A 72,089-nucleotide genomic window follows, 5' to 3' on the forward strand; every position below is an offset into this window, starting at 1 on the left:
GATATACTAGGATATATATACCAATTGAAGCTTGAAAAAATTTCAGCCCCAACGCTGAAAGTTCTTCTATTCTCCCCCTCTATTTCGATTTGCATGAAGAATAAAGAAAAAAAAATGATTTTCCTCTCTTTCCTTTCCTTTTCTTGCTGCTGCTTCCAGCTTCTCCCTTGGCTATTTTTCTTCCTAAAATCAGCTCCTAATGAGCCCAGTTTGACCATGAAACAACTTAATCACCCAAAATTTAATTCATGCCTTCACTTTATGGCCGAATAGCTCTCCCCCTAATTCTTTTTCTATTTTTTTTTGGCAGCCCAGAAAGAAAAGATTTTTTACTCCATCCCATTATCTCCTTTTCACCTACTATATCTTTTATTTCTTATTATTATTATTTTATTCTTTAACTTTATTTCTTTTCTAATATTTTATATTTATATAATACTAATAAAGTAGATTAAAACCATCCACTATTTTACATATACATAATATGACTTATTTACTTAATAAGTCCCTTTAACTAGTTCTATATTAAAATTTTAATAGTAATTCTTATTTAATTTAGTCCCTTTTAATAAAATTTATCTAATTAACATTTAATTCACTTTTAGAGTAACTCCCAAAAATATAATAATAATATTTTTGAGCCAATTCGCTAAGGCGGGATCCTAGAAGTATGTTTTTTAACACCTTTGACTTTCAGGTCGTTACAGCTGACACCAACCTTACTTTACCATTAGGTGAACAACTTTGTTTAATGCCCCATATGTAACACCTCTAACCAGTATCCATTGTCGGAATAGGTTTACGATTCAAGTTAGGGGTGGTACACCATATATGCATGCTAATTGTTGGTCGATCTATACTTGTATATTGAAACTTTGAAATAACCATAAAAGAATCCATTTCTGTAATAGCCCAAATTTCAGCGATATCGGAAATAGTGGTTTGAGACCACCAAATCTGAAAAATGAACTCGTAGATTATAGTATTTAATATTTATGAGCCAAATGTAGCTTTTAAAAGATTTTTAAAATAATAAATTGTGTTTTATAAAGATTTATTTGGTCAAGAAATTGAGAAAAAAAAGTATAGAGATCTCGGTGTTATAAACTGAGCCATAAATATTTTTATAAATATTTACGGAGTGTCAATAAGGTAGTAGTAAAATTTCGTTAGAAAATTTTAACGTTTGGGTGATTAATTAAATAAAAAAGACTAAATTAAAAAATGTGTAAAAGTTGCTAGAAGGATTAAATAGCTCAATTGTCAAATGAGGAAGGACCCAAAGTGCAAGTAAGCCTAAAGGAGATATTCTGGGCGGCAATAGCTGAGAAAAAATCAGGAAATGGGTGAAATAAGGGCAAAATTGGAAAATTGCCAAAATTAGCTAAATAAAAATGGGACCGAATTGGAATATCTAGAATTCTCTTCATTTTTCTTTATTTTCATCAGCTAAAAAATAGCCATGGAAGAGTGTTCAAGCTGGTTTTCATACTTTAGCTTCATGTAAGTTTAATTCTTGCTTTCTCCTTGTAATTTCTAAGATTTTGGACATTTACAATTGGGTCCAACTTACTATGTCATTAGTTTTTTATTTTATGGCTAATTTTTAAAGTTGCTATGGATGAGTGCTGGAAGATAGGATGAATAAACATAGAATTGAAGCTTTAATTTTGATATATGATGATTTTATCAAGTAAAATTGATTTTAGGACCTAATTGTGAAACAGTTTGGAATTATAGTTTAGTGCTGAAATTATGATCTCTAAGATTATAAAATAATTTAAAGTGAAAAAATAAAGTATTAATAGAGAAAATTAGCTCAATTGAGAGGTTAATTGAGCAGTGATGAAATTGTCACTTATTAAAAGCTTAGAGGCAAAAATGGTAGTTAACATCTTGCATAAAACAATTTTGGACAGCAGCAGTTGTATCACTTTGAAAAATCACAAAAAAATAGAAATCAAATTAGAGGATGAATAAAACATGAAATTAAATCTTATTGAGTCTAATTTCTTATAGAAGAAATGATGTAAACAATGGAATTGTAAATCAGGAGATATAATAAATTTTGTGAGACAAGGTCAGAATGATTTCGGGTTCCCTTGTTCTGACTTTGGAAAATCATCAAAAATTGAATAAAAATAAAGGCTTAAATTTATATGTTTAGAATCCTGAATGAGTGTATTTTCAAAAGAAACAAACGGGAACATCATTCAAATCCTGTACAAGGAGATAATTAATTTTTAGTGTAGAAGGATCAGAACTATCAGACAGCAGAACAGGGGTGACTTTAAAGAATAAACTGTACTTATTGGCTAAACTAAAAATTCTGAAAATTTTATGGTAAAAAGATATGTAAGTTTAGTTTCAGGGAAAATTAGTGGATCTTAATTTGGAGCTCCATAGCTCAAGTTAAAAATAATTTAGTGACTATGACACGGATAGACAACTTTGGAATATAAATATAAATAAATAGTGAAATTATAGATAATGTTACTTATAAGCATGTTACATACATTAAGGATGTGGAATGGAGAGAAGGAAGAGGAAAATATGTGAGTGACTTATGCATAAATTGATCACATGCTCGATTATATTTGGTAAATGTTAAACTTTGTTAAAATGAAAATTGTTATAAATTCATGTTTGAATTAAATGTTATATATGTTAAAGAATAATTTGAATATTTGATATTGCCTAATAAATGAATATCGATATTGCTTAGTAAATGTCAAGCCAAATATAAAAAAAAATGTTATAAGTGGAACATGTGTGAAAGAATAAGGTAAGTATTTTCATGGTTATTATTGAGCTCATTCACATGAATCTGTCATTTGAAATTGTGATAGACAGGAAGAAATAGTGAATGGCATGCTTATGTATGGTTATATGTATTTATCTGAAACATAAGAAAATGATGGTTATATATTTGATATATGGAGACATGAGACTATGATATATGAACATGGAATATATTTTATAAATGTGTTCGTTCATAATTATAGAATTGTGCAACTCAAGTGAACTATTTGTATAAAGATAGTATTTCAAATGATTTGATCAGTAAAGCTCCACTGTGAGATAGTCTGAAATTGAGACAAATTGTTATGAAAGCGTATTTAAAATACATAGATATGATTGCTATAGGTTATGTGAATAAATAATGTGTAAAAGTATATGCATATGATAAATTTAATGAAAGTTGAGCCCATACATGTTTCTTGATATTTATATGAATTATATGACTAACAATGTGATAAGAATAGGTATTAAGGTTCATGATCAATTCGAATAATTATGCTTTGCATAATTATGTTGAATATAGAGCAGCGGTAAGTTAATTACCATGTTATACGAATTTATTAAATATTACATGTTTACTTTGTTTTACTTTGTTTTACTTTTTCCCCTTATTAATAATGATTCGATAAGCTCCGGTAATACCTCGTACCCTATTCCGATAATGGATACGGGTAGGGGGTGTTACAATTTTCATTTCCACTGACCGAAAGCCCAAATCCAAAACAAAGCTAAGGGTTTGTAAGGCTGCCCAAGCCTTAGCAATAAGTGGTCTCTAGGCAAACTCGTTCCAGAAACATGCAACCCTTATAAGTAGGTCGTAGCTATTCCAGATAACAACCCCTACATAGGCAGCCCCAAATCCTTGTAGTATATAGCATCAAAATTTACTTAGAAGAAAGATTCTACAGGTGGCTGCCACAGTAATAGATCAGACGGTACCAAGCACTGTTGGGATCCGTACAACTAATCAAATTGTCGAACATAACCTAGAATAAAGGTAACAAGTCCTGAATTCAACTGTCATTTCCTGTCATGAAGTAAGATATTTCTCGAGTATCATACTACCCAAATTGTGATTATTACTGTTAAGCATTACAAAGGAGTGCTACTGCAAAAGTAGGTGTTGCACCCATCCTTCAAAAGTGTCACCAGTAAGATCTATCCGCTAATGGAAACTAAGATCTTGCCAAATAATCAACACCAAAGGACAGTCACAACACGCATGAAAAGTGGTTTCAGCGCCTATGCCACATCGATGACACACTACATCCCCCCAAAGGCGTCACACATATATAGAGTAAAGTTAGTAGGTACATAATTGTTGAGGAATCTCCAAATTGTAATCTTAATTTCTTTTCTGGGCCCTGTAATTGCCACAAATGTCTGTACATACACCTAGTAGTGAGGTCCACATCAATGTATGTATCCTTCGCAGATCTAGGGAAGCTTTAAAGAAGAAGTCAATACCCACTGCTCACAGTATATTCCCCACAACTCTCGAGACACTACTGTATCCTGCCCACGACTCCTTCCTGCAACAGTGGAATGCTCAGAATCTTCATTGCTTATTGGTAAGTAAACATCGAGAGCACTACTTTTGCATTCTATTGTCATCTCTACATATTAACAAGATTTGCAACCTTAGTAATGCCACTAACCCGAAGTGACTTAACCATACAGGGATGATCACTCGACAACCATGGCATATCCTAAATGGAAATCAAATTCCCATCGCCCACTAGCTAGCTGCAACCTTTGGAAAAAAATCCTTTGGCAACCCAAATGCTCCTCCAAAGAACATATGGTCGGTTCCCTAACTAAGACATCATAAAATCATAATGTGAAAAATATTTAGCCTTAAGGACCCGTGCTACCAACGATGATGGGTCACATGCAATGTTGAATTTAGCAAGGTCACGGAACCCCATCCTTTCAATCTCTTTCAAGCCACAAAACACCTTCCACAAACACTAAAGAATACTACGCTTAGAAAGAGATTTCTACCACAAATATCGACTAAGAACCCCTTCTAATTCCCGACAAAAAGGTCCTGGTAAAAGAAAACATGACATAACATATGTAGGAATCGCCTCGATTTGATAAACACCTCATTCCCTCCCTTGGACAAACAACAAATATAATCTTGTATTGGATCTTCTCTTTAATGTTACAGAAAGCCATCATTTCGTTATTTCCAACCACAATTGGCATACCAAAATAGTTACTCGGATCGATCAAACACCGAACCCCTAAGGATGACACCATCTAATCCCTCATCTCATATTGATATTCTAGATAAAATAAATAAGGAACTTCTCAAAATTCACCAGTTTTCCCGAGTACTCTTCATATTCGTGAAAAATGTGTTTGATGTTATCAGCCCCACTTAAAGTTTCACCATAAAAAATTAGGCTATAGTCCGCAAAGAACAAGTGGGAAATTATTGAACCCAATCTGGACGCCTTAGCCCCCTCACTAATCCATCACGTATTGCCATGCGCAATAAAGAAAATAGACCTTTGCTACAATAAAGAAACAAAAAAGGGCTCAGTAGACCACTTTGTCGAAATTCTCTCGTTGGGGTAACATGTCTCTGGACCCTCCCATTGATCATTACATAATAAATAATTGATCGCACATATTTCATGACAAGGTCTACCCAAGTGGTAGCGAATCCCAACCTTAGCATAACCACCTTCACAAAATGTCACTTCACTCGATCATATGCCTTGCTCATATCGAGCTTCAAAGCAAACAACCCTCACCTACCCCCTCGCCTCTTTTGAAAAAAATACATCAATTCAAAGGCCACTTCTACATTGTCAGATATCAAACTGCCTGAGACAAAGGCACTTTGAGCCTCATCAATATAGTAGGGCATGACAACCAGTAATTTGTTAAAAATAGTCTTAAAAATAATTTTAAACATCATATTACAGAGGCTAAAATGCATCCAACTTGCTTCGGAATAAAAAAAAAATGTTGGTATGATTAATTACAAGCATAGACAACTCCTCGTTTAAAACACCTAAGTAAAATTGACTGATCTCAGTGCTAATAATGTGCCAATAAGTTTGATAAAACAAAGTAAATATACCATCCACCCCTGATGTCTTATTAGGGCTCATGCTTTGAAACGCCATAACTATCTTCTCCTCTCTGAATCTAGAACATAGAAAAGCATTCATACCCTCAGATATGTGGGGAGAGATACTAGAAAAAATATGGTCCATATAGCTTTTGCCTTGCGACGTAAAAAGACTAGAGAAGTAATCACATGCAACTTGTCCAATCTCCTCATCATCTTCAAAAACCTGCTCATTTTGATCATTCAGTCTCTCTATTCTTTTGAGTCTATTACAATATGTGGCAAATCGGTGAAAAAAATTGTGCTCTGATCCCCATGTCAAAGCCAGTTGGCTCTCACAAATTGTTCCCAACACTTTTCTCTTTTATCAATTTTCATATTTAAATGCATCTTTGTAATGTTAAGTTATTAAGAGTCTCATCATTCGGATCCACTCTACTTAGCTCTTCAACTCGTCTTTGAATATGAGCAAGCGCCCCTTTATCAGATCTCTTTCGGTCATGAGTCCTCTTCACTAAACCTTGACCTACAAGTGTAATGCATATGAGAATATTAGCCTTTGTGTCTAACCAGATCCGTCGCACCACTTCACCATACGACTTTTCAAAAACCTACGCAAACTCAAAGTGAAAACACTATGAATTAGCCCTAAAAAGATTACTATCATGCCCCGTATCAAGTAACAAAGGGTAATTATCAGAGAACGAGTGAGCTGATGCGAAATTCGAGAGATAGGGACATTTCACACCATTTTGTGTTGACAATACCACGATCCAATCTTTCCCTAATATTTGTATAAGCAAAATGACCACACTCTTACGTATACTACCGACCCTCAAAATGTAAATAAGAAAGATAACGGTCATTAAGGCACATCAAAAAGCCTCCATACCCCTAGCATCTCTCAATCAACATTTCTGTTTCTCATGAGAAAATACAATTTCATTAAAATCTCTCATAACTAACCATGGACTCGAAGCCTCCTCTGAAAGCTATCGAAGTAACTCCCAGGAATGATATCGATTAGCCTCCTCTGGCTGATCGTAAAACCCAGTAAAGCGCCACAAATTACCCTCCATATCGTCATCCACCATAATGTTAATATGATTCTAGAGAAAGAGTGAAGTGAAACCACATACCCTTATTTCCAACATAACAACAAACCTCCTCTGCTGCCATCACTACTCATATCTAAACCTTGAAATACCCTCAACTTTGCCTAACCTGTAACACCCCTAAAACATGTTCGTCACTGGGCTAGGGTTAAGAGGTATTACTGGACATATCTAAACATTTAGCATTTGTTTCACAATCATCATAGCATCATAGTTCATACATCAATATAGAGTCCTTTACATAGGTCAACGAGACCTTAATTTATACTCAAAACAGGGCATACATACTGACTTGACCACACGGCCACAAGACACGCCCGTGTGCCTGGCCGTGTGAAAATTAAGGAGGCTACTGACTTGGATCACACGGTCGACCACAAGCCTGTGTGCCAGCCCGTGTGCTACACATGAACAATAGACACGTCCGTGTGTCTAGGCTGTGCCAAAACTGTAGGGTATACTGACTTTAAATCGTAGGGTACCCCAGGGGACACACGGCCATGTAACATAACCGTGTGTCACACACGGCTAAGACACACGCCCGTGTCTCTGCCCATGTTGACAAAAATAGGCTATTTGCAAAGCCAAATTGCCACCCATTTTGGGCCATCCTTACTAGTATCAAAACCAAAACATTTTATACCAAATTTTCAACCAATTCACAACCAAAATATAAACCATTCATGCCATATCATTATCAACAAATTTCATTCTCAATATATAAACCAAAACATATCAAATCCTAAGCCAAAGTCATACCAAATATGAGTTTCATAACCTCAATTCAATTCATTCAATCTCATGCCATAAACTTACAAATTCCTCAAATGAGCACATACCAAAACTTTCCAAATTGACAAATTCACTTGGCCATGCATGAAAACATTATATTGACTATATTGTATCACATAATTTATACTCAAAAGCCATTCATAAACACAACCATAACTAAGCTATATCACATGGCTAATATTCACAACTCAAAAACATATTGATATATTTCTAGCCTATACATGCCATACTTTTATATTCACATTTTCAAAAGGTACCAAAATAGAGTTTGATAGTGTGGTAATGATCCTCGATGATCCCCGAGCTTTTGGTATCTTCGATATCTATAAAACAATTGAAAACACACACAAAGTAAGCTTTCAAAAGCTTAGTAAGTCATATACAAATAAACTTAACACATAACATTAATCTAGATCAATTCATTCATATAACTCAAGGCAAGATACATTCACATAGCCATATGTCTCTTATAGTTCATTTGATCATAATTCACATACATATACATCATATCTCATTATCATAGCAACTCATACTTATATTATAAGTTCACAAAGGTACATGTACTTGCCTTTCATTCTTAAACATGGTATACAATTCAAACATACCTGAATAGGATACACATTCACATGGTCATCCACTTTCTCGGAATGCCCGTTAAACAGTTCGAAATCAATGAGGATACTCGGATAGCTCAAAAAGCTCATACAATGCCAACGTCCCGACGTAGTCTTACATGTAATCAAATATCGATGCCATTGTCCCAAACAGGGTCTTACACGAAATCAAATACGATGCCGATGTCCCAGACATGGTCTTACACGTAAATCATAAGTCGATGCCAATGTCTCAGACGTGGTCTTACATGAAAACACATATCGGATCCTATGTCATGACATATGTATCCTAACTATTCCTATGATTCGTACGGGGCTTTTCAAGCATCGAAACACTGTCGATGCTTTCACAATTTCACATATTCATTTTCCAAGCCATTCATTTCATTTCAATAAAATATAAGCATAATAAATTGATTCAAAAACATTTATTTGTGTATCGACTTACCTCGTACGGATTTGAACGAACGGAGTCGACTACTCGACGACTTTCGACTTCCCTTGATCTAATTCTGTTTTCTTTTGTTCTTAATCTATATAAATTAAAATTTAACTCTTTTATTCAAAAAATATTCAAATCAATCCATAAACACACATTTAGAGCATTTTACAAATTAGCCCTCACATTTTCACATTTTAACACTTTAGTCCTTAATCACAAAAATCTTAAAATATACAAAATTTTCATATACCCATGCTTAGCCGAATTTTCATATTGTTCATATAAGTCCATATATTTTATTTATTTCATATTTTAATCCCTCAAAATCTCATTTTTACAATTTAGCCCAAAATACTCAAATTCATCAAAAATCTCAATACAAAACATAGTAATCTAACACATATATTCCATTTTCTATCATCAATCTTCATAAAACTCACATTATCAACAATGGCACATCTTAAAATCATAAACAAGATCAGAAATTGAGACATGGGTTTGATAGATTACTAAGCAACGATCACAAAAACGTAGAAATTATCAAAAACGGATCAAAAACCATACCTTAATCACCAAAATCAATAACCGAACCCCTAGCTTAAGTTTTCTTTTCTTTTCCCTTGATAATTTCGTCAAACATGGATGATAATGGCCAGTTTTCATGCTTTTGTTTTATTTAATTAATAATTATTAACTAAATACCAATTTTGCCCTTAATGAAAACATTATCAAAACATTAACATTAGGCCATTTATGTCCATGCATTAATTTAGTGGTATAATTGCATCATAAGGAACCCACATATATAAAACATAGCAATTTAGCACTTTAACAAATAGCTAGTCACTATGCATTTTACGCGATTAAGTTCTTTTTGCAAATTAAACACATAATTGATAAAATTTTCATACGAAACTTTCACATATGCTAATTCACATATCATAAGCATGGAAAGTAATATTAAAATATTTTTTTGACTCGAATTTATGGTCCCAAAATTACTATTCCAACTAAGGTCTAAACCTAGCTGTTACATAACCTTCTCCATACTTAAACTTTGTAGCTTAGTTTTTATGAGAAATGCTACAATAGGATTTATCTCCCTCAATATTTGTCGGATGAGACGTACAACTCAAGGATTCCCTAATCTCCAGACATTCCAACTAAGGGTTTTCATGGCGCTCGATTGCCTTGCCATGTAAGGGTAGCCGATAAGTCAGAAGCTGAACGAAGATCCTATTCAACCAAAGTCATTGTTAAAGCTGTTACAGTAGAACCTGAAGAGAATCGCATAATGCAAAGCCATTTTTTACCTTCACTTATCTCCATTAGGGAATCTTCTAGCACTGTGGGATCCTTTGAATTCGATTGCTCACCCACCTCCCACACTCTTTCACGTTTGCCATCCAAATAGACCACAAGAAGCACACCTGCCCAATCTATTAAAATGATCTGATAAGTTAAATTTTTATATTTAACTCAAGAAACTCTTGAAAACTCTCGTGATAAGGACAAGAGTCCTATTGTCTAATCTTGCAACATTTTTTATGTGTTCCTTCTTGCTTTCATATATGTTTAATATGTTCTCGTTTATGTTTGGAGGTAAGTACTCTTATCCTATAAGATGATATGTTTGTGTATGGGTCATAAAGGTTCATGGTTATAAGCCTGAGTTAGTTGTCTGTATAAATGGAGTAAGTATCTTCTTTCGTGTTTAAGCCACCACCTATTGTTTTTGGAATGAACAATATGAACTGAGTTATGAAAATAAAACCATGACATTGTCTTCAATGAAATGAGTATTAAATTAGCAGGTCTTAATACATGAAAAATTATCAAGTAGCCTCTAGTAGGGCAAGAGTTATTGCAACTAGATTGACAAATCGTGATGGAACAAATAAAATTAATGCTAAGGCTTGATCATGGACTTGGATGTGGCTAACACGAAAAAGGTTTTCTGCTAAAGTTTGTTTGTGTATGACATTTGCCAATGGGCGAATTGTATGACTTGCTGAGTTGGAAAGGTTCGTCGGTATTGTATATATAGCTATTGAGATGTTTGTTCTTGAATTCACTAAGTTCTTTAAACTTATTTAGTTATCTTTCCTTTTAGGATCGCTGACGAAGTAAAGGACCTTTCGAAGACTACGCCAGAGGACATCTATTCCGTGAGATTTTTAAGTCTTTTGTATTATGCATGGCATGGGGTGGTGTCATGATGGTGTCATTTCGAAGAATAAATTTTGTATTCTAAAGTTGTTCTTTTAAAACCATTAATTCAATGAAACCTTAGCGAAATGATTATGTTTTTTTTTTGCAAAGTATCAAATTATTTACATTGAATGATTAATGTCTTTCTAATTATATGTATATGTATACGACGCTGTAGTCAAATATAGGTTTACGCCAGACATGGTTTTAAGAGCTTTCAATGGAGCCTCTATGTTTTTCATTTTCCTTGGAAATATATAACATTAACTATCTCTAATTTCGCAAAAGGGTTTAAAAATCATATTTATTTAAACTATATTTTTATGAAGATCACATCTGTACAAGTTTAAAGGAAAAGATTTTAAGGCAGTGACGTGCCAATCCTGAATCCCCTTTAAGGATCGAGTTTGGAGCATTACCAGAAGGAATACGCAATCTAAATGGGACAAAACCTCTTGCCATGTCCCAATCGCCCATACAAAAAGCAAAAAAAAAAAATTACAATCTCTCGTATTGGAATCTAGCATAATCGATTGTTTGTTGGACAATACTAACTTCTTCTTTCTTTTCAAAGCACCCCGAATATCTATCTAAACTCGAATCCTCAATATCCCCCAATACCTCTGCGAACATATGTCGTATCATAGGTTACAAAAGTCCCTAGGAAAGCCTCAAATTGCTTTGCCATGCCCTCAGACACTAACCTTGCTGGGAGATCACGGATTTGCACCCAAAAGTTAACATAATACAGTGGCACACTCTTTGGATCCTTCCCCAATGTCAATTTATGGAAAACCAAGAGATGATTTTTGAACGTTCATAGACTTCCTTCCACCACCCATTCAATATCAATCTCATAGTAAAAGCGAAACAAATATCGTTTGTCTTCCAAATCCGAAATCGATATTCCCCTAAGAGGGTGCCACAGATTGGCTAAAGTCGTATGCATAGCCTGGAAATAGATAATATTAGCAGTCAAAAAATTGCCCACAGAATAAAGACTATCACTAACATCTCCCATCCCATCACTAGAACTGAGTTGCCATGCATCCTCCTCCTCGCCCACTATGGAGAACATTGCCAATTCGGCCTCCATACCTGTCATAGAATAACGAAAACAAACCGAGCCCTACAGAAATATGAAAATCCGATGAATAAACCACCTTAGAAACCGCCTATGGTGCTAGAAGAAGCTGACATAAAACGTGCAAAAAAGCAGACTTTCCACAATGTATACCAATTTTTAAATTTCATAAAATTAAATCCTAAATATATGCACATTAAATAGAAGAAATTATGATCATTTTACAAAATACAACACTTACATGTGTCAAGGAGGAAGAACTTATGAAAAAAATAAACCTCCTATTGTCGTATTCAATTTCTACATCTATTATTAATACTCGAAATCAAATTGGAATAGGTATTTTTAACACAAATATGAAATTAAAAAAATGATAAAATTCACACAAATATTATAATTCTTGAAACTGACTAACTTGATTAACAGTTAAAATTGTTGGATTATCAGCACGTGATATTATTTTGGCGGAGTCACGTGGGAGTCTGAATGTACAGTACAACTTTATATTAGAGGGAAGAAATCCAATCGGATCATACACATCTATTCCGTGAATAAAACAAAATATGCCGTTATTCCATCTAGTTGTCCATAATTTGAGATTTAGTTCTGTATTTTAAAAGTTGAGGGCAAATGTTGGGTTAGATTTTTATAATTAAGATTAAATTAATTAGTGAAAAATAGATAAATTTGAATAGTTGTGTGATAAAAATACTAATAGATGGGTGATTATTAGTGTAGTTTATTCATAAAAATATATCAATATTATTTTTACAATTAAATTTAAATATATATAAATATTCTTTTTGTTATTTTTAAATAGTAAACTGTCCATTTGAGCGAAGCAAACTCGAAGATAGAAATTCTCTTAAAAGCAAGCTTTGGATTAGCCTTGCCCATGAACACATTTAATGGTAATAAGATATTTTCATAGTCTAAGCTATTTGTTCAATTCATATTAAATTATATTTGGATAAATGTTTTAATTAATCCAAATCATTTATATATCAAATTTTTAATTAAATTTATTTATAAAGTAAATGAAATATTGGTGTAATTTTTTAAAACAATGATACAAACTCTAAATCGGTTCAAATTAAATTTAAATAAATTATGTAATTTTTTGTTCAAAATACACTATATAAAAATTTCAAGACCTAGACAAGGAATAGGGCATGATAGCTTTTGTTCTTTATGTGGACATGAAACAAAGGATATCTTACATACGCTTCAAGATTGTTCGACAAAGAAACAAGAGTGGATGCAAATTATCCCTTCGGATAAACAACACATGTTTTTTTCCAAGTCTTTACAGATTTGGTTGACTTCTAACCATTTTTGTTACAATATATTGCTTAGACGAGGAGTAACATGGGCTTGTCTTTTTGGAATAATTGTCTAGCGTATTTGGAAGAATGAAAATCTATTTATCTTCCAAGGTATCTCTTAAAACGTTCTTGAAATTATTAAAGTCTCTTACAATTGGGCTCATCAGTATGAATGTAGTCGAAATGGATTCAAGCAATTTAACCATTCCTCTTGCACGCGAGTATCCTCGATAGATAAATCAGTATATCTTTTCATTAATGGTGTGGTTGATAGAGGTTTTGGAAACATTATTGCTGGTGGGGTGCTACAAAATCAAAATGGAAACGGGATCTTAGGTTACAATCACTATCTAGGAAAATGTTCAACTTTTGAAGCTGAACTGTGGGGTGTTCTAGATGGCATTCTTATCCTGCGTAGCAAGGGATTTACCAAAGCAATGATTCACATAGATAATTTAGAGGTGGCTAGAGCTCTGCATGATGGTATGTTGGTGGATGCGGATATCACTATGCTCAAGAGGGTTCAACGGATTATGAGAACTGATGGCCAATGGTCTATCAGGTATATTCTTGGAGAGAATAATCTTGTTGCCGACACCTTGGTTAAGTTGAGCTTAGAATGGGAATCAAGACTACAAATTTATGACAAAGCCCCTAATGAAGTCTTAGATGTACTAAATAAAGAACAAGCCAGTGGTGCTTTTGTCTCTCTAGTTTAATGTAATTTCTTTATTTTATTTTTATTTCAACAAAAAAAATTCAAGACTAAATTTATTAACTTTGAATTCTGCCAAAATGGGTTATTTTCATATAAAATTCTTTTAATATAATGTATTTTGAACAATAAATGATTAAAGTTAATCTAAATCGATTTAGAGTTTGTACTTTATTTAAAAATTATTTTATACTAATATTTTATATATTTTATAATTAAATTCACATAAGATTCTTTTAATATATAATTAATATGATTTAAATTAAAAAATATGTTTAAATTTAATTTAATATGAGTCGCACGAATAGTTCAAGGTTTGAAGAGATCTTATTATCATTCATAGAGTAAATAGTATTTTTTAATATTATGAATTTTTATATTTTTCATTTTTTTATAATTGTTTAGGTATGTTTAAAGAGTATGAACTAAATGGCAAAAAAAAAATAATGATGGCTAAAAAACTATTTTACTTTTTTTTATAACAGCCACTTCAACAACACTAATGAAAAAATTGACATAGGGACCAATATTTTTAAATCAGGAAAATTCTAGGGATCCAAGGTTTTAAAATTAAAGTATTGTAATTGTTATAAGAGTACAGAGACTTTTTAATATTTAAACCCAAAAAATAACTTAACCGCGGAAAAAACAAAACGAAAACTGTAGAAAAAAAAGCGGAAAGGAAGTAAAATAAATAAAATTCCAATTGGCAGCTTTAAGGCTCGCCATTTTCTCTCCAAATGCAACAAAAGCCAAAAGGTAAAGGAATGAAGCCACTCATGTATCCCTAGATTCACGCACTGTTGCCTTGTTTTTCCTTCGCTCAATTCCCCAACTTTCATACACGATTTCTTCCATCTTTTTCAGTCGTGGAGGATTTGTTTCATCCCTTGATCATCTCATTTGCTTTAGCTAACTTCCAATTTCCCACTAATCAGTGAGTGTTTCCTTTTTCTTCTCGTAATCTTTAGCTGTCGTTTGCTTTGATCTCTCTTAATTGCTCGAGCACTTGGTATCTTGAAATTTTTGTTCAAAATTTACTGGATTTTTGTACTACTTAATCTTATTATCTCTTGATCTAATTGATTCATTTTCTCTTGATTAAGAATTTATGATCACAGTTTTAAAAATTTATTTATTGCCTTCTTTCACTGGCTTCTATTTGAACTGAAATGAACAGTGTATTGGCAATGTATATTTCACTGGAGTATTGATATGAATTTTTGATATATTTATGTTATTTCTATACACAAATTTCTTTCTGCTGTGGAAGCGCTCTGCTTATTGTAAACTAAGGGGGTGGAATTTACAATTGAGAGGCAATGTTCTTCTCCTGCTACAAACTTTTTTTAAGAAGATTGTGTGCTTTGCAGGTAGATTTCGTGTTGCAATCAAGTTTTTTCTTGGTTGTTTGCCTTTTCCATGCAACTAGATTGTAGACCAGAGCATCCTTTTGGTTTCAATGGGCACACAGAAGATTTGCCATTGGAAATCAGGGGTTAGTAGTTGCCAAGGTCACATTCCTGGCTCATTAAAAGGTGAGGCGAAGGAAAAGGAAGACGACCCTCTCTACGGGGCAGACTCGGGTGATGATCTGGATGACTTTGACTTCAAGGGAATTAGCAGTGAGCTTGGCATGGTGGAAGGTCAGGTTTGCAGTATACCATATGAACTTTTTGATCTACCAGATTTAAGGGATATATTGTCATTGGACACATGGAACTCGTGCTTGACAGATGAAGAACGGTTTTCTTTATCTGCCTACCTTCCCGATATGGACGAATGGACCTTTTGGTTGACTATGAAAGATCTTTTCAGTGGTAGTGATATGTATTTTGGGAATCCCATGGATACATTTTTCGAAAGAATGAAAGGTGGATTTTATCCTCCAAAGATTTCTCGTCTCAGAGAGACCTTACAGTCTCTTGAGAGGAGAAAATATTACCATGCACTAAGATCTTATCATTACAAAATGGTTCAAATGTTCACAGACATGAGAAGGTTGTGGGATGAATGTGATATGAGTGCTGGTGTTTCTGAAAGACTATATATGTGGAGAACAAGGAGGAAATGCGGGGATGTGAATGCCGATTTGCTTGACCTTAATGCAGTTCCTAATGATGAATATCTGTTAAATGAGGATGTTAATTCGGATGCACTCATGTCCCATTTACCAAAGAGAATAAAGACTTGGGAAAGTGTTAAAGAAAAAACCAATGTTGTCAGTCCATCTGCCAATGGCATGAACTTTATTGCCCCAAACTGCAGCACAAAGGGTGTTCTGAAGGTTAAAACTACTGGCAATGCTACTCACAATCACAACCAAAAGATGGTTGTAGGTGACATATCAGAACAATGCCGATCAGTACCGAAGGGCCTGTTGAAAGTAGTTCCAAAAGTTCCTTCTGTCCTACCCCAAGTATCAAAAGTGTTCTCAAGAAGGTCACAGAAGGGATTGCTTGCTGGTGCCCAAGATTTACAAGATCGCACGGTGCCTAGTTCAGCAACACCTGCATACTCGGAAAATGTAGGTAGCTTTAGTAGGACACCATTTCTATGGCAAAAGGTTGCTGGTAGCAAAATGAACCCTGAGCAATCTCAAAGTATGTTAGTTTATCAGGATAGTGCTTTAGGAAGCAGTAGATATGTACAAAACTCTAGTGGAAATAGAAGCAAGGAAGTTGGCATTGCTGATTTAGGTAAACATAAATTGTTCGAACTTGATGAGGAAAGTGTAATTGGTTCAAAGAGATACAAATTTGGTCAGAATTTGTGGCAGAACTTAGACAGGGGAAAGAAAGGATTGTTTCCATTCCCATTTACTGACCAATACCATGAAGGAGAGAGGCAGACCAGAGTCTTGCAAAAAGATTGTATGACTATCCTTCCAATAGTTGCTGAAGCAGTCTCAAGTTCGGGAATTGAAGGAGGTTTGCAGGAGAAGTTAATTGTTTTTCCCAGCCAAATGAAGAAACCGAGTGATTTTGAAGCTGAAAATTCAGAGAAGCCAAGTAAACCTAGTGGTTCAGAGAGGCTTAAGTATGATCTTACCCTTCCTTTGACGTACAAGCGAAGAAAGTCTCAAGTAAAGAACACATCAGGCTTCACCAACTCACTAAAAACTGGTACTGATATAAGACCTGGTAATCCAAAAGAACCAAACCAAGCTTTGGGAGAGAATGCCAAGGCATTGAAGATAAAATTCATGGGTTGGGAAAATATTCCTTTGAACAGGGATTCTTGAACAGCGTGTCAAGGACTAAAATGTTGTTTAGCTCCTCCTTCCTAATATGAAAACCTGCCACATCTTGTGGTGAAATCACTCCTCTGTTAGAGGCTTCGTCTCTATGTATAAGTCAGTATATATCTCAGAGAAAAAGCTCTTATTATCAAGTCAGATGGTTGTCATCTGTTCTCCGCATATATTTTTTTGATCAATCAAGTAGGAGTAATATAATATGTTTGACTGCCTTTGCATTTCCATTCTCCAGTGGTATGCATATACTATTTGATGAAAGGTATTGGACCAAAGTCTATGTTGGGCTTCCAAGTTCTACACATAATCTGGGTATAAGTTAAACAGTCACGCGAAATCGAGATCTTGCATGGAAATATATATCATCTAAAGCTAGCCCATGCACCAACAAAACATAATAATACTACAACAAGGTAACCTATGGCTTAATATCTTAAGCTATCAATCTAAATTATAAAACCAAATCTATTGTCTATCAATGGCTTCTTGATCAGGTCACCATCAAATTACCTAAAATTCAGATTAGCAGCTTGGCAACTTGGCTTGTCAAAACTAATGGCAGAAGAGAGAAAAAATGGAAAAGGAGGAGGTATCTCTGAAAGATTAGTCGTATTCCTTTCGGCTGCTTCTATATCTATTGTTCTACATTCTCTGCAATATTCTCTGCTTTTTTTGTACATTTTATTCCGACTAGTTATTCCTTTCTCACAGCATCAACATCGTCAGACTGTTCAAGGAACTGACGCTAATTCATCCTTTTGGAAATTCCCAGAACAGACAAATTTATTTTAAAAAGGGGTAATTTCTCTAGTGGAGAACCCAACAGGAAAAAAAAAAAGAAGAAGCTTTAAGCATCAGTTGAAATGGCTAGACCGATACTACCCCATCCTCAACATCCATCTTCCTCCTCCAACAATCAATTCAACATGGCTTCTCACAACAATAGTCCTTACCTCTCCATTTCACCAGTTCCCTCATCCGGCAGCAGTAAGTTTTATTCGATCTTTTGCTCGGGATTGATCTTGAAACTGCGTTGTTGACTGGTTTGTTTTTACTTTTACAGGGCCAATGGGTACCTTATGCAACGCCTTGAGCCGATGCGCTAGAAAAGCCGAGGCCCTTGCTGACGACTTTTGGAACCACCGTGAGATTTTCTCGATACGGCTATTTAGCAATAAACTAAGATTTTTGTATGCGGTTATGGTTCTTATATGCAATCTTATTTTGTCTGAAAGCAGTGAGGGTGAGCCCTAGTATTACTGATGCTGCAGTGGCAAGGATTGCCCAAGGGACAAAGCTACTTGCAGAAGGAGGGCATGATAGGTTGTTCCGACAGACATTTCAGATCTTGCCAGGGGAAAAGCTCTTACATTCATACGTTTGCTATCTATCGACTTCCTCTGGACCAGTCATCGGTACTCTTTACATATCCAATAAAAGAATAGCGTTTTGTAGTGATTATCCCCTTTGTTATTATGATGCACCAGGTTACCAGCACTGGATGTATTATAAGGTATCTCCTTCACTTTTGATTCTATATTTTTTAGCTTTTGTTATTTAATTCCACCTAATACTAAACATATTCTTGCTGCCATCCCTCGCTTCATTGGTTATATATTGCCTCTATCATTTGCATAACAAGTTCAATTACACCTCACAGTTAAGACAAATCCGAAATTTTCAGCTTTGGAAAAGGAAATAAATATTAGGGTAGTACCATGATACTTGGTTCTGTTTTAATGTCGTTGAGTTCTTTTGGTAGTTAAACTTATGATATATAGCACGGTGATTTCCTTTCTTTGTCAATCATAGCTCGTCTCTCTTTTTCCTTTCCACCTCAGAAGAATATCGTCGATCACTTAGCATAGCTGCCCTGAGCTTTAAGAAGCTCCAAATTTGGTAACCAATGGTTATACTAGCATCAAACCCAAGTCCAATCCCGAAGTGTTGAACTACACAGCACTGCAGCCACCAATTTGTCCTTAATTCACTGTCTAAGTATAAGCTGCATAAATTTCTATATGAGCTTTCTCTGATCATTTTTGTCTGATTCCAATCTTACCTGGATTACTTTCATATTCTCATATATCTTTTTCTTCATTGTTGCTACTGTTTTCATTTCTGGTTGTCTGGACTGCTTTGCTGTTGAATCTAAATTTCTGAGAATTGATCTATGGTATTGCCATATTGCTATAGGTGGTGATTGAGCTTGATAAGTTGGCTACAGTCGATCCTTCGGCAAACAGATTGAACCCTTCAGAAAAATATATTCATATGATTACCAGAGATGGCTATGAATTTTGGTTTATGGGGTTTATATCATACGACAAGGCACTCAAATCTTTAAATGAAGCTTTGCAGCACAGTTGCCGCACATTATCACTGTTCTAAGAAAGTCACTCAGGTCTTTTAGTATAGAGAAAGTGGCATATGTGGCCATTGGAAATTGCTGAAGTGATAGAGACGAATCGGATATATAAATATTCTTATCTTTTACTTACAAGTTACGAGGTCGAGGATCTGTTTAGACACTTGCTGTAGTTTGTTATTAAAGGATGCAAAAAGATTGTTTATCTTGGTTAAGGTGGGTATCTGATCTTATGACTGCTGAAAAGGTGGATGTTATGTTAGAGATGGGGTTGGGGGAGAGGAAATTAGTGAATGATGGCCTCATGGGTGTATGTATTGTTCCTTATCTCTGTTTCTTCCCTCTTTTTCTTGTACTATACTACTATTAGATTGCTTTAAAAAAAAAAAAATTACTATTAGATGCTCAGTTTTAAATTTTATAGGATTTTGCTAATAAGTGTTCTAAAAACAGTGTTATTACAATATCTAATGCAATAGTTTGAAACTGATCTAGGTTGGGAATGAAAGTCACATAGATTTAACCCCTGAGTTTATTTTTAAATCTTGAAATAAATATGAATTTTTTTAAAAAAGTCAATATCTTAAAAAATTGACACTTTTTAAGATTAAATGATAGTATTGTTATGAAATAAAGAACAATGAAAGTAAAAGCAACTAGGAGAGTAAAAAGAGATGTGCATAATGTATTTACAATGTATTGCCAGAAGTCTTTATTTATAAGTAATATAAACTTCTATATTTAAATATACATTTTGGAGAAATTTTAAAGTCTTCACGATTTTTATTTTAGTACGATTTTTTTACAAAGTTTTTGTTTAGCAAGTTTTAATTGTTCACTTTCGAAATTAACAGATTACGATACCTAATATAATTGTCACCGTTATTTTTACCTTAATTACAGATAAATGTATTATCCATTCAACGGGGCCTTAAATTACTCCAATTTTTTTAGGAAAATCTAATTTGCTCAGAAATTAGAAAATTATTTTTACCCAATAAAATATAACCTTAAATTGTTGAAAGTCAACTAGTAATAATTAGATTTTCTATAGTTAAAGGGTTTTTTATCCATATAGTATAAAAAAATTAAAAAAATATTAAAATGGTATTAATAATAAATTATTGACGAAAATAGTACGGGGAGGGTGATGCTGCCTATGGCAGAGGCGTGACCACCCTCCCACTTGACATAAACAGCAAAAAACAATTAAAAAAAAGCTGAAAAAAGAAAAAAAAATTAAAATACAACAAAATTACCTTTTTTTTCTCCTTTTTCTTTCTTTTTTTTCTTCCTTCCCTCCCTCCCTCTTCTTCTCCTTCTCTTTTTCTTTTTTCTGTCCCTCACCAGCCGACTCCTTCTCCTTCTTCTTCTCTTTTTTCTTTTCTTCTTCCCGAAATGGAGTTGGGAACCATAATATATGGACACAGCAGAAAAAACAAGGTGTGCATGCAGGAGACCGATGCCGCCTCTGCCACTGGCACCATCGGTGCCGCCTATGGCAGGCACACCGCCAGGCTAGCTTTTTTTTTTTTTTAGATTCAGCTTCTTTTTTTCAGTTTCAGCCTTTTTCTTTCAACAACTTTTTATTATTTTTCAGCTACTGATTTTTGCTGTTCATATCAAGTGGAGGAGCGGTCACGCCTCTGTCATAGGCGGCACCACTCTCCCCGTACCATTTTTATCGATAATTTATTATTAGTACTATTTTAGTATTTTTTTAATTATTTTATACTATACGAGTAAAAAACCCGTAGTTAAAATATAATTACCAAAAACAACATTGAAAGTCTGTCTTCGGTAAATAATAAAAAATATCTCAAGAGTTAACTACCAGTCAAGGTCATGGAAGTCCAAAAAAAGAAAAAAGGGTCATGCGAGGGAGCTATCAAGCCTCGAAAAAAGGTCAGGTTTTTCCCATCCCTTGGACGTCATTGCCACTTCAAACAAGCCAATCAATACCGTCTTCCTCAAGTTAAATCATTGTTCTTCAGAACTTTTGCCAATTATCTAATCTATTTCTCCCTCCTCCTCTCCTTTAACTTCATCTAATAACAACTACAAGGGAAGGTCTCAACTCAAGATACTACCCTCCCTTTAATCCCCACTTCTCGTTGCTCCTTTCTTCAACCTCGGAAATGAAGAAAATGGCGACTCCTCTGCTTTTTTTCGCTACCTTTTTGTTACTTCTCACCACGGTTCACCCAAAGGTATTATGGGATTTCATGATTTTTTTCCCTCTTAATTTGGGTCCCATTTATAATTTTTCGGATCGTAAACTTTAGTTCTTTTATTGTTCTGATTCTGAGACCTACAATCTGTGTTGATAAATGTAAATATTATGTGAAGATGCCATGATACTTGTTTGACTTTGATAAATTGTAATAGTATCCAGAATCTGAGTTCTAGAATATTGTCTTCAGTCTTTCCTATTGAAACTAAATTTTCTGACCTTTTTTGGAGCTGATATTGTTGAAAAGACAAAATTTTTCTATGTTGTCCTGTTAGTGTTCCTCTCCAAAATCTGTTCTTCGGGATTCATGTAGCTTGCTTATGCACGATGAGATGTGACCCATTTTGTGATGAACTGAAAAACTGTTTTTCTCAGTGGGAGACTTTTGGGGAATCTTATTTATTGATACCTGATTCTTAGAGCGCATTGCTGGTAGCCTGGTAGTTTTGCTTTTATCTGTGGTTGCCATCATTGGTGTGCTAGATTAGCTATTGATAGATTCTTGTACTTGTGCATCCAGGATTCTATGGTAAATTAGATATTTTTCGTGTCAATTCCATTACCATTTGTTGCTTTATTGGGCATGCATGTATAAATTTTTGTAAGTTCTATTAGGAACTTAGTTGATACCTGTATTGTCAGCAGGTGATTGCTGTGGGACAACCTTCTGAGGTCAAGCTTAACTCTCGAATCCTTCAGGTATTTCCCAGTTGAATTTCCTTAAGCAAAAAACAAGGGGGTAAGATAAAAAAAAAATATTATATTAGTTCTTTACTCTCACCATGATCATGTAGGATTCAATTGTCAAACTAGTAAATGAAAATCCCAAGGCTGGATGGAAAGCTGCCCTGAATCCTAGATTTCTAATTACACTGTAAGTTGTCTAGTTTGCACCTTTGGACTGATCTTTGATCTTTCTTTCTATTTCCTAGAGATACGTGTGTAGACCTGGATGCTTACTAGTTCCAAATTTGTCATTTTCGGTACAAAGGTTGGTGAGTTTAAGCACATTCTTGGAGTCAAACCAACACCGAAGAAGGAACTTCTGGGCATTCCTATTATAAGGCATGACAAATCCTTAAAGATGCCGGCCAATTTTGATGCTAGAACAGCTTGGCCACAATGTAGCACAATTGGAAGAATTCTTGGTGAGTTATGTGCTAGTTTATAAGATTTTGCTGCTTCTGAACAAAAGACTGATGATATTCTTTTCTGTATGATCAATCAATTCTTGGACCCATTTCCAATTTGAAGATCAGGTAATTCCATTTCCTTTTCCCTCATTTTTATATCTCATATTTATGTAAATTCTTATTTTGTTGAGCTGATGATGATTTAGGGTCACTGTGGTTCTTGCTGGGCTTTTGGTGCTGTAGAATCACTATCTGATCGGTTCTGTATCCATTTTGGCATGGTAAATGGAACTTTTGTTTTTAAACAAGGAGGAAATCACTTACAGGTCATGGCAAATTTTTCAGTACTCACAGAATATTTCATTGCAGAATATATCTTTGTCTGTTAATGATCTTCTCGCGTGCTGTGGCTTTTTATGTGGAAGTGGCTGTGATGGGGGGGTTCCAATATCTGCTTGGCGATATTTTGTGCGCTCCGGTGTTGTCACTGAGGAGGTATCATTATTGCTAGTATCATAACTATTCTGCTACTGCACATAAGGAGGAAAGGATGTAATTTGTTCTCAGTAATGAACAAATTCTTCCTCTTGCAGTGTGATCCGTACTTTGATGATATTGGCTGTTCTCACCCTGGCTGTGAGCCTGCATGTCCTACTCCAATGTGTGAGAAAAAGTGCGTTAAGAGAAACCAGCTCTGGAGTCAGTCCAAGCACTATAGTGTCGGGGCATATAGAATCAACTCGGATCCAACTGATATCATGGCTGAAGTTTATAAGAATGGACCTGTTGAGGTCGCCTTCACCGTTTATGAGGTAAAGAAAGCATATGTATTTTTCTAGTTAAATTTGCTGCTTTGCTTTTCTTGGTGAGCAATTTCAATGTGGTCAGCTTGGCTTTGAAACTAGTACTTTTGTATGAGACCCCTAGGGGCAAAGCTGGCATGTTTTTGGCACTTAACTATCAGATTAGTTGTTTGGTTTGGTTTTCCTTGATAACTGCTGCTTATTGCATATTACAGCTCTTCAAACCCAAAATGCATGAAAATAAGCATAAAGAAGACAGATGTGGTGGTTGATTTCCTTATTTATTTTCATGATTCTCCAGGATTTTGCTCACTACAGATCTGGAGTTTACAAGCATGTGACAGGCAGTGTTATGGGAGGTCATGCAGTTAAGCTTATCGGGTGGGGAACTTCTGATGATGGAGAGGATTACTGGGTATATTTGAATGATTTTATATTTGGGAAAATTATCCAGGAATCATGTAACCTTTTATTGAGTTAAATATTTTAATATTCTAATTTTCTCCCTATTGCAGCTCCTTGCAAACCAGTGGAATAAAGGCTGGGGTGAAGTATGTTTTTACATGAAACTTTTTCTTCATATTCATTTAGGAACAAAAAGAAAAATGTGTTTAGGATGCTTATATATTGATTATCATATTTTTGAACTACAGGATGGTTACTTCAAGATCAGAAGGGGCACAAATGAGTGTGGTATCGAAGATGATGTGGTAGCTGGTTTACCTTCAACCAAAAATCTTGTGAGAGATGTAGCTGATATGGACATTCTCAAAGCTGCTTCATTTTGAGAGTAATTCATCTAGTCATGTCTATTATTATTATCCCTTATCAGCCAAGCTACCTATATATATTGTTGTGCTTCGCCATAATAATAATGTACCCACATGAACTCTTAAACTTCTAATATAATATAAAAATGGATTGCTACAACACATTGTTCTATCTCCTGGTTGAGAGGATTTCTTTAATCCTGTTGTTTCTCTTTGCCATCCCTTCACTCTCTTTGAGACCAAAGGAACCAATTTCAACATGCACTTTCTTTCTTCATGGGGAAAGGTAATTACTATTTAATTCCCAAAGTTGCTACATTGTATTCATAAGGATGAGTGACTTGTGGATTTAATCTTTATATTTTAATTTGATCAATTTTTGTCTTTATATTTTTAGAAATTTAGGTCAAGATTTAAATGGTGGTGATTAAATTTATTTGGTTAAATTTTTCATTAATTTTTATTATGTATAAAGTTGTAGATTTAATTCATGTTATTTAATTTAATCATTTTTAATCCTTATATTTTTAAAATTTAAAATTTGAATCTTGATGCAAAGTAATTTAAATCCATTAACTAATTTTTAAAGTAATATATGGAATAACAAGCTGATATATATGTAATAATATGTTTAGAAATAATATAATTTAATGAATTTAATGAATACCATTTAATCATAACTTAAATTTTAAAAATTCAAAAGATATAATAATTCAAATATAATACATGTTCTAACATCATAATTTAACCCAAAAAATGAAAGATACAAAAATGGATAGTGGATGAGAATAGGAAGTAGGTGAGATCATATAATGACATAAGAAAAACCATATAATACTCTCAGACGAAAGTGTCTTAAATCATAGATAGGAACCCAAATGACTAAACTGGAGTAGTTGAAGTTGAAGAACAGACAAGTAATCTGATGATGTAATGAGATCATATCAGATAAGATATGATGGACACTGCATCACATTGTCATGCGTTAATATCATTATTAGACATAATTTGGAACCGACATAAGCAAATATCCTGCCTTTATTATTTTAATGCCTTTGGTGGATTGTAACAGCTGATAACACATGATATCCATGTAATATTATCAGAAATGACAAACATTAGCTTGTCTAAGTGCTTTTTTCATTATAGTTTGTATAGCAAGAAAGAGAGCAGAGGAACGAATCAAAGAAGGGCAATTAAATTGTGAACTAAGTAAAATGAATTGAATACGACAGTTTCTTTTGTTCTTCTTTATGACTTTTGAAGACACGGTTCCCTACCTGACAGACACATTTTGGCAAATTTCTAGATCGAGCTAATGTTTTAATAATTTGTAAACATTGAATTCTTTAAAAAATGTTAGTTTATGTTTAAAATAAGTTTATGATGACTAAATCAGATTGCAAACGAATAAGAAAATTCATTTTCGGAAGCAGACAAATAGAGTGTTATGGGGTGAGAGAAAAACAGCATTTGCTGTGTACTCCATGCCAACCAAGCCATGCCATGCCAGCATTAGCATTAGCATTAGCATTAGCATTAGCTTCACATTTCCCATTTACTTCTAAAGATCAATGAGTTGCTGACTTTCTAAGAATTTCACTAAAAAGCAAAGCCCAAAGAGATAAGGAAGCACTGTGTCTTTTTTGCCCATTTTAAACACGAGGAAAGCAAAGCAAATCTAATATAATTTAATTGTTGAAATGTTTTGATTAGAGTGGATTTGACGAAATAATATTCCTAATGGCTAATAGTATACCATTAATTATATCTCTCTAAAAACATGTCTTCCACGTTGCTAATCTGTTCGGGAAGAAAAAACGGACAAAAAAAAAGGTTCACATCATTCTGTCGTAAATGGATTGATTCAACAACAAGGGTCCCTTGTCTCTCTGTTTATGTTATTTAGTCTTAAAACATGCACCAAAAAAAGTCCTCCACTTTTTTTTAAATCTTCCGTATTCTCTGTTATGCTAGTACCACAACCCTTTACTTTGCCATTCTTTCAAGCTAAAAAGTAGAAGTTTTTTTTTTTTTTTTTCTGCCATTGGATTCTTAGAAATATAAAGGAGAAGGGTCAAGTTCCAATCTGGAAACGATTGAAGTTGAGCCCTTTGCTTGGCATTATCAAACTCTTTCTTCTTTTCATTTATTTTCTAGCATTGGGTTCCTTAGAATTATCAATTAAAGGGGTATAGTTGGAATCTTGGGAGGGATTGAAGTGAATTTTCTTTGCATTGTCTTCTAAGCTGGTATTGGGTTCATTAGAATTTTTAAGGAAAAAGGGTATAGTTGAAATCTTGAGGAGGATTGAAGTGTTTTGCATGATAAGATGTCGATACCAAAGGAGATAGAGCAAGTGATGAAGATGAGAGGGGGATCTGTGTTGGGTAAAAAGACCATTCTCAAGAGCGACCATTTCCCTGGTTGCCAAAACAAGCGCTTGTCTCCCCAGATCGATGGTGCTCCCAATTACCGTCAGGTTCTTTCTCTTTAATTCTTCTTCTTTTTTAAACCTTTCTAGAGATTTCTCGACACATTTACAGGTTAATAAGTAGAAGGGTGAAGTAGTTCACGTCCTTCTTAAGTTCTTAATGAATGGTTTCTGTTGGATATTGTTTATACTTAGATAAGCAGTGTGGTAATGTCATAGGTGCTTTAAATTGTAATTGTAGTTATAGGCTGAACTATTGAGATTCTGGTTTACTATGCCCTTCTAAGTATATATATATGCAGATGCTGCCATGCTTGCATATTGGAGTGTCAGTTTGATCGATAACTCTTTAACTTACGGCATGATCTATTTTGTTAAATTTCATTCTTTTAAGTCCTTTCCTTGTCTTTGTTTTCTGGTCTACTATTAACAGGCAGATTCATTGCGTGTTCATGGTGTTGCCATTCCAACAATTGTTGGAATCCAAAATGTCCTTAATCATATTGGAGCTCAGAAAGATGGGAAACAAGCACACGTTCTTTGGATTAGTCTTCGAGAAGAACCGGTAAATTGATTTCTCACCAATTGATTTCTGTTTTTTGATAAGGCCCTGGACAGACTGCACAATTTAGTTGACATTTCGGATAATTCGATCTATCACTGAAAACATAATTATTTTATAAAAATAAAATTTGAGAATTGGGAGAAAAGTAGAAATCTGATTTAAGTTTCAGGACAAATCATGATATTAAAGATAAGATTAATGTGGAAGCATAATATAAAGTCAACACTTGAAAGAAGCTGATAACTTAAACGAAAGTCACATGCCACAAAATAACCAAAAACTGGCGAGCAAGACTTACTTGTACCTGGCTGAACCTGCTTCTTCTGGAAAACAATTATTCTCTTTGCTTCTTCCCTGTTGTCATAGATCTAGCTGAACTAGTAGATTCAGAGGTTGTAGGTCACTGTTACTTTCGTCATAAATCTTATTTTATTTTTCTAAATAATTTCAATGAGTTAACTTTGAACCATAAATTCTCTCCTCCATGCTCCAATCATCCTGCAAAAATGAAAAGCAATTTTTCTATGCCAATAAAAGATAACATATCTTATTGCTTGCTATGGTTTTGTTGATTTTAAAAATGGAAATGTAATCCATGTATTTATTATTTATTCATCTGAAACTTTATGATGAGATTGTCTTGATTGTGGTGTACACATTGTTTTACATAAAAGTCAAACTATTTTAGACTTTGTTAATTTAACAATTTGCTTCTTCTGATTATATATGTTTTCTTTACGCTTAAATAGGTTGTATACATAAATGGGCATCCCTTTGTTTTGCGTGATGTCGAAAGGCCCTTCTCCAATCTTGAATATACGGTATGTTAGCATGAGGAAACTTTTAGATAATTCTTCTAGTTTTAACATCTGGTTTCTGGCTTTATCACTGTTTCTTTATTTCATGAACAATGAATGGTCCCAATAGATACTTCATTTTTGCAGCGCTGCCATGTATGCTTTAATAGTTTGTGTTTCTATTATCAACTAGTCATTTAGTTTCCTTATCTCGCGTGAGTCAATGGTGCCCAAATGATTAAAAATGTACTGTGGTTTTAGATACAATGTCTATATCCATATCATACAGTGTGCATGCATGTGCTAGCCAGCTGACATGTAGCCTTTATATTGAATAGGGAATCAATAGGGATAGAGTTGAGCAAATGGAAGCTCGATTAAAGGAAGATATTTTGATGGAAGCTGCAAGGTATTTCCTTTGATCCACTTTTTGTTTATCACGATTTGTAAATGTTATGTTACTTTGATTTCTTTACCATTGGTTTCCTGCTATGTGTGGTGGCAAATTTTATTTGGAAATCTGACATGGCAGATATGGAAATAAGATCCTTGTCACTGATGAACTGCCAGATGGTGAGATGGTGGACCAGTGGGAACAAGTATCCTGTAATTCAGTGAAAACACCATTAGAGGTATAAGCTTTGGAAAGTAAGAGACGCGAATGATCTGCTCAAAGTTTGAATTATCATCTCAAACACTTTTTGGTTTCACTAGTATAGGTATATGAGGAATTGCAACTTGCTGGGTACCATGTTGACTATGAGCGTGTGCCTATAACAGATGAGAAGTCACCAAAGGAGCTAGATTTTGATATTCTGGTGAGTTCCAAGTTATTGGCTTTATTCTGCTTGTTGTTTTGAATAATTAAAATCATGTTAGCATTTTTAGTCATCCTCCTTCGACTTTGTTACATACTTTCTACTAAATTTCTTCTAATACATGGACAACCACATATCTCCCTCCCAAATTTATGTCTCGGTGTGTTTTGGTTTGGTACTGTTTGACTGCAACTTTTCTTTAACAGCAATGGTGGAGGGCTTTTGAGAGATTGAATTTTCTGTGAGTTTTTCTCTTGGGTTGGCTGATTGGAAATTAGTGGGTACTTTTCCCCTTCTTTCTTTTGAGCTCTGTGACTTATGTAGAAACACATAGAAGTGCTGCAAAAGTCTCATGTAGTAAATAAATATCTAGTTCTCAATGAACTTATTAGATAGTTTTCCTATTAAAAAAAGAAGTAAATAATTAGGAGAAGCTTACGTATTTACATGTTTTGCAAATGTCAGGAGTATGGTGACTCAAAATCTTGATTTTTCATTTTAAACTGAAGATCATCATAGAAGTGCCTGTATTGGTGCTCGGATATCTTCTATATGGAAGCCTTGGTACGGCCATGGCAGTATTTGTCTATTTGATCAAATTCTTTGGTTACTTTACTTTAATGATCATTATATTTTGTTTTCTGCATAAGGAATATTTGTATATGAAGCCAATCTTGCGGTTTTATGATATAATCAAATATGTAAGGATTAATATCCACACATCGAACCATTCTGATAAATATTTTATCATCTATTTCTTCCTTTCTGTTTCCAGGTTAATAAAATTTCTCAAGCTAACATAAGCACTGAGGTTATATTTAATTGTCAAATGGGACGAGGAAGAACCACTACTGGCATGGTTATTGCAACTTTAGTTTATCTCAACAGAATCGGAGCTTCAGGTAGTGGTGTCTCTTTATTTGTGCAATTTTAACATAAACAAGCTACAAATTTTCAATCATTTATGCCATCCCTAATGTCAATAAAAATATCTTTACATTATTCTATTGGGATATTCAGTTTTTGGTTTGCTTGAAATTTCTCATTTCATATGTTTTGTTTGCACCTTTTTTATGCCAATACTGACCTCATAACAATATATGACGACATAGGTTGCTGACTGGGCCAATCCTTGTAACATTTGTGACTGAAATTGATTAGATGTTAGAAGAAAGAAGGGTTTCCTCATCTTTCTCACTTTGTATTGGTCAATCAAATCTTTCTTATTGTCCTTGAAAAGCTTTCAAGTGAAATGTTCTTTGAAAGTTACTGATTCCCCTTTCTATATTAAAATCTTTTTTATTAATTTATTCAATGATAACATGCTTCCTTGAATGCAATTGTTGCTTCTCTCCTTAGAACCAAATTCGTCATCGAATCACATAAATTTTTGGATTGAATACTTTTTACGATTTATGGCTAGTAGACTATCGGATCCTTTGTGATAGTGATTTGAATTTGTAGCACCAAGAGAATCCTCATGTATTTGAAAAGGCACGATTGTTGAGGTGAAGTACAGTTGGAATTTTGAACTTGAACTAACTTCTTATTTAGCTACGTGTTGTCTTAGAATTCTCTACTATGCTACCTAGTAGATGTGATAAAACTATTTAGTATGAAGCAAAACTTAGTTTTATTTTTACTCTTCTGCTTTTTGAATTCTTTTGGGTTGTCTTCTTTAAAGGTTACTATTAGGAGTTAAAGGTGAGGCTAAGTGCCCTAAGGGCCATTTAGAGAACTATAGTAACATAGAGAAAGAAAAGCTTGTGATTGACTAATCTGGTATGGTTGACTGGAACTTTAGAGAGCTTTACGAGCGATGAAGCTATCTTGTCCTCTGTTGAATGGCCTAGCATGAATTTATGTTGAGTCCTCATTTAAAGAGTCTAGCATCAAGCTACAACATCCCTGTTGACTAAATATTTTGAAAAACAAGAAAATGCAAGATGACCCTCCACTTTATAGAAATGGTGCTAGGAACCTCTGTTAAAAATCATAACCAGGTTTGCATCAAATTTATTATTTGTTATCTGCAGCTTTACACTGCTTTCTGATCATATTTGACTTATATTTACTTCATCTGTGTAGTGTAAATGTGTAACAGGATTTAATGTAACATTCAGATTTCTAATGTGTTTATATCTAATACCTAGGCATTCCAAGAACCAATTCAATTGGGAGAGTTTTCAACTCTGGTTCAAATATCACTAACAATCTGCCCAATTCTGAGGAGGCAATTTGTAGAGGAGAATATACACTCATAAGGAGCCTGATTCGGGTCCTAGAGGTATTTAATGCTGCTACTTGTTCTTGGTTGATTCTTTAACATTCTCTTGGGTCTTTTTTTCTTATAAATAGTGACATTCCCTTAGGGTGGTGTTGAAGGGAAACGACAAGTGGACAAGGTCATTGACAAATGTGCTTCTATGCAGGTAGATGTGCTTTCTTTAGGGTTTTTAAGAATCCATTCATTCAGGTTTAGCTTCCAAGTTTCTGCTCTAAAGCTTAATGCAAATCTTAATTTGAGAGAAAATTTCTGCTGAGCAGGCAATTGCCATAATATAGTTTTTGTTACAAGGTTTTATGGTTGTGATCTGCAAGGCGTTTAGTTTTATAATAGGTAAATACAACTCATGATGTTTTTACCTTAACTGCAAGCACAGAACCTCAGAGAAGCAATTGCCACTTATCGCAATAGCATTCTCCGTCAACCAGATGAGATGAAGAGAGAAGCATCACTTTCATTTTTTGTGGAGTACTTGGAGAGATATTACTTTCTTATATGCTTTGCTGTATATATTCATTCAGAGAGGGCAGCTCTTCGTTCAAGTTCCTTTGATCATACCAGTTTTTCAGACTGGATGAAAGCAAGGCCAGAGTTGTATAGCATTATTCACAGGTAAAGATAGAAATGGAGTAGTGTTATAAGAAGTTTCCTAATTTACTTTCTGGAACTTGTGTGAATCCTTCATGATAGTGAGTTTACCCTTGCAGTAGTTGATATAGAAGTATTACTTATTGAAAGAAAAAATAGAAGGGTCATTGAGTGAGTCAGGTGAAAATTTTCAATAATTTTATTAAGTAAAGAACTGAATTTAAATAGAGGACTCACAACATAATTGGGAAAATAATTCCCTTATTATAGTAAACTAGTAAAAGATTAAAAAAAAAAATTCCTAGAAAATCTCAATTGATTATTCTAAGATTTATCTACCTAAATAACATAAACAAAATATCCGGGGTTTCAACCTGTATTTCAACACCCTTCCTCAATTTGGTGCATATATATATCAATCGTGCCCAACTTGCTTACAAGAAAATCAAAGTTTGTCTTAGAGAACCCTTTGGTGAGTAAGTCAGCAATTTGTTGTTTTGAAGTGTACATTTGGCCTTTTTCAATCATTTTCTTGATAAAGTGTCTATCAATCTCAACATGTTTAGTTCTGTCATGCTGGATTAGGTTGTGAGCAATGCTAATGGTAGCTTTACTATCATAATACAACTTCATTGGTGAAGTTATTGATTTCCTTGGCTTTTCCATAATTTATTTTAACCACATCATTTCACAAATTCCCAAGTCACAAGGTTTCCCCAAACAAATGTACAATACCCTGATGTAGATATTCTATCTGTTACCGAGTCTGTCAAGTTTGCATCTGTATAAGCTTCAATTCCTCTTTATTCGGATTTCTTGAAGAATAAGCCCTTGCCAGGTGAACTCTTCAAGTATCTCAGAATCCGAAACACTGTTTCTTCATATTCCTCCATTGGGGAGTGTATAAATTGACTCACTAAGATTACTGTAAAAGCTATGTCTGTCCTTGTATGTGATAAATAGATTAACTTACCAACTGATCTCTAGTATTGTGCTTTATCAACTGATCTTCTTTCTTTATTTCCGAATTTTACATTTGGATCAATTGGTGTGTCAACTGGTCGGCAACCACTCATCCCAGTCTCCTTTAAAAGACCAATCACATATTTTTTCTGAAAGACCACAAGACCCTTCTTTGATCGAGTAACTTCTATTTCAATGAAGTATTTTAAAGGATCCGAGTCTTTGATCTCAAACTCCAATGCTAGATGCTCCTTAAGTCGTCTTATTTCATCCATATCATCTCTTGTAAGAATGATATCATCGACATAAACTATAATAACTGTTATTCTACCTCTTTGTGAGTGTCGATAGAACATTGTGTGATTAGCTTGCCGTTATGAGTAACCTTATTTTTTAACAACCTAAGTGAACCGTTCGAACCAAGCTCGAGGAGACTGCTTTAGACCATACAAAGATTGCTTTGATGCGATCGTTGAGAGCACCAAAAATATCCTATTCCCTATAAAATAGGAGAAATAATGAAAAAGAACAGTAAATGGGAAGTAGGGTCGAATCCTCAGGGACCGGATTATATGAATGCTTGTTTCTCGAAATCCTGGGCAGAATCGTGCCCAAGAAAACCTGCGTGACAGAGGGAAAATAAAAATAACAGAATTAAAGATTTGATTTGAAAAAAATGAAAAAACAGAATCTAAAGTTGACTGAAATTGTGATTACGAAATTAATAAAAATAATAAAGAGAGTTAAAGGAAAAGAAATTCTTATTGGTAGATTCCAGCCTCCAGTTGTTTCATTCCGCCTTGGGTTCAATCCTCGGCTTTTAAATAACCCTTCTCAACTCAAGTAAGCTAGTTATAGTGGAAGAGGACGCTTACGACCACCAGCTCCAAAGATTAGACTTACGATTTTTAGGGAACCTAACTCTAGCTAGTAATCTATGCTAGATCAATGCTTCTCACTGGCGAATCCCACGCCATTTCGTCTCTTTGGGTCGCCAACCTCTGACGCAGTAAGTTAACGAACCGACTATGCAATCCTTCCAAAACATACAAAGCGGCCGCCTTTGCATATGCTGAAAAGCTTACTTCTTAAGGGCCATGGGCGGAAGCGTCAGCCCGTAGTATGGAGAAACGATGAATACTTGGCGAGAAGGCTAAGTACGGATTCTAAGCCTCAAGAACATTTTTTGAAGAATATTGACAACTTTCGGCTAGATAGGTTTTAGTGGCTCATGATAATGGTGGAAAAAAAAATAAATATAAAAATGGAAAAGGGAATTTTATTGAAAGAAAATATGAAGAAACAAAAGCATAGACTTTCAGGGGGAGAGTGTTTACAGAAAAAGATGAACCCCCAATAGAGTTATTTCACCCCTTATTTATAGTGATAGGGAGATAGTCTAATTTAACTTAAATTCTAAAAAGATAAATACAATTAATTAAAGATAAATAAAGATAATTAAAATAAAATCCTAAAATTAAATAATCCTAATAATTATCTTAATATTAATTATCCTAATAAAATGGAGTCTTATAAAATAAAATCTCTTCTTTTTGCGTTTTTAGTCCTTGTGTCTTCCATGCTTGCACTTTTGGCACAATCTTTTTCCTGCGTCGCACATCAGCCCATTGTGTCTCCAAATTCGCACTTTTGTCCCTTAATTTTGCTTTTGCCTCCAAATCAGTCCCTAATCGATAAAAAGACATAAATAGCTCAAATTAGTAGGATCAAGCCCAGAATAAACACATGATTAATACATAAAAATACGTTATTCTCGAGCATTATCAAGCTTACATACTTGAGTTCCAAATTTTTCTTCAAAACTTGGAGGAGGATTCATGTAAACTTCTTCTTCAAATTTCCCATTTAGGAAAACATTCTTCACATTGTTACTGTAAAGAACAATCAAGATTAATAACAATAGATAAAACAACTCTAACAGAATTTAACTTAGTTACTGGAGGAAATGTCTCAAAGATAATCTATCCTATACGTTTGAGTGTACCCTTTAGCCACCAATCGAGCTTTGTATCTGTCTAAAGATCTATCCGATCTGAATTTGGTTGTGAACATCAATTTACAACCCATTTTTTTTCCTACAAGTAATTCCACTGTTTCCCATGTATTTGTTATTTCAAGAGCACACATCTCCTCTAAAACAATCTCCTTCCATTCAGGAACCTGTAAAGCATCTTTTGACATTTTTTGTTATTTCCACGGTATTGAGACATGAAACAAAGGCTAAGAATGTCGAAAACAAGGCTTTATAGGAGGCAAATTTAGACATGGGATATCTGATAGCATTTCTAACACATTTTCTTTTAGCAATTAGAATATCTAGACTAGAAAAATTATTGGTCAGATTATGAGTTTTACCTAAACTTTTGACAATTCCTGCGAGTCGGATTCTTGGTGATGAATCTGGTGGATTCCACCTTCTTGATTACGATTTCTTCTTGAGTAAATCAACAACTTTGTTTCTTTTCTGTTTTCATAATCAAACTCTACACATTTATACTCCTTTTTATTAACAACATTAACATTATTAATTTTTGTGTCTATCATAAATTCACCTTCCCCATTATTAGAATCCTTTTGTTGTATATTCCTAGTCTTTTCTTAATCAATTATTGAATCTAGTTTACCCTGATTTTGAAGATGAACAAAAACACTACACCCGGTAAATCTGTTATCAATTTAGAGTTAGGAAAACTATCTTTAAAAAGATTGAAAAAAGATCTATAGTTTAGAGTTTTACTGGGCACTCTATTAATAAGATTTGTAGCCGTTGGTGATCCTCTTCATGCTTTTGGTGAGCAAAACTAATATCTTTTTTATCTCATCAATGTCCCCTATTGTCTGTTTAACTGTTGGAATAACCTTTTGAGCAATGAATGCTATGTTCTTTGGCAAACCCATTTTGTCACGTTTTGCTTCATCCATATTCAGCACCTCAAAGGTTGAGCCTATTAACTCGTCTAGCTTGAGAGCGGTAATATCTTTGGTCTCCTCTATTGTCGTGACTTTAATGATTAACTGTTCTAATAAAGATCTCAACACTTTGCGTACCAATTTATCATCAGAAAAACACTCACCACTAGAGAAAGCCTCATTAGAAATCTCACATAATCTTGCATAAAACTCAGAGTTGTTTTCGTTTTCAAATATTTTCAAAATTTCAAACTTCTTGTTAAAATTTGAAGTTTAGATATGCGTATAACATCATTTCCTTTATGTTAGCTTTTCAAGATTGTCCATGTCTCCTTAGTAGATTCACATACAGAGATGATTTTAAGTTGGTCCAAGTCAACTCCATTAAAAATGACATTTAGGGCTTGTGAATTTCCATGAGAAGCCTTTCTTTCTGCATTTGTGTATTTGCTTCTTTCTTTAGGGCATGTGGTGCCATCAACAACAATTACAGTAGGCTGAGGCCACCCATCTTCAATAGCTTCCTAAGCTGCTTCGTTGACAGACATAATGAAAGCCCTCATTCGAGCATTCCGATAAGCATAGTTCGCTGTATCAAGTAGCAACGGGGATCGAGTAATTGAACTACTTTCCTTCATGGAGTCCATGGTTGTAGACGGAACAAAAGATCACTTTCAGATAACTTTTGAAGCCTGTTCTAATACCAAGTAAAAAATAATTAGTTTGCAAATATGATAAATTAATTTTGCTTGATGTTTGTTGTAACGGTAGTTAGAATGAAAGCAAGCAACAAAAAAGAAAGAGCCGAAAAGAATCGACACAACTGATCTTTCTTAACGCAATTCAGACACAACAGTTCTACGTCTGCATAGCCTCGTCCAATGAATGATTTTATTCAACAATTGTCCAAATCACCTATTAGCTTAAGCCCAATCTACTTTTACCCAGAATTAATTGCAGCCCCAAACAGTTTTGTTTTATGCCACATTCAAGTGGACCGATCTCAACACAAATGACCTATTCAAGACCCAAGTAGAAAAACAGTTTCGTTATAATAGAACATAGAACGAGCAGCAGCAGCTTTCCCAACATATGTCTTGAAGAGATGCTTTAGTGAAGGAATGAAGAAGCATAAATGCATTCATAGCAACTTAGTATGCTTAGAAAATTATTTTGGATGAATGCTAAACTTGACTCATTGTGAATGTTCATTTTCTTATTCTCAATGCAATGCTAAATTTGATTTCAAATTCATTTTTAAAAGAAAACAACCCAAATATGGAATGTGCGTTAGTGCATGCATTAATTGACAATGTATTGGCTCAGGTTGCTTCGGAGAGATCCTATGGGTGCACTTGGATATGCAAGTCTGAACCCATCTTTGACAATGGTTGTTGAATCTGCTGATGGTCGCCCTCATGAAGTGGGTGTAGTTGCTGCTCTGAGGAATGGGGAGGTTCTCGGGAGCCAGACTGTCCTAAAAAGTGACCACTGTCCTGGTTGTCAAAATGCAAGCTTACCAGAGAGAGTAGAGGGTGCTCCTAATTTCAGAGAGGTCCCTGGGTTTCCAGTTTATGGAGTTGCTAATCCAACTATTGATGGAATTCGATCTGTCATTCAAAGGATTGGCAGCTCCAAAGGTGGTCGTCCAGTTTTTTGGCACAATATGCGGGAAGAACCTGTCATCTACATTAATGGAAAGCCATTTGTTCTCCGTGAGGTTGAGAGGCCCTATAAAAACATGTTGGAGTACACGGTAAATTATGTCTACTTATTGTTATATCTGTTACTATTTTGTTCAGGATCTTGTGGAGTAGCTATGGGACCAAAGGATCTCTAGTTGAGATGTTTCTCACACATTATAGTACGAGTTATTGAGCTTACTGAAGCATCAGTTTTGATTTATTACTCATTGCCATCATATATTAGTATATGTGTAGAAAGAAAATTAGTTGATCCATATCCATGTTGCTTGGTAACATTTTTCTAAAAAATGAAGTGGGCTCTCAAGGGAAAAGGCACTTTGTTGAAGCATGCTATACTCAGCTGTCTCGACTGTTTATTGCAGTTTTGTTTTTCCATAGTAATATTTGAGAAATAGGCTAAGCATGTTATAAAAACAGTTGATCAGAAAAATTCTTGGATACTAGGATGCTGACGCTAACTTATGCATTTATATGTCATCATGAGATGGTGGAGACGTTCATTTTATTTTGTCCAAAAGGCAGTAAAAACCACATTGGACTAACCTATTACTTGTAGAATGGACTAATCAGAATTGTGTATGCCAGGAATATAATAATTTGATTGGCAGTAATTGATTGAAATATTGGCAGTTATATATGAAATAAACATGGGTATTTCAAAAAGAGTGGAGAAAGTTGATATCTCCATTCAATTGATATATAAATTGATTGGCAGTGGTTGCTGGAGTCTAAATTGATATCTCCATACAGGGAATTGATCGTGAGAGAGTGGAAAAAATGGAAGCTCGACTGAAGGAAGACATCCTGCGAGAAGCTAAACGCTATGAGGGTGCTATAATGGTCATTCATGAGACAGATGATGGGCAAATATTTGATGCTTGGGAGCATGTCAACTCTGATTCTGTACGAACTCCATTAGAGGTTTTTAAATGCTTAGAGGATGATGGTTTTCCTATTAAATATGCACGTGTGCCCATTACAGATGGCAAAGCTCCCAAAAGTTCTGACTTTGATACAGTGGCTAAAAACATTGCTTCTGTTTCAGAGCGTACTGCTTTTGTATTCAATTGCCAGGTATTTCATTTTAAAAATTGTTTTGACGTACTATATGGATTTGAGAGGCTTGTTAAGTTTCTCTATTTGCCGTTTTCCCCATTCTCTCCTAAATGTGATTGTCCCTTTCTTTTCATAGATGGGAAGAGGGAGGACAACAACTGGTACTGTAATAGCTTGCCTTGTGAAGCTTCGAATTGATAATGGGAGACCAATTAAAGTTCTGCTTGATGAGATGAGACATGAACATTCAGATGGGAGCTCGTCAAGTGGTGAAGAAAGTAAAAGTGATGCCTCTAGATTGACCTCTAGCACTGTTAAAGTAAGAACTAAAAATGAGCATGGCCGTGCATTTGGCATTGATGATATCCTACTGTTGTGGAAGATAACAAGATTATTTGATAATGGAGTGGAGTGCCGTGAGGCCCTAGATGCAATCATTGATAGATGTTCAGCACTACAGAACATACGACAAGCAGTTCTTCAATACAGGAAAGTATTCAACCAACAGCATGTTGAGCCAAGGGTGAGGAGAGTAGCACTGAACCGTGGAGCTGAGTACTTGGAGCGGTACTTTTGTTTAATTGCCTTCGCTGCATATCTTGGAAGTGAAGCATTTGATGGGTTTTGTGGACAAGGAGAATGCTTGATGACATTTGAGGATTGGTTGCATCAGAGACCAGAGATCCTAGCAATGAAATCGAGTATAAGATTAAGGCCTGGGCGATTTTTCACTGTTCCTGTAATTCTTCTTCTGTGTCTAGAATCAAACTAAAGGCTTAATGAATACATTGTTTCTAAGATTGTTATATTTTTACATTTTTACATTTTTTTTTCTTTTAAATATGCTTTTGTAAAAATTTTTGGTTTTTTATAATGCAGGAGGAGTTGAGAGCATCACTTGAATCACAGCATGGAGATGCTGTCATGGAGGCCATTGTTAAGGCACGCAATGGTTCTGTTTTAGGAAAAGGTTCTATACTTAAAATGTACTTCTTTCCTGGTCAGAGAACTTCCAGCCACATCCAAATTCGTGGTGCACCACATGTGTTTAAGGTATGTTAAAAAGGAAAAATGACTTTCTTGGGTTGTATGCATAAGTTAAGGCCATCTTATTTAGGTCCTTCTACCTTGGAGTTGGATATATTTAGTATATTCAATAGATGTTTTAAAAGTTATCTTTTTGTAATAAATGTTGTCCATGAGATAGGTATTTCCTGTTAAATCTACCTGATGCATTGAAGATTTGAAGTGAATATTTACCTTTCCAAGAGTCCATTTCAAAGTTTACTGGAATGAGATATGTAATGTCTTACTCAACGCGGTTCGTCAAATTGTGTCAAAAGACTTTTCATATGGTAAATGGAAATATGGCTTTCCTTTTCTTGATTTTTTTCACTTGTATCAGATTGAATTTCGTCAATAATTAGGCTTGCATTCAGCACACGTAGTTTAGTTAGTGCCTCTTATCCTATTGGTGTAACTCCTTTGCAAAACCCTTATATTATATGCCTCTGAACCTATTTGTTCCAGGTGGATGGATACCCTGTTTATAGCATGGCTACTCCAACAATTATTGGTGCTAAAGAGATGCTGGCATATCTTGGTGCCAAGGTCAATGCAGGATTTTCTGGTCAGAAAGTGGTGGTAACTGATCTGAGAGAAGAGGCAGTTGTGTACATTAATGGCACACCATTTGTACTGAGAGAATTAAATAAACCTGTTGAAACCCTAAAGCATGTTGGAATTACTGGCCTTGTGGTATGTCATCCATGATGTGGTTTGCTGTTTACGATTAGTTATTTAGCACCAAATATTTAAGTTAGCTTCTTGCATTATGGTCATAATGCAGGTGGAACATATGGAAGCACGGCTAAAGGAAGATATATTGTCTGAGGTTAGACAGTCTGGTGGTCAAATGCTTCTGCATCGCGAAGAATATAACCCATCATCAAATCAGTCCAGTGTTGTAGGGTACTGGGAAAATATCTTTGCTGATGATGTGAAGACACCTGCTGAAGTATATGCTACTCTAAAAGATGAAGGGTATAATATAGTATATAAGAGGATACCATTAACTAGAGAGAGGGAGGCTTTAGCTTCTGATGTGGATGAAATCCAGAGCTGTAAAGATGAGTAAGTATATCTAGATAATGTGTCATTCATCATTCTTTTGAAGTTATTTCTACGAAGCTTTGTTTGCATCTGGTTCTATATAAGTTTGTCAATATGAAGAGATAATTTCATCAGCCTGATATACAGAATTTCTTTCAAAGTGGGGGAAGACAATAAACACTGAACTGCCATCATTTTGTTAAGAAATTGCTACTGCCAACTAAAATACCCTTACTATTGTAGTTTCAAAAAAGCACAACAGCATTTTTTTTTCCTTATTATGATACCATGAATTTGGAAAGCTATTTTCTTTGTTATTGCTTATGGGGGCTTTGAGGTAAAGATTTTATTTTAACCAAAGAGAAGGAACTGTAGTCGTGGATATGTTCTGAAGCAGTTCCTTTGAATTAAATCATTTTTTCTGAAGCTGGAATGATGTCTTCTACAGCTCCTCCGGGTGTTACCTTTATGTATCACATACTGGGTTTGGCGGAGTTGCATATGGAATGGCAATTATCTGCTGCAGACTTGATGCAGAGGTGAACTATGGGACATCCAATGTTACACAATCATTGGCTGATGCTCATCTACATTCTCCACCTGAAGAAAGCATGTCACTTCAGACTTCTGAAGAAGAAGCACGAAGGATGGGTGATTATCGTGACATACTAAGCCTTACAAGAGTTCTCATAGATGGTCCGAAAAGCAAAGCAGATGTTGATATCATTATTGAAAGGTGTGTCTTATTTCTTTTTCTCTTGTCCCTTTATTTAAATCTTCAAATTTTTTTCCATTGCTTTTAGTTTGTTTCATATTTTTGGGCAGTCAAATTTTTTTATCCCCCCAAATTGTTTAACCAGCAACATCTTGGCTCTTTTTACCCTTTAATGGTGCTGAGCTTCTTCCATTTTTGTGAAGGTGTGCTGGTGCAGGGCATTTACGAGATGATATCCTTCATTATAGTAAGGAACTTGAGCAGGTTCCCCATGATGACGATGAGCATCAAGCATACCTAATGGATATGGGCATCAAGGCTTTAAGGTTAGTTCTAAGCAGCTTGATTTTACTGCATTCACTGAGTGGCATGCTCACTAGTGTGCCTTTGTGATTGATGGGTCCAGCTTCAAGGTCGCGGTACTCTTTAGTTAATTATTGCTAATTAAACTTGACGGTTCCTAGAGTGGATCCTTTTTCCTTCATTTACGATTTTGAAAATTATAGTATGCTAGATTGAGGAAGGGTTCCTTATTTTGATGAGTTAAACATTATGACGCCTAGTATTTGTTCATTTGCAGGCGTTACTTTTTCCTCATCACATTCCGGTCTTACCTGTACTGCACATCTCCAAATGAGACAAAATTCACATCTTGGATGGTTGCAAGACCTGAACTTGGCCATCTCTGTAATAACCTTAGAATCGATAAATAATTTTCCATATTATAATCCTCTTCATAATTGAAAGAGAATGCATGTACAGTACAGGTCCTAATTCCTCTTATTATACTGCCCCAACCCATTCAGTTCGAGTAGGGAGCATAAATTATCAGGTACAAATTCACAGGATCATAAGTTAAAGGCAACTCAAAAGACTAGGGTATAAGTGTCCAAGTTGTATGTTGCTGAGGTTCAAGGAGTAGAGTCAATATACCATTTTTATTCAAGGAAAAAGAAAATACAGGATGACAATTGTAGAACAAAACTAAGTTAAAACCCAAACAGAAAACATTGAAATATTTGTTACTGCAAGAGAATTGTTTATTGTTGATCAGTTTGCTATTATAGAATTGTACTATTTGGCTTGTAAGGATACAGTGTATCTAAACATCAATTTAAATATAAGGTTCTTTTTTCTTTTCATCTTGCTTTTTATCTGTCTTATTAATATTTGTAAAAGTGAACACAAATAGAAAGCATTTAAAAAAAAAAAAAAACAAGAAGATTCTTTAAAGACCAAGACGATGCATAGGGACCTGAAAGTCTACCATTCGATTTTGTGCAGGAAACAATGTCTTAAAAGGGTATGTCTCAAATTCATCGACATAACTGTCTTTATATTTGTCCTACACTGATGACCAAAGTCGGTCCCAAAATATGTGCAAACAAATATAGAATGTTATAACGTTAATAATGTAAATGTTGCTGGCTGACACGTTATAGCCAATCACATGAATTCACAATATAAGACGGGGCTGACTTCCAGCTAATACCTGCAAACAGAAACAAACAGAGTCATTCATTGAGATCCCCTCCTCAACTTCTTTGAATGAAATATGGTTAACCTTAATCACAATATACCTTTGGTCTGCTAGTCAAGAAAAAACAAATTAAGGGGACAAAAAGAGAATGTTTTTAGAAAGGAGGGTTTTCTTTGGGAAGCAAAACAAACGTGAATTAATTTCCACTTCGCAATTCGGGAGGGTCTCGTGTTGAATAACCAAAAATTACAAAGCCACACAACAAGCGGGGATAGCTCAGTTGGGAGAGCGTCAGACTGAAGATCTGAAGGTCGCGTGTTCGATCCACGCTCACCGCAGAGTTTTCACATTTTGACATTATTTTCCTTATCTTAGGCCCGAGAGTCCCACAATATCGATTCTTTTTTCTCCTTTGGATTAGACCCACATTTTAATTCTAAAATATCTGACCTTTCCCATAAGTTCGCCAATATAGTAATTTATTCAACTTATAAAGATATAGTTTTTAGCAATTGAACTGAATCTTTCAGAGTTACAGATATGGGATGTGTTGTTATATCTATTTATCTAATAATTTGGTCGAATTTGTAATTATCTTTTAATATCAATACTCTTTAACATCTTAAATTAGTTTCTTAAAAGTTATATCTAAATAAGAGATGTATCTTTTTTTCTTCTTCTTATTTTTATTTTTAATTATAATTAAAAGTATTAATTATATTCTTGAAAAATATTAGAGTTTATTAACTTGTTTTTCAAAAACTTTTAAATCTAAACAATAATTTTAAACATATAAATAAATATTCGTTTTGGATATATGAAATCTTGATTCTCTTTAAGTAATTTGAATTCAATTATCTAAAATATTTATATTAAAATTAAAATAAATTTAGGTAATGAATTTTTTATTCATATGAATTACAAATCAATGTACAATAATAAATTTAATAGTCAACATATAAATCAGTAAAAAATTTAATAATGTCAAATATTTAAGTTTTATTATATATATTAGGAGGATTGTGTTAGATATTGATTGCTTTACGTCATATTATGGTTTTGGAGCTCTTAATTATGCTTAAATTCGAGATTTAACTCTAAAACTTTTATTTGCTATAATTTTGGTATAGGACAAGAATTGTTTGATCGCAATCTAATAGAAAAAAGAGTGAAAATGTGCAAAAAGAAGAAAGGGCTTTAAGCCTTTTATGTTCAGGGGAATGATGGGCATGGCAAATGGCGGGTCATTCTTCACAATCTATGGCTCTGCTTGTGAAGAAGAGAATTGGGAATAAGTTAGAATATGGAGCAGACGTCTCGAATAGGGAAGAAAGAGGCAGTAGTTAGTGGAGTCTAAAATGAAATCTCCATTTAAGGAATTGGTGGTGAGAGAGTGAAGAGGAAGGCTATAAGGGTGCTATTGGCTCTGCTACAATGGTCATTCACGAGACAGATGTTTGATGTTTGGGTTGGGAGGATGTCAACTCTGATTCTATACAAACTCTACTAGACTGAGGATGATGATAGTTTTGCTGCTAAATATGGACTTGTGCCCATTTCTGATGCCAAAGCTTCCAAAAGTTGTGACCATCGTACACTCACCGGCTCTGGCTGCAAACATTGTTTATACTTCAGATCATCCTGCTTTTGTATTCAATTGCCTTGTGAAGCTTTGAATTGATAATGGGAAACCAAGTTGTGGTGGATGAACAGCCAGATCAGAGCTGCTCAACTGGAAGCAATGCCACTAGATTGATCTCTAGCACTGTTAAAGTAAGAAGTTAGAAATGAGCAATTGATGATATCCTACTGTTGTGGAAGATACCAAGATGATTCGATAATAGAGAGTAGCACTGAATCGTGAGCTTAGTATTTGGAGCGGTACTTCCATTTAATTGGTTTCGCTGCATATCTTGCCTTGCAAGTAAAGCATTTGTTTTGTGGACAAGGAGAACGCATGGTATATAATTATATTTTATATGTGATCTCTGTTGAAAAGTCAAAAATGGTGGGTGGTGGGAGGTGCAATTGGCACCGAAAGAAAAAAAGTGGCAAGCAACTTGTTTAAAGTTGAATGGGATAATTGCAATTTTGGTCCCTAATTTTTTAGGCCATTTGCAAGTTAGTCCCTGAGCCTTAACTATAAATAGGCCTAACCATTTCTCATTTCAATCATCCCAACCAATCTTTCTCTCTTAGTTTTCTCTCTTCTCCCATTTGAGAATTCTTAAGGAATTCTATTTGTTTGTAATATTTTGGAGATAGTAAAGTTATCATCCGGTGTTAGTGCAGAGGATGTAGGTATAATTTACCGAACCTCGTTAAAACTCTTGTGTTCTTTCTTGTCCTATTTTTCTTTCAATATTTGAGGTATAATAGTAGTATTTAATTGTGCTATTAAATTACTATAAAGGGATATTCGACTAAGGAAAGACTTGGTATTTAAGAGATCCTTGTGATCCACCTCTCTTCCCTGGGAATTGAACTTTGTGTGATTTTTTAGTACAATAATTTACACGCTTCCGACCCTATTGAAACAACAATCTCTACAAAAATGGTTCGTGAGGATAGCTCAGTTGGGGTAGTGATCTATCATAATTTGTTGTAACAGATTAAACTACCTTTTGTACTTAATGAGCTTATAGGAAAGCAATTTTGTTGTTTTTTTTTATTTAGTTTTAACTTTTAGTCTTTTAAATAATAAAATGAGCAAATTAGACAATTTATATTAGCTTGTATGTTTGGAAAGTGTGCAAGATATCATTCAAAGGCACAAAGACAGTGGACTGTAGCAATGTTGCACCACGGAGCTTAAAAGTCGCATCACAGCAAACAGAGTACCCAAGAAGCAGTCTGCCATCAATATCACGACACAGACCAGAGGGTGTCACAACATAGCCCTAAAGAGACGCCCTAATTAGAAAACTTCCATTAGTGTTGTGACACAGGCTATAGGGTGTCACGACATCGACTTGACATGATCATTTAATGGACCAAGGTTGTTTTCGTCTGCACAATAAATTTTAACGAAGATTAGTAAACCGTTTTAGGTCAAGGACTCGTTGCTAACCTTAGGCCTATAAATACAGTTGCTCATAATAGTTTAGGGGGTTTTTACTTTGTTTAATTTTTATTTTTCATATGTAGTTTAGATTTCTTTACTTGTAATTTTTAGTTCCGTTTTTATTTCGTTCTTCACGAGATTTGGATTGTAGATCTATCAACTCTTCACGGATTACTGTTCGCACCGCAATATTTATATTAAGATTTTTCTCATCTTTATTTTTGATGTTTTACAAATGTTTATCTTTCAAATCAATTCTATTGCGTGTGTTAGATCCATAAGGAACTAATCTCGTAGGGAGATTGATGAGTGGATGTGGGATTAATTAACACCTATGTAGGGTCTCTTAGCGGATTAGTTGGTTAGGAAAGGAAGAACCTAAAACCCTAGAATTGACAACCCTAGAAAGTCATGTAGGTAAGAATGAACCCAAAATCAGTAATACCTGTTGTGAAGACCTTACCCTAACTTGGTCTGACCTGTGACATCGAGAGGTAAGTAATTCTTGCTGACTCATTAGATTAGTGAAAGGCCAAGAGGCCTTATTAGGTTAATGACTAGCTGATTGGATAGAACTCAAAGTAGGAGTTAATTATGACCACTGAAATGAGTTAGTCTTATGTCGTAAAATTGATAAGTTTATAATCCAGTCTTTCATTATTTTATTATTCTTATAGAACATCTTTTATTATCACTTTATGAATATTCTTAATATAATTTAATTAAAGTACTAACTAAATCTATTAGTGTAGGAATTAGCTTTAGTTTAATCAAGCTTCTTTTGGGTACGATCCTCGAAGTACTTCCAATACTTCGTTATACAAATCTATATTACAACTTGACTCGTATACTTGCGAACACTGCCTAAATCTTTATCTTTTGTAGTAGTATTCTCACTTCCAACGTTGGTACGTCGGGAGGTGATCAGGTAGCCTTAGATTGAAAGTTAAATAATAAGGTAAACTAAGTTACTAGTTACCAAATTATTAGTAATTTATTTTATCATTTAACTATGAAAAGCTACAACATGGTCACTCGATTATCGATGAAATTTTATTATTATTCAACTATGAAACAAAATGATCACCTAACTATTAATTTATATATATATATATATATATATATATATAGAAGATTTTTTTTACCATACAAGCCATAAATGTAAAATTAATTACCACAATATATCACTATTAATTATTTTTTGCTTGTTATATTTTTAATAATAAATTTAGTATTATTATTCTCTTTTATTATATTGGATTGATTTTATTATAATATAATTTAGCATAATATTGCTTACACTAATTTTTATTTGATCAATTTTATAAAAATAATGTTAGAATTCAGAGTAATAATGCTTGCGAATTCGAAGGATTTTGATTTTTTTTTTTTTTTGTTTCTTTGAAATTGGGTAGAAACAGCAGTTGTTTTTCCTCAAGCTAAAATAAAAAATATGATGCATGTTGGTGCAATTTGATAAAATATTAAAATAGTAACATTGTAACGAAAAAAGATAAAATCATAGTTGCGTAAGTTGATAAATGGAATTACTTCAAAATATTAATTAAGGTTTTGTTACATCTTGCTATTGTCATACGAATAACTAAATTTTTTTAGTGGTAAAAATAATTTCTTTTGATAGGATTCCTCCTAAGAGCTTCTTAATTTACAATTTACTTGACAAGTGAACTTCCTCATTTCCTGCCTCATTAGATTTCAATTATCACATTTCATCTGAGATGACCCAAAGCACAATAGGTCACTCTATCTAAGCCTATGACACTAGGCCACTTGCCCTTCACCTCCTAATGGCAACTTGGCACATGGCACCGTAGGATAGGAGACGAGAAAGCATATAAGGGTTTGAGACCTAAAAATGAGACCAAGCTACCTACATCTCCTCTTATTCCCGTCAAGGTGGGGCTAAAAATTTTTGATTTTGAGATCAAATTTCTAAAAATTAAAATGTCTGAAAACTCATATAAATTAATGCATAACATCAACCCGATAAACTAATGTATGATATGATTAAATGTAAGACTATTACAAAACTATTAAAATAGTACCTAAATAAATCTAAGTCCTAAACACATAAAAATTATTAACCTAAACTAGTCGATAATTGCAAGAAATAGAATATTAGCAAAAGTGACAACGAAAGTAGGCACTTTGGTTGACACTGCGAAAAACAAAACGAAAAATAAAGGACAATAAATTGATTATGCAATTCAATTTCCTTATGTCTATGGAGCCTAACTCAATGAGATGAATCCACTGTAGTTGAAATGAATACAACCAATGAACCTATTCTAACACATCCTAGTAAAAAATCCTCACTATTGTATCTTAAAGACTAAACCTCTCACCACTAAATGCTCCCATTGAGATTTTAGTTTGTAAAAAAGGTTTTACAGTCTCAAGTACACTCACAAAACAAGATTCCTCTATGAACTGATAAGTGCTCCTTGCCTCCCTCTCTTTAATTCTAACTTACACAAGCCTTTAATATATAAGAGTTTGTGGCTTGCTAAGATAAATCAAAGATCTCACTAAAATAACATCATAAAAAGGCTTTACAAATATCCTTATAGAGTTCAGAATAAATCAAAGACCTTCAAGATAAGTTTTCAAATTAGTCCTGATTCAACCTCCATATTTTACGGGATTCGATTGTTTGATTCAATCTAATTGAATCTTCAAAGATTTATTGCTTCATAAGATGAATCTTCAAATATGGGTTAGCACACGCCCACAAAATCATTTATGGCATTGCCCAACTAATTTGGTTGAAAAGATTTCAAACTCCAAACAAGACAAGTTATATTGTTTGTCAATGTGCTAGTGGGAGTGGCAATTTCCATTGGCATATCAACAACCACTTAAAAAACACTTGGCTTAACAATAAAACCTCTATCAAGATTAACAATATTTCATATTTAGAGCATGAATATCCATTTTCACAAAATAACTTTTAATCTATCTTAATCTGTCTAAATATCATCAAATCAATTATTCTTAATATAATGATACAAAAGATCATAAAGTCAACTCATATTTTCATGGATTGCATATCTCAATATATAAAGTAAGTATACCACATAAAGATCCTTAAAAATAATCTTGTTTAATTCAATCTCTTCTCCAATGATAAACACAAGATTAATTACACAAGATCCTAAAAAGATGTAAGCAAATCATTAAAATATTTTGGTAAAATATGCCAACAAATAAAGCAATTTATATGTCTAGCATAGCACTTTTCATTATTATTTCTAAAATTAAGCGGTTGCAGCCACATGAAAAAATTTAGAGAAAAATAATAATGTTTTTAAAAAATTAAAAATTTTTAGATATTAGTGAGTGTTTTTTCGAATATTTTTATGGGGGCCAATGACTCAATTTACTATTTATAATTTTTAAAAGTTTTTTTTTGGAAATTTTTTTTTGAAATTTTTTTTCATATGACTCTACAATTGCGCTTCCAACCAACTTCAAATCTCGTTTTTTTCTCATTTTTTTTTTCTGTTTATTTCTCCCATCATCTTATCCAGTGACTCTCAACTTTATCCTAAAGAAAATGAACCATTCATCTTCTTCATCCACCCATTCTTGTATCAAGAAGTAGAAAGGTGATTGGTGGTACTGGTGGGACTACGACATATGTCATATAATTGTTGTAATGACAACAATCAATTATTAATTACTTATTACTTTGTGCAATATTTTTTATTGATTACTTTTGTATTAGATGCTATTCTCTATTTGTCTTGTAATAATAAAATATTTCTTTTCAACGACATAAAGGAACAATCATTAAGGTATTTTATTAACATTTTAATAATTAGAATTTAAATTCGGTTAAAATAATTTCTCTTTTCTAACTTGTAATTTGATTTTTGTTAGAGGGTTGAGTATTTTGGGAGAAGTTAGAAATTTTTTGGGGTGAAATTAAATTATATACTTTTATTATAATAAAAATTATAATTTCATCATTTTAATAGTTTATATCTTTATAATTTTTAAAGGATTTAATCAAATTTTTATCACTCGAGGGAGAGGGGGACAAAGTGCAATTTTACCATATTAAATTAACATTTTATAAATTATAAAGGGTTTAAATGGAAAATTTTCTATTTTAATGGACAAAGGCTTTGCTACTATTTGAAATGTTGTTCACTAGGTAATTGATCGAACTTCCATCAATCGAATGTATTATCCTCTTATCAAGATTTTGTCCCCAACCTTCGTAGAGAGTTGTGTACAATTCACGAAGGGAGACACCTCGATTGATGGATGTAGACCCAATTTTTAGCCCGGGCCCATACATATACAAAAAATAAAACAAAAAACAACAATCCTAATTTTTTAACCAGCCCAATTGCATAAAATAACCCAAATAATTTTGGCCCGTTTACATAAGCCCAATACTCATGCTCTAACCTAAACAATTAGAAAACTGAAATCCTAAATCCCTAAAAGCTTCATTAGCACCATAATCTTCAGCCACGATCACTCCCGTCACGCACTCACGCCCTGCTCCACGTTCGCATCCACATCTTCATGACCTGCAAGTTGAGCAAAAATAGCCAAAAACCGCTTGTATTTTGGTTATAAAAGCCTTCGTTTTTAAGTGTTTAGGGGTTTTTTTTTTGGAAAAATAGAAGATAAAAACAATATCAACACACATAGAGAGATATAGCAACCATATTTGTTGAAGGTGATTAAAAGCCTCATTTTTCTTTCGATTTTATTTTCCATTTATTTGATTTTTTTATCTATTGTACGTAAATAATAAGAGAAAGGAGGAAAAGTTTACCGGAGTCACTGTCGGAGGGCCTTCGCTAGGCGTGAACGGAGGGCCGGGGTGCTAGTATTTCGGCAAGGAAGCAATGGGAGAGTGAGAGATTGGAGAGCATGAGGTTTTTTTTTTTTTTTAAAAAAAAATCAAATGGTTTTCAAAATAGTTTTTTAAATTTGAATAATAAGTTTTAAGTAGTAGCATTGGGAAGGGGAAAAGTCAGTAGATGACTAGGTCCACATGCAATTGTTTTTTAAATGGGGGATTTGCACTTTTAATTCCCCTCCTTCGAGTCCACTTCTAAATTGGCCCAATTCACATTTTATTGTCTTTTAAAATTTTCCCTGAAGTTTGCATATTGTTTTAATTTGGCTTGGCCCGCGCATGGGTGAAGTGTTTTGGGGCATGGTTTATTTGCTTTTTCAGTCCTCGCGAATTTACGCATGCTATATTTGGATCCTAATTTTGGTTTCAACCGCTTATTTTGTTTATTAATTGTCCATTTTATTTCATTTTATTTTAATTATTTTATTTCATTATTTCTTTAATTTATTTAGCATTTAACTTTTAAAAATTTATTTAAACATACGTTTTGGATTACTTTATTATGATTATTATTATTATTATTTTTTTTTTCAATTGTAAAGTATAATTTTAAAATTCTATTTTATGTAGTATTATTCTAAATTCTTGTATAATATTTAATTAAAATACTTTTATGTATTATTATTGTACATATATAATTATGATGAAATTAGTTTTATTTCATATACATTGTTAATTCTATTTTATTTTTATAGTTACTTTTAAATCTATTTAATATATATATTTTCTTTTCAAATCATTATGTAAATATTCTCTTTTAAAATTTTTATATATATATTTTAAATTTATTTATGTATAATTCGATTATCTTTAAAATATCATTGTATATTTTATTAATTTAAAATATTTTAGCATCTTGGTATATATTATTCGCACTTTTTATGTTTTTCCCATTTCATATATACATGTTTAGTTAAATTAACTTGTCTATATTTTATATTATTTTTTCCCTTACGTAATATATATATATATTAATAGTTATTCATATATTGTCGGTTTTATATGCATATAAGTTATTTAATTTACATTTGGGTTATTTCTTTGTATATATTTAATAGTCTTTAAATTGTCTATATCATTGATTCTTAGTTCTTGTGTTGTCTTGCATGTCATGTTGTCTTTAAATTCGTTTTTTATAACTATCAATTGTAAAAAACTTCTAAAACAAAGGCAATGTTTAGCGTTTTGGAAATTTAGAAAATCGTGCCCTAACGTGTTAGGCTTCAATTTTCCGCTTGCCCAAAATAGTCAAATATTCCTTTAAAATTTCATTTATATTTTTCTAAATTTTAAAATAAAGGCAATGTTCTATATTTGGGAATTAGAGAAATCGTGCCCTAACGTGCTGTGTTTCGCTTTTTTCGTTGGACCAAATAATGGAGTACCCTTTTCGTGGCGTTTTGGAAATCATAAAGTGATCTCAGTTTCTGGAGGCTTAAAATATCGTGTCCTAACGTGTTGGATGTGGTATTTTATTTCTTTGAAACGAGTGAATCTTGAAATCCAGTTCGAGTTGTGCACACACTTTTAAGGGGATTGTATTTCAATGTTTTTTTTTTTAATTTTCAACATTAGGACATAAATTAATCAGTTAGGTACCAATTTTGGGCGTTACGAGGGTGTTAATCCTTCCTCGTACGTAACCGACTCCCGAACCCATCTCTTGATTTTCGTTGGGCCAAAATCCATATTTTAATAAAATGATTTATTAGGTGATCCGATCACACCTAAACGAAAAAAGGATCGGTGGCGACTCCAAACTTTCGTTTTTAAAGTCGATCCCGTTTTTCAAAAAAACTGGTTTCGACAGCTTGGCGACTCCACTGGGGAAAACATGAGAGTTAAGCCGTAAAATTGATTATTTTCTATCCTTTTGTCAAAAATTTAAAATTTAGACTTTAACATACGATCCTTTTATTGCATTTCATGAGTTTTATGGTTTTTGATCATTTTATTCGTGTTTTACATTTTGAGTTTTTTTATATTCCTTCGCATCATCTTGCATGACCGTTGTGGTCACACCTTTTTAAGTGGGAGTGAGAAACTACGCCTTCGTGAGGTTTTCACCTCCGCATGGGCTAGTGGACTGCTTCCGAGATACATCCGTACCTATGTCTTTGTGAAGTTTTCACCTCCGCATGGCCATAGGGAAATGTATTCCCCTGAACTGAACTCGATCCACATAAGCCTATAATGGGTGAGGGTTGAGGAATCTGCTGGTTCAAGTACCATTTCCTTAGAACCGAGCCACATATAGTGAACTCTAGGAGCCCGCCCTAGGTAGAGCTATGTTGAACTCTAGTGATTACCCATTTAGATGTTTAATTATTTTCTATTTGCTTAAATTTTTATTTCTTCGATACCAACTTGCTATGTTTTATTGTGATTATGTTTTGCATGTCATTTCATATTAAAGAAGTGTCGATTTCTATTCGGTTCCTAAATTAGAAGGCTTGTTATGGAGAGCGAATTCCTTGATAAAGTAGAGGATAATGCGGCTGTCCGTATGTGGTTAGAGAAGATGCAACTTGAGAAAGGGGATAGCCTAACTGAGGGGTATACATCGGGGTTGTCGAGCTTCACTCCCATCAACGTGACCCAAAACGAGTTCTAGGAATTGAGGGATATATGGGCTAGTTGGGATGATGAGACCAAGCAGCTATTTTATCAAAGTTATGGTGACTTACCCTACCTGCTCGATATCAAGGTGGACAAGTACTTGTTTCGGGCTATGGCTCAATTTTGGAACCCGGCGTATAGTTGTTTCACCTTCGGGAAGGTGGACTTGGTGCCTACTGTGGAGGAGTATACAGCTTTGCTTTGTTGTCCAGAGGTTCAAGTCGACAAAGTTTATTGCAAGGCTGCTAGTGCCCCAGCTTTTGTAAAGAAGTTAATGAGTATCACTGGGATGAGTGAACAATGGGTTACAGCTCGAATTCAACAAAAAGGTGATGGTAGATGCATTCCTTGGGTAAGTTTGAGGGACCTGATCGTAGCATATCCGGATACAAAGAGGAAAGTTGATGTCTTCGCCCTAAGTATCTATGGTTTAGTCATTTTCTCCAAGGCTTTAAGGCATATAGATGAAGCAGTTGTTAAATTCTTTGATCGACTTGATAAAGGGGTCACACCGGTGCCGGTAATTCTTGCTGAGACATTCAGATCCTTGAGTGCATGTCGGAGGGCAAGTGAAGGTAGATTTATAGGGTGTGCGCAGTTATTGTTGGCTTGGTTCCACAGCCATTTCTGGAAGGTAGATAAGGTTTCCTATCGGGTTTTTTCTGAGAGTTATTCCCCGTTAAAGGAGATAACAGCCATGTCTAGGAGAGATGACATATCAGAAGAAAATTGGATCGCGCTCCTCCGAAATCTTCAGGAAGATGATGTTGAGTGGAGAGCTCCTTGGTTTGTTCCTGATGAGATCCTCTATCGGCGTGGGAGTTTTGATTGGGTACCTCTACTTGGAATTTGGGGAGCTACTGGATATACCCCTTTGCTCGTTTTAAGACAGTACAGGTCAAGGTAGTTTATACTGATGACACATGGATTAGCCCAGAGTGAGTTCACGTATAGGGAGAAGAATTATAAGAAGAAGGTTCAAGAGATTTCTGATGCTTGGAAACAGACGCGCCGGATGAAGAGATTGGCTGTTGGATTAATAACGACTCCTGAATACAAAGGGTGGTTGAGTAAAAGATTTAATGATAATATCCCCGAGCCGAGTTTGGAGGATGTTCGTACGATGGAAGAATATTTGCAAGTAATCCCCTCCGAGCTTGAAATCGTAAAACGGGATTTCGAAGAGAGAAATACTGAGTTGGGGAAAAAGATAGAACAATTAGAGGAGGAAAAGATACATTTGAGATTGGATGCTGACGTTCAGAAACTTGAGGCCGAGAAGTTAAGAAAAGGAAAAAAAAAGGTTGAGCAAGACCTGGACAGTCTGAAGACTGATTACAAGAAGCTACGTATGTTGATGAGAACTGCCGGGTTGGGGAAGACATCAGAGCAGTGGAGACAAGAAATTCAAGAGGAAAATGCTAGAGCTGATCAGTGGGAGAAGAGGTTCCATGATGCTCGAGCACTTGAAAGCGCTTTAAAGAAGAGTTTGGCTGAAGGCCAATGTGAGAAAGAGAAGTTGGAAGCTTGGGTAGCGGAGCTAGAAAAGGCTCTGCATCAGCACCGTAGTCGTAACTCTGATATTGAATTAAAGGCCAACCTGAATAGAATTGAAGATTTGAAAGGCAAGGTAAAAGAGCTCGAGACTACACTACAAAATTGTGATCTTCGAATTGAATTACTTGAGTCGAACAATGAGCAGTGGAAGGAACAGCTCCGTCAATCGCAGGACCAGGTCAGAGATAGAGATCACATCATGGGTGAAGCTGTGGCTCAGATTCGAGAAGTGGCTGATTATTTACAAACCTTAGCGGTTCAGGCTGATGTCCTAAGTGTGAAGTATGAGTTAGAGTCGGACCGGGGTTGTGAGCTAACTTGCCTTCTTAAGAAAGTTAAAACTTTGAGCATTAGGGCTAAGCTGTATATGTGATCTATTTTATCTAAAGGATTTTTCTTTTTAATAAAGTTTTTTAAATGGAATTGAATCAGAATCGGCGTCTCTTTAGTTTTGCATTCATTTCATGCATTTGCATTTCATCGCATCATGTGTATTAAATTTCACAAAAGAATCCTGATTAAAAATTGTATTATAGTTACCCTGGAACATCAATACTACACACGGAAAAAGACTAAAGCTATGGATCAAAGGTTGGAAAAGTTGGAGCAAATGCAGAAAGAAATGCAAGAACAGATGCAAGCGCAAATGCAAGAGCAATTAGCTAAGATCCAAAAAGAAATGAAAGATCAAATGCTGGAATTTCAGAGGAGTATGATGAGCGAATTGACTCAGCTACTAGTTGGAAAGCCAGAAAAGGGGAAGAGTCCCATGGTCAATGCTGAAGATGATAGCGGGATTCTTACTTACCCTCCGGGTTTCACCCTAACAAACACCCAAGTGCCTCCGCAAAAGGTGTCTGTCAGTATCAAACCCTAATATTAGACTGGTACTTCGGCACCAGTAAATTTTCCAACAGGCTCGTGTTCTAACCCCGAAGACAATCGTGCAAATCTTACAGTCCCTGACTTCGATGAGGTCGCGGAAGTAGGAAAGACAGGAGCAGAATTTCCAAAGCGGCTAGAAGACCAATACAAGTGGTTGGAGGAAAAACTCAGGGCGTTGGAAAGCACTGATTATCATTGCAGAATGGATCCCAAGGAGTTGAGCCTAGTCCCAGATCTGGTACTCCCTCCGAAGTTCAAAATGCCAAAATTTGAAAAATACAACGGAACTAGTTACCCTGAGGCTCATATCACGATGTTTTGTCAGAAAATGACTGGTCATGTCAATAATGATCAGTTATTGATCCACTGTTTCCAGGACAGTTTGGCTGGGGCTACGGCTAAGTGGTACAATCAATTAAGTCGTACCCAAGTCAAATCATGGAAAGACTTAGCGCAGGCTTTCATGAAACAATATGGCCATGTGACTGACATAGCGCCTGATAGGATCACATTGTAAAACATGGAAAAGAAGTCGAATGAAAGTTTCAGGCCATACGCTTAGAGATGGAGGGAGATTGCTACACAAGTCTAACCCCCACTGTTGGAAAAAGAAACTACCATGCTTTTCCTTAATACCTTGAAGGCACCTTTTATTAATCACATGTTGGGAAGCGCAACTAAAAGTTTTGTGGATATAGTTATGTCTGGTGAAATGATTAAGAATGCAATAAGGTGTGGAAAGATAGAGGCAGGGGAAAGTACCAGGAGGTTAGCCCCGAAAAAGAAAGAAAATGAAGTCAGCAATGTGAATATGGGTTATGCGAAACCAATTATGGTAAATTAATCGAAAATGGTAGCCACGGGCCAGCAAGCTTCGCCAAGACAGGAGCCCAATACAAAGCAGAACACAGAGAAGCCCCAGTTTACTCCTATTCCAGTAACGTATCGGTAGCTATACAAAAGTTTGTTTGATGCACACGTCGTATCTCTTTTTTTATTTAAAATCACTGCAACCTCCATACCCCAAGTGGTATGATGCAAGTACTCAATGTGAATATCATGCTAGAATCGCAGGACACTCGATAGAGAACTGCACTTCTTTTAAAAGGGTAGTCGAAAGGCTCGTCAACATGGGTATTGTGAAATTCAATGATGCACCTGGTGTAGGAAATCCGTTACCCAATCATACTGATAAAGGGATAAACGCAATAGTCAAGAATATTGAGAGGAGAATTAAGTTGGATGTGGTAGAAGTAAGTACCCCGATGAGGGAGGTTTTGAAGAAGATGGTAGAGAGAGGTCTAGTCATGCAAGACTTTGAGAGTAAATCTCGAGAAGCAGGGAACTATTGTGAGTTCCATGGAGAGGAGGACCATGAGATAGAAGCATGTAATGAATTTAGGGCCCTGGTACAGGCTCTAATGGACAACAAAGAACTGGAGTTCTTTGAGTTTACTGAGAAAGAAGATGTATGCTCCTCGGAGGAGGGGTTGATAAAGAAGGTTTCTAAGGTTAATCACCCAGTGGTGATCATTTCACGACCGAAAATTAATGAAGTTGGAGCAAAAATTACACCTAGAGTTGTAATCCAGAGACCCATGGCTTTTCCGTATAAGGATAACAAAAGGGTGCCTTGGAATTACAACCGTAATGTAACATATCTAGGGGAGGAGAGTCTGGTCAGCGCGCCAAGTACAAAGGTCGAGCCTGGAAAAGAGAAGTCCATGGTGATTGAACAAAAGAAAGAGAGGACAAAACCACTGGTTAATGAACCAGTAACTGAAGATGAAGCTAAGGAATTTCTGAAGTTCCTAAAACACAGTGAGTATAGTGTTGTGGAACAATTGCACAAGCAGTCAGCACGCACATCGATACTAATTCTGCTCCAAAACTCGGAGGTTTACCGAAATGCATTGATGAAGGTGTCTAGACCTATGTCGCTGAAGATATTTCAGTGAACAACCTAAATCGCATTATCAGTAACATAAGTACTGATAACTTCATCTCCTTCAGTGATAATGAAATACCACCAGGGGGCATGGGATCCACCAAGGCTTTGCACATCACCACTCGCTGCAAAGGGTATACACTACCAGAGGTATTAATTGATAATGGGTCAGCGCTGAATGTTTTGCCCTTGTCCACATTAAATAGGTTACCAATAGACAGCTCTCATATGAAGACATGCCAGGACATAGTGAGGGCATTTGATGGCACTGAGAGGAAAGTGATGGGAAGAATTGAATTACCTCGCAGATCAAACCAAACACATACGAGGTAGATTTCCTTGTGATGGATATTATGCCTTCTTATAATTGCTTGTTGGGGAGGCATTAGATTCATTCGGCAGGGGCAGTACCGTCATCATTGCACCAAAAGTTAAAGTTAGTGACGGAGGGCCGCTTGATAACAATAAATACTGAGGAAGACAATATTGCATCCGTTACTAGTAGTGCACCGTATATAGAAAATGATGATGAAGCAATTGAGTGTTCCTTTCAGTCATTGGAGTTTGTAAATGCAACTTTCATCATTGAAGGGGGCAGAGTCCCAATGCCAAGAATATCTGAGGCTACGAGGATGAGCTTGCAATTAACAGTGGGAAAGTGAGCTTTGTCTGGAAGAGGACTTGGAAAGTATCTTCATGGACGAGTTGAGGTGCTGGTTTTGGCTGATAAACAAGATCGTTTTAGCTTAGGGTATAGACCAGATGTAAAGTAAGAAAGAAAGGAGATGGAAAAAAGGCAGAAGAGGCAAAGAACGCGACTAAATGGGGCAGAAGTTGAGTGGGAATCAATTACTTTTCCCCATATATCCTATACATTTGTGTCAGGTGGAGTTATTTATCTTGAATTGAAGATGACAAGAGAGGGAACAGCTGAAGACGCAATGGAAAATTTGAATATCAACGTCATATCTGAAGAAAAAGTGATGGAACGTAATTTAGTAAGCATTTGCCCTTATGAGCCTGGAAGTGTTTTGAACAATTGGACTGCGGAGGAAATTCCTGTAGTTTTTAGTGCTAATGCAGAGCAATGTTCAAAACACACTTGTTGTTTTAAAGCTTAGAAGCAATAAGAATCTTTTGCGAAATAGGCTTATATTCAAAACATTTATTTCAATATAAATACACTTTCATGTCTTATTCTGAGCAAATATTCTTTTATTTTTAGCAAATTTCCTTTTCTTGCATTTCATACCATACAAATAAAGTTATACTTAGGTTTATTTATTTGTTGGATATTCTTTTGTGCCTACAATAGGTCTCTAGATATCAATGGTATAAGTGACGCTGTTACAAACCCGGAGTTTCTTTTTGAGCGAGACGTGTGTCTGGAGGGATCTCATGATTTTGAAGATGATGAAGACTGTAGCTTACCTTCAGATTTGTTACGGATGGTAGAACGGGAGGAAAAACAGATTCTACCTCATAAGTAGACAATTGAGAATGTGACCTTGAAAGAAGGGAAAGAGGTGAACATTGGAACTTGCATAACTGAGGAAACAAGACGGGACCTCATTGATTTACTGCAAGAGTTCAAATATATCTTCGCGTGGTCATATCAGGACATGCCTGGGTTAAGCGCTGATATTGCAATGCATCACGTCCCTATAAAAGAAGAGTGCAAGCCTGCTCAACAGAAGCTTCAAAGGATGAGATCCGATGTTGCAGTAAAAATAAGAGAAGAGGTCAGGAAGCAGTTTGATGCCAGGTTCTTGCAAGTTGTTAATTATTCAGAATGAGTAGCTAACTTCGTCCCTGTCCCTAAGAAAGATGGAAGGATGAGGATGTGTGTAGATTACAGGGACTTAAACAAAGCCAGCCCAAAGGACAACTTCCCCTTGCCTCACGTCGACACTTTAATGGACAACACGGCAGGTTATTCACTGTTCTCTTTTATAGATGGTTTCTCTGGGTACAATCAAATAAAGATGCATCCTGAAGACATGGAAAAGACCACATTCATAACCTTCTGGGGGACTTTTTGCTATAGGGTGATGCCATTCGGGTTGAAGAATGCGGGAGCAACGTATCAAAGAGCCATGGTAACTTTATTTCATGACATGATGCATAAGGAAATTGAGGTCTACGTCGACGATATGATCGCAAAATCCTGAACAGAAAATGAGCACATACAGGTTTTGAGGAAATTGTTCCTGAGATTGAAGAAGTTTTAACTAAAGCTCAATCCAACAAAATGTACTTTTGGAGCTAGATCAGGGAAGCTGTTTGGTTTCATAGTCAGCGAAAAGGGAATTGAGGTCGACCCCGACAAAATCAAGGCTATACAAAAATTGCCTCCGCCGCGCACTCAAAAAGAGGTTCGAGGTTTCCTAGGAAGATTAAATTATATCGCCCGATTCATTTCACAGCTAACTGAGAAATGTAACCCCATATTTTTCCTTCTCAAGAAACACAACCCATGCGTATGGGATGATGAGTGCTAGAAAACCTTTGACAAGGTTAAACAATATTTGTCTAATCTCCCGGTGCTAATGCAACCTAGCCCTGGTAAACCATTGATATTGTATTTGACAGTATTTGACAATTCAATGGGATGTGTACTCGGTCAATATGATAAGACGGGAAAGAAAGAAAAGGCGATATATTACCTCAACAAGAAATTCACTGAGTGTGAGATGAGATACTCGTCAATTGAGAAATTATGTTGTGCCTTGGTTTGGACTACTTGGAGATTGAGGCAGTACATGTCATACCATACGACTTGGTTAATCTCAAAATTGGACCCTTTAAAGTACATGATGGAGTCAGCTGCTTTGAGTGGAAGGATGGCCCGATGGCAAATTCTTCTTTCCGAATTCGACATAGTTTATGTGAGTCAAAAGGCTGTGAAAGGGAGTGCAATAGCAGATTTTCTAACCAGTAGAGCTTTGGAGAATTATGAGCCTTTGAACTTTGATTTTCTAAATGAATATCTAATGTATGTCGCAACTACCAAAGACGACACCTCAGAAGATCATCCGTGGAAACTGTACTTTGACGGAGCATCAAATGCGGTTGGTAATGGAATTGGGGCAGTCTTGATATCCCCAGCTGGAGATCATTATCCGTTCACTTGTAAATTGGATTTTGATTGTACAAATAATATGGCAGAGTACGAAGCATGTATCATGGGAATCCGTATAACCATCGAACGTAATTATGGTGTTAGAGGTGTATGGGGTTTCTGCACTGGTGATCTATCAGCTCAAAGGTGAGTGGAAGACAAGAGACCCAAAGTTATCAATTATCGAGAGCTAGTTCGGGATCTAAATAAGGTGTTTGATGATATTACTTTCTTTTATCTCCCGCGAGACGAAAACCAGATGACAAATGCCTTGGCTACGTTAGCTTCTATGATTAGAGTAAATGGACAAGAGAATATAAAGCCGGTCCAGATGAGTATTTATGAGGCTCTAGCTTATTGTTGCAATATAGACGGCGAAGAGGAAATAGATAATTATCCTTGGTATCATGATATTTTACGATATGTGAAAAATTGTGAATACCCTAACCAGGCAACGAAAAATGATAAAAAAACGTTGAGAAGGCAAGCCAGTGACTATGTCTTGGATGGAGAAATCCTGTATAAAAGGAGGAAAGATCAGATACTGTTAAGGTGTATTGATGCTGTTGAAGCTAAGAAAATCTTGGAAGAGGTTCATGAGGGTGTCTGCGGGACGCATGCCAATGGGTTCACAATGGCCAGACAAATCATGAGATTCGGGTACTACTGGTCCACAATGGAAGAAGATTACATCAGCTATGCTAAGAAATGCCATAAGTGCCAAATTTATGGTGACAAAATTCACATGCCTCCTTCACCCCTTCATGTCATAACTTCTCCGTGGCCTTTCTCAATGTGGGGCATGGACCTCATTGGGCCGATTTCACCAAAGGCTTCTAATGGGCATCGATTTATCTTTGTGGTCATTGATTACTTTACCAAGTGGGTAGAAGCTGCTTCATTCGCCAACGTCACAAAGTCAACAATTAGCAAGTTTTTGAAAAAAGAAATCATATGTCGATATGGCATGCCAGAAAGGATCATATTTGACAACGCGTTGAATTTGAATAACAGCGTCATAGTAGAAGTTTGCAGGCAGTTCAAGATTAAGCACCACAACTCGTCACCTTATCGCTCAAAAATGAATGGTGCGGTTGAGGCAGCCAATAAGAATATCAAAAAGATTGTGGAGAAAATGACTGAGACCTATAAGGATTGGCATGAAAAGTTACCATTTGCTCTTTATGCCTATCGAACGCCTGTTAGAACTTCTACCGGGGCAACACCTTACTCATTGGTTTATGGGATGGAGGTAGTTTTGCCCATTAAAGTCGAAATTCCTTCTCTCCGGGTTTTATCAGAGTTGAAGCTAGACGAAGCAGAATAGATTCAGTCCCGATATGATCAGCTGAACTTGATTGAAGAAAAGAGACTGAAGGCTATCTGTCATGGTCAAATGTACCAGAGGCAGATGATATGAGCTTACAACAAAAAGGTTCGCCCCAGAGTATTCCATGAGGGGGACTTGGTATTGAGACAAATTCTCCCTATGCAAAAAGATTTCAGAGGGAAATGGATGCCAAACTAGGAAGGACCTTATGTGGTAAAGAAGGTTTTTTCTGGAGGAGCGCTGATATTAACTAAGATGGATGGTAGGAGCTTGCCTAACCCAGTAAATTCAAATTCAGTCAAAAAATAATTCGCTTAAGAGGTGAAAACCCGCAAAATGCGCCTAAAAAAATATGAAAAGAAGAGGTCAAAGTGAAAACTCGCAAAAGGTGCCTTGAGACCAAAGGGGTTTTGAATTGAAAACCCGAAAAGGGCAATTCAAATTTTGACCAAGGATAGGGTATGAGGTAGTCTTGCTATACTGGAATTAATGAAGAGGAAGTACGCATGTCTTGGGGTATCGACAGAATACGTTAGATCTCCTAGGCACATGATAAGCTCAAAATAGTCCTCGTGGAGTTCATACGGAGTTGCTTAGGCTGCGGTATATGGGGCGTTCATTTTTGTTCCCCTTTACCTATTTTTGTACTCTAGCAATATTTGCTTCCTGTAATTAATCCATTTTTCTTGAATTTTGTTCCTAATAAACTTCAATTTTGACCATCTTTATCTTTATGTTCATGTGCTTGTATTGAAATAACGATTAATGGACTAATAATACTTTTGCAAAAGAGGTTTTGCATATTACTCTGGAAGTTTCTAAATGGTATAAGAACCTGAAACAGGACTATCATTTAGAACTTACCCAGCTTAGGGGTGAAATATTTAAGCCCAAATTGAAATTATCTCATTAGGTTTTCTGTCAAAGACATTGATTGAGCAAAAAGAAAAATTACATTGGTGTTATAATCCCGGCAAAGAACGAGTAATAGAATTATTCTTAAGAAAAAGAAAATGGTATTCTGTATTCATGCAGATATCAGGTATATGCATCTGTTCATTAAACCCAGGGAATGGTGTAACAAGTTAAATTGATTGAGGATAATGAAAATCCTATACCTCTGAGGTGCAGCAGGATGGATAGGAAAAATCAAATGATTACTCCTCTGAAGTTGCAGTGGGAAGTATAAACTTTATGTCCCAAAAGGTACAGTGGAAGAGACTTTGAAACTACAGTGGGGCAAGTCAGCTGAGCAAAATGGGTTGGGTTTTCGTTGGAAATGCTAGTTGAGCAAAAAGGCAGCGTAATACGACAGTGATAAAACTCTGATGAATAACGAATGATGATACTTTAAGCTTTTAAAAAAGGAATCATTCTCATGATATTTTTACATTCATATCATTCATAGCGCATTTGATTAGGGGCATCTGATTCATTTTGATCATGGCATCTTAATCATTTGGCATAAACATAGGCATATGAAATCGAGTCTACAGGGCATGTTCCCCAGAGGACAGTGTAGCGACATCGTTGAAGATACAAGTCTTATCTTCCTGAAGTTGCAGGAAGTAGACTGAAAATTACGGATCTTATCTCCATGTATCGGCTATGGAGCAGATCAGAAGATGGCGAGTCTTATCTCCATGTATCGGCTATGGAGTAGATTTTAGCCACTAACCTTATCTCTCTGAGTTTGCAGAGAGCAAGTTAAAGATACAAGTCTTATCTTCCTGAAATTACAGGAAGCAGACTGAAAATTACAGATCTTATCTCCATGTATTGGCTATGGAGCAGATCAGAAGATGGCGAGTCTTATCTCCATGTATCGGCTATGGAGCAGATTTTAGCCACTAACCTTATCTTTCTGAGTTTGCAGAGAACAAGTTGAAGATACAGGTCTTATCTTCCTGAAGTTGCAGGAAGCAGACTGAAAGTTACAGATCTTATCTCCATGTATCAGTTATGGAGCAGATCGAAGATGGCGAGTCTTATCTCCATGTATCGGCTATGGAGCAGATTTTAGCCACTAACCTTATCTCTCTGAGTTTGCAGAGAGCAGGTTGAAGATACAAGTCTTATCTTCCTGAAATTGCAGGAAGCAGACTGAAAATTACAGATCTTATCTCCATGTATTGGCTATGGAGCAGATCAGAAGATGGCAAGTCTTATCTCCATGTATCAGCTATGGAGCAGATTTTAGCCACCAACCTTATCTCTCTGAGGTAGCAAGAGCGCAGGTTGAAGATATAGGTCTTATCTTCCTGAAGTTGTAGGAAGCAGACTGAAAGTTACAGATCTTATCTCCATGTATTGGCTATAGAGTAGATTGAAGATAGCGAGTCTTATCTCCATGTATTGGCTATGGAGCAGATTTTAGCCACTGGCTTTGTCTCCCTGAAGTTGCAGTGGAGCAGGTTGAAGTTACAAACCTTATCTTCTTGAAGTTACTGTAAGACTACTTGAAGAAGAGGAGCACCAAAGAAGTCAAAGATTCAGCAAGACCGGGCAAAATTTGTCTTTTTAGGGTCTTTGCTCTGTTCCTGTTACACAACAACGCGCAAAGAGGGGCAGTTGTAGACCCAATTTTTAGCCCGGGCCCATACATATACAAAAAATAAAACAAAAAACAGCAATCCTAATTCTTTTAACCAGCCCAATTGCATAAAATAACCCAAATAATTTTGGCCCGTTTTCATAAACCCAATACTCATGCTCTAACCTAAACAATCAGAAAGCTGAAATCCTAAATCCCTAAAAGCTTCATTAGCACCAGAGCCTTCAGCCACGATCACTCCCGTCATGCACGCACGCCCTGTTCCACGTTCGTATCTACATCTTCATGACCTGCAAGTTGAGCAAAATAGCCAAAAACCGCTTGTATTTTGGTTATAAAAGCCTTCGTTTTTAAATGTTTAGGGTTTTTTTTTTGGAAAAATAGAAGATAGAAACATATAGCAACCATATTTGTTGAAGGTGATTAAAAGCCTCATTTTTCTTTCGATTTTATTTTCCTTTTCTTTGATTTTTTTATCTATTGTACGTAAATAATAAGAGAAATGAGGAAAAGCTTACCGGAGTCACTGTCGGAGGGCCTTCGCTGGGTGCGATTGGAGGGTAGGGGTGCTAGTATTTCGGCGAGGAAGCAAGGGGAGAGTGAGAGATTGGAGAGCATGAGGGTTTTTTTTTAAACAAAAATCAAATGGTTTTCAAAATAGTTTTTTAAATTTGAGTAATAAGTTTTAAGCAGTAGCATTGGGAAGGGAAAAAGTCAGTAGATGACTTGGTCCACGTGCATTTGTTTTTTAAATGGGGGATTTGCACTTTTAATCCCCCTCCTTCGAGTCCACTTCTAAATTGGCCCAATTCATCTTTGATTGTCTTTTAAAATTTTCCCTGAAGTTTGCATACTGTTTTAATTTGGCTCGCGCATGGGTGAAGTGTTCTGGGCATGGTTTATTTGCTTTTTCAGTTCTCGCGAATTTACGCACGCTACATTTGGATCCTAATTTTGGTTTCAACCGCTTATTTTGTTTATTAATTGTCCCTTTTATTTCATTTTTATTTTAATTATTTTATTATTATTATTATTATATGTATAATTCATTATTTCTTTAATTTATTTAGCATTTAACTTTTAAAAATTTATTTAAACATACGTTTTGGATTACTTTATTATGATTATTATTATTATTTATTTATTTATTTTATTTATTTGTTTCAATTGTAAAGTATAATTTTAAAATTCTATTTTATGTAGTATTATTCTAAATTCTTGTATAATATTTAAATAAAATACTTTTATATATTATTATTGTACATATATAATTATGATGAAATTAGTTTTATTTCATATACATTGTTAATTCTATTTTATTTTTATAGTTACTTTTAAATCTATTTAATATATATATTTTCTTTTCAAATCTATTATGTAAATATTCTCTTTTAAATTTTTATATATATATATATTTAAATTTATTTATGTATAATTCGATTATCTTTAAAAGATCATTGTATATTTTATTTGTCGTAACCATTTTTTTTGAAAAAAAGGGAACGACTTTAAAACGAAAATGGAGTCGCCACCAATCCTTTTGATGAGGTGTGATCGGATCACCTTAAATTAAATCATTTTAATAAAAGTTAAGATTTACTAAAACGATAATTTTTTGGTCTACGAAAATTAGAGAACGAGTTCGGGAGTCGGTTACTCACGAGGAAGGATTAGCACCCTCGATACGCCCAAAATTGGTACCTAGTTGATTAATTAGTGTCTTAGTGTCTAAAATTTGAAAACTTGAAAGAATTTAAAATACGATTCTTCTTTGTAAAGAAAATGCTCAAATGTTAAAGACCTTCTCGTCTCAAAATATAAAATGTTACATCCAGTAAGTTAGGACACGACATTTTGAATTTTCGAGAGCGAGCTTGCCTTTTATATAAAAATTCGTGTATTTCAAAAGGATATTCGGTTAGTTAAGGTGAACAAGGAAAATCGAAACCCAGTAATTTAGGGCACGTTTCCCCGAATTTCTGAACACCGAATATTGCCTTTACTTGCAAAAATCCTATTTCGAGGTAACAAAATGCCATACCCGGTAAGTTAGGGCACAACACCTCGTATCTCCGAGAATAAGTATTTTTCAAAACTCGTATTGCGTTTTAAAAGAGTATCCCGTTATTTAGGTTAAATGAGAAAAATCGAAAACCCAATAAGTTAGGGCACGATTGTCTCGAATTACCAAATACGAAATATCACTTTTATGAAAGAATCGTTTTAAGGCATCAAGTGAAAAACATAATGTTATTTATGGTAAAACATGAGAGCAAATTATGGTGCTAATATGTAATAACATAATAATAGGTGCGACAATGTCAAAAATAATAATATGAGCAATTATAAAAGGTGAAATAATAGCAAGGCTAGTAATATGCAAATATAAACAAATACATGAGGAAAATGAAATGATCGAGCGTGTAAAAATAAATAAAACACGCAAAATAAAAATGACAATGATAATGAAAGCGATAATAATAATATAAATAATAATAGTATGAAACGATAATAACACATGGTATTAAACATGGTAATAATAATGTAAATATAAAATATTAGGGAACATATATATGTACAACATATAATACTAGATTAAAATATATATACAATATTTATTGAAAACAATAATAATAAGAAATAACTAATGATAACGGTATATAAATATATACATATATGTACTAAAATATATACGTAATAATAGAAATAAAATGTATATGTAGTATTAAAATATATACATAATATATACATACTAGAAATAATAATATTGAAACACAAATATTACATGAAATATACACACACATGCATATATATATATATATATATATAATGATATTAGAAGTATGTATAAAAATAAAAATAGTATAATAAAAAGTGGAAAATGATGATAATAATATATGAATAAAAAAACACATATATATACATACATATATCAAGAACATATTTATGATAATAGTGTTGAGTATTAAAAGTATGTATACAATATAGACAAAAATATATACATAATGTAGTATTGAAAATATTTACATAATATAAAAATATATGAATAATATGATATTAAAAATATATACATAAAATATAATAAATATATATATATAATATATATATATATAAAATGTATAAAATATATATAATACATACACATTAGAAATAATAATAATAATAATGTTACAAAACAATTATTAATAATTCCTCATAAATATATACATATATATGTTAAAAATAAATACATATTAATATTAAGATGATGATAAAATAACCATTGATAACTTTACATATAAATATATATGTAAATAAGTGTAATAATAGTAATTATAATACTAATACTAATAATAGACATAATAATAGTAGTAAAAATAATATAAATAATGTGTACATAATGATATGATAATAAAAAAGGACGATACGATATAATAATAACGTAAGGAAAATATTAATATTTATAATAATAGAAAATAAAAGAGTGTATTTAAAAGTATATATATAATATTATTGGAACTAATATTAAAAATTAAAATAGCAAAGATAATATAAAATCAACTTAAATTAAAAAATGACTAAATTCAAATTAAAAACGAAGTTTTGGGGCAAATTAAAAATAAAAAAGGGGCGCATGAAACAACGGAGGGCCTAAAGTGCAATAACCCCCTTTCTAAAACACATAGCATCAGCTAAGATTAAATTAAAAATCGCGACAAATTTTAGGGCCAAATTAAAAATAAAAAATGACTTAATTGCAAAGTAATAAAAAAGCGGAGGGGCTAAATGCGCAAATAACCCCTCCAATGAAAACACGCGGATCCTGAAGTTGGAGCGGGTCGGGTCGCAGGTCGGCCATGGGTTAAGGACCAAAACGACGTCGTTTTGGCATTAGTGACTTAAGCCCCAAACGACGTCGTTTTGATTGGCTATATAAGTCAAATTTCCCTTAAAAAAAAAACTCATTTTCCCCATTTCATAAAAAAAAAACTAACCCCTTCTCTCAAACTCTCTCAATGCCTTCTTTACTCCGGCCAAACTCTGGCTAAGGTCCGGTCAGCCACCACCGTGAGCTCCGCCGCCGGCCACCACGCACGGTGGTCGAAAATTCAAAAAAAAAATATTTTTTTTATATTTTTTATATGCTTTTAAGATATATGTATATATAAAGAAAAAGAGAAAGAAAAAAGATTTGAAAAGAAAAAAAGGAAACGCAAATCACCTCTTTTCGGTTTTGATTTTGTTTTTCGTTTCTTTCTCTTTTTTGATGTTCAATCTCGATTATGTGTTTGAGAAATATGTTGTTTTCATTGATTCAAAAAAAATTTTTTTTTTTGCTTTTACATACCTTCCCTCTTTTTTCTTTTTTTTACTATAATCCGTTCTCTTATTTTTTTATTTCAATATTCGTGTTTTTGTACCCAAAAAATCCAGGATTTCAGGCTTTATAACCGAAATACAATGGATTTGCTATTGTCTATTTCCTTGTTTTCTTGCTTCTTTTCTGCCTCTTTTTGTTTTTTTTCTTCTTTTGACTTTTGCAGGTGTAAGTGGAGCAAGTAGAGCAAGTGGTGGTGGCTAGGTTTTTTCTTTTTTTTTTTGGCTGAAAATTAGTTAAGGCTGTGGGCTAATTGGGCTTTTAGGGTTTTAATAATTGGGTTTTTTTAGATGTTGGGATTTTTAGCCCGGGAAAAATTTGGGCTGTACAACTGCCTCTCTTTGCTTGTTGTCGTGCAACGAGAACAAAGCAAAGACTATAAAAGGACCAATTTTGCCCGGGCTCGCCAAGTCTTGAGTTCTTGATCCTTGATCTTCTTTAAATGGCCTCTTGACGGCTTCAATCGCTTCACTCGCAACTCGGAAGGTGATATCGCTATCTTTGATCTGCTCCCGTCTAATCTGAGACGCCAAATCATTATCTTCGATCCGCTCCCGTCTAATACAGAGACGCCAAATTTGCTTCTTCAATCTACTCCTTGCAAACTCATGACTGTCATGTTGATATCTTCGATCTGCTCTCCGTCCAACATAGAGACGCCAAATCTGCTTCTTCGATTTGTTCCCTGAAAAAACAGAGATGCCAAATTATCTTAGATTTGCTTTAACTTAAGTACGTGAAAGCCTAATCAGCTACGTCTTCGATTTGCTCCTTGTAAGCACAATGATGCTAAACCATCTTGGATCTGCTTCAGTATAAACATCTGAAGGTTGGATCTGCTATGTGTCTACCATTCATCGAAGTGGAGATACCAGACTTCGATTTGTTCTCTGACAATATAGAGATGCCAAATCATCTTAGATTTGCTTTAACGTAAGCACGTGAAAGCCAAATCAGCTATGTCTTCGATTTGTTCCTTGTAAGCACAAGGATACCAAACCATCTTGGATCTGCTTCAGCATAAACATCTGAAGGTGAGATCTGCTATGTATCTGCTCTCTATTGAAGTAGAGATGCAGACTTCGATTTGTTCTCTGACACTACAGAGACGACAAATCATCTTGGATTTGCTTCATCGTAAATACGTGAAAGCCAAATCAGCTATATCTTTGATCTGCTCCCCGCTGAATACAGAGAGATAAGATCTGTCATCTTGGATCTGCCCCGATGAAGGTCAGATTTGCTATGCTGCAGCCTATTACCCTACTGTTTTGGGTTTTAAAGTGCGCCGTCTCCGATAGCCTGTAAAAGTGATTATGCTTGATAATTGAGGATGCTATGCTCGAAGTGAGTCAAATGTTCCTAATTAAACATGTTATGATGCAGAATGTCATGAATATGACCCCTATCCTAGACGTCATCATTCATTCCTTCATTTGCCTTTCTTTTCTCAAAGTTTCATTTATGCTCAGCCTGTAAGCCGTCCTCCAATGCTACAATCTACTGAGGATGTCTGTAAGAACTGAATTATTGGCTTTGTCTATTTTCCTTTAGGACTGGAAGAAAAGAATTCCTCGAGTTCCTTCATCTTTTACTTGCGTGAATTTCTCATACAATTGTCCTGTTTTAGTTTCTTGTATTATCTAGAAATTCCATAGTAATGCGCAAAACTTCGTTTGTAAATATACTTAGTTCATCTATCATTATTTCAATGCAACATAGTGAAAGACGAATAAATTTTTAAGAATAATTAGATTTGAATAATTTATCAAAAAGATACAAAAGGGAATTAATCTGCTAGCCTATCTTCTAGAAGAAATAGAATCTAAAGATAGCAAACAAGATAGAAGTTAGATCCTCTAGATATCGCCGCTTGAGTGCTTATACACCAGCTCCATGAAGTCTTTCTTGAGTTCAAAATGTGTTTAAAAGATCCTAAGTACTCCGTTGATGTCCCAGTTTGTAGCATTCTTCGCTCTTTGTAACAAGATCACTGTGTACTCTTCAAAATTTGAGCTGCCCTTTCGGGTTTTCGATTCAAAACCCCTTTGGTCACAAGGTGCCCTTTGCGGGTTTTCACCTTGGCCTCTCCGTTTTTGATTTTTTTTTTTAAATCTCAAGGCACCCTTTGCGAGTTTTCACCTTAGATTCTCTTCTTCTTTAGACAAAGTATTTTTTAATTGAGTCCGAGTTCATTGGATTGGGTAAACTTTTCCCATCCATTTCCGCTAAGATCAATGCACCACCGGAGAAAGCTTTCTTCACGACATACGGCCTTTCCCAATTCGGCATCCATTTTCCTCTAAAATCCTTTTGAATAGGAAAGATCTTTTTCAGTACAAGGTCTCCCTCATGGAATTCTCTTGGTCGAATTTTCTTGTCATAAGCTCGCATCATTCGCTTTTGATACATCTTACCATGTCGAATGGCTTTTAGCCTCTTTTCCTCAATCAAGTTCAACTGGTCATACCGGGATTGAACCCACTCAGCTTCATCTAACTTTACTTCTGTCAAAATTTGAAGAGAAGGTATTTCTACTTCAATAGGT

The 72,089-nt window shown here is 34.8% G+C and overlaps 4 protein-coding genes, 1 non-coding gene and 1 pseudogene across 7 annotated transcripts; all 6 read left to right on the top strand.

The window, feature by feature from the left end:
* The first annotated feature begins 14,842 nt into the window (after positions 1-14,842).
* LOC108473573 (uncharacterized) lies at positions 14,843-17,662 on the top strand. 2 transcript variants are annotated; one of them, XM_053021202.1, is made up of 3 exons: positions 14,880-14,947; positions 15,056-15,125; positions 15,562-17,662. In XM_053021202.1, the coding sequence occupies exon 3, from the start codon at positions 15,651-15,653 to the stop codon at positions 17,430-17,432; it is 1,782 nt and encodes a 593-aa protein (XP_052877162.1). In that variant the 5' UTR covers positions 14,880-14,947; positions 15,056-15,125; positions 15,562-15,650; the 3' UTR covers positions 17,433-17,662. The 2 variants fall into 2 exon arrangements, with proteins under 2 accessions (XP_017630722.1, XP_052877162.1); XM_017775233.2 differs by having other exon boundaries at positions 14,843-15,125.
* Positions 17,663-17,852: 190 nt separating this feature from the next.
* Positions 17,853-20,250, top strand: LOC108473575 (GEM-like protein 1). 2 transcript variants are annotated; one of them, XM_017775234.2, is made up of 5 exons: positions 17,853-18,033; positions 18,156-18,431; positions 18,508-18,588; positions 18,683-18,957; positions 19,641-20,250. In XM_017775234.2, the coding sequence occupies exons 2-5, from the start codon at positions 18,308-18,310 to the stop codon at positions 19,833-19,835; spliced, it is 675 nt and encodes a 224-aa protein (XP_017630723.1). In that variant the 5' UTR covers positions 17,853-18,033; positions 18,156-18,307; the 3' UTR covers positions 19,836-20,250. The 2 variants fall into 2 exon arrangements, with proteins under 2 accessions (XP_017630723.1, XP_052877163.1); XM_053021203.1 differs by having other exon boundaries at positions 18,217-18,431.
* Positions 20,251-21,516: 1,266 nt separating this feature from the next.
* On the top strand, positions 21,517-24,911 carry LOC108473574 (cathepsin B-like protease 3; annotated as a pseudogene).
* A 1,560-nt stretch (positions 24,912-26,471) lies between these two features.
* Positions 26,472-42,865, top strand: LOC108473943 (uncharacterized). The gene is made up of 19 exons (XM_017775776.2): positions 26,472-27,233; positions 27,619-27,750; positions 28,500-28,571; positions 28,886-28,956; positions 29,080-29,179; positions 29,267-29,365; positions 30,141-30,267; positions 31,519-31,652; positions 31,738-31,797; positions 32,029-32,264; positions 37,461-37,890; positions 38,591-38,914; positions 39,033-39,635; positions 39,776-39,949; positions 40,427-40,654; positions 40,746-41,029; positions 41,457-41,744; positions 41,927-42,049; positions 42,304-42,865. The coding sequence occupies exons 1-19, from the start codon at positions 27,084-27,086 to the stop codon at positions 42,434-42,436; spliced, it is 3,768 nt and encodes a 1,255-aa protein (XP_017631265.1). The 5' UTR covers positions 26,472-27,083; the 3' UTR covers positions 42,437-42,865.
* Positions 42,866-43,468: 603 nt separating this feature from the next.
* TRNAF-GAA (transfer RNA phenylalanine (anticodon GAA)) lies at positions 43,469-43,541 on the top strand. Its single transcript has one exon. It is a non-coding gene; the product is annotated as a tRNA-Phe (tRNA).
* A 10,360-nt stretch (positions 43,542-53,901) lies between these two features.
* LOC108472379 (uncharacterized) lies at positions 53,902-54,696 on the top strand. Its single transcript, XM_017773861.1, has one exon. The coding sequence runs from the start codon at positions 53,902-53,904 to the stop codon at positions 54,694-54,696; it is 795 nt and encodes a 264-aa protein (XP_017629350.1).
* The last annotated feature ends 17,393 nt before the right edge of the window (positions 54,697-72,089 follow it).

Source organism: Gossypium arboreum, chromosome 11, assembly GCF_025698485.1.
Source record: "Gossypium arboreum isolate Shixiya-1 chromosome 11, ASM2569848v2, whole genome shotgun sequence".
NCBI classification, from domain to species: Eukaryota; Viridiplantae; Streptophyta; class Magnoliopsida; order Malvales; family Malvaceae; genus Gossypium; species Gossypium arboreum.

Bases quoted from the DNA above. Each gene is read 5' to 3' on its own strand.
- LOC108473943 (XM_017775776.2), top strand. From the start codon at position 27,084: ATGTCGATACCAAAGGAGATAGAGCAAGTGATGAAGATGAGAGGGGGA. The intron at 29,366-30,140 runs GTGAGTTCCAAG...TTCTGTTTCCAG, and splicing joins AGCTAGATTTTGATATTCTG to GTTAATAAAATTTCTCAAGC. The intron at 31,798-32,028 runs GTAGATGTGCTT...CTGCAAGCACAG, and splicing joins ACAAATGTGCTTCTATGCAG to AACCTCAGAGAAGCAATTGC.
- LOC108472379 (XM_017773861.1), top strand. From the start codon at position 53,902: ATGGCTCAATTTTGGAACCCGGCGTATAGTTGTTTCACCTTCGGGAAG.
- LOC108473575 (XM_017775234.2), top strand. From the start codon at position 18,308: ATGGCTAGACCGATACTACCCCATCCTCAACATCCATCTTCCTCCTCC. The intron at 18,432-18,507 runs GTAAGTTTTATT...TTACTTTTACAG, and splicing joins AGTTCCCTCATCCGGCAGCA to GGCCAATGGGTACCTTATGC. The intron at 18,589-18,682 runs GTGAGATTTTCT...GTCTGAAAGCAG, and splicing joins TGACGACTTTTGGAACCACC to TGAGGGTGAGCCCTAGTATT.
- LOC108473573 (XM_017775233.2), top strand. From the start codon at position 15,651: ATGGGCACACAGAAGATTTGCCATTGGAAATCAGGGGTTAGTAGTTGC.